Source organism: Amborella trichopoda, chromosome 8 (genome assembly GCF_054954075.1).
Source record: "Amborella trichopoda isolate Santa Cruz 75 chromosome 8, AtrichopodaSantaCruz75HAP2 v2.0, whole genome shotgun sequence".
NCBI classification, from domain to species: Eukaryota; Viridiplantae; Streptophyta; class Magnoliopsida; order Amborellales; family Amborellaceae; genus Amborella; species Amborella trichopoda.
Window position 1 is genome coordinate 28669823 of NC_142343.1, and position 72089 is coordinate 28741911.

Below are 72089 nucleotides of genomic sequence, written 5' to 3' on the forward strand. Positions count from 1 at the left end.
AGGTGCAGGAAGGCAACATCATTGCTGCCGTTCTCCTAGAGCGCTTCCATGTCGTCACTCCCGTCTGAGAGGAAATCCCACTATAGGTCCCCTATGAGCATACATTGGATCCTTCAGAGCCCTCAACTTCTCAGCCTTGGGAAGTCTACCATGGGAGAAGTAGACTTAAATCCCTAAAGTGTGAGGCAATCCACCAAGCTAGGGCTACTCATCAGCCCGATATGGCGGTCCAAACACTCCTCAGGAATCCAGAAGGAGACAACGATCACCCAGGTCAGCTAGTCGAACGAACCACATCCCTCAGCCACTAGTTGAGGAAAAATTCCTCAGGCCTCTTCCTCCACTACCAACCTTGCAGGACTTCATCCCGAGTGCAGCTCGCCTTATCCTGTCGTCCAATCAGATGGACGTCCCTGAGTCATCAATAGCTCGGGAGTCATCATATATGGGTGACGACGCTAAAAGCATCCCACAACGGTCAAAGCCGGGGCAAAACCTAAAATACCCCCTACACACGTCCAATTCTGGTGATGACGTGAAAAGCAGCCCAGAACGTACTAACTCTTCTTCTCCTCCCCCCCCTTCTATTTCGTCCACAGGTGCGGTTCGGCAATCCCCAGACTTCAACACTCTAAACAGAGAACTCAAAAGCACTAGCTTTAGTAGGTCGCAGCAAAAGCGCCTAAGAAAGATGTTGGCCCAGGCGGCTGGATTCTTTGCAGTCACTAACGCCCTGGATGCCTAAGCCAGAACAGAGGTATCTTCGAGCTCCCACTCCCATGAGGCCTGTCACATGATTCAAGTTCATGAAGAGTCACCCAGCTCGGGACCAATACTAAGTGACCCCAAATCATGAGAACCATGGATTATGAGCCCCTGTCCAATCAAACAATTAGAGGTGAGGAAGCAACTGCTTCCCCATTCGAGGTCATTAGAGCCATGACAAGTTGTCAAACGATGAAGCAAGGAGTGAGCTATCCTTTTTCGTCTCACACTACGAAAGGGCAAAAACAACGAAGAAGAGAGAAAAATAAGAGACATGCATCACATAGAAAGAGAAGAACATTTTCATTCATCAAGGATCATATTACAAGTGTCTCTTCTTTACAACAGAAAGAATAAAGAGAAAAATAGAAAGAAGGCACTAAAAATGATCAATGATCGCAATGACCTTCCCCCTGCACTCTTCGGCCAAGGCCCTCGATGTCCGCTCTCAGTTCAGCCACCAGCTCCCCCTCATGCTGCATCAAGGCAGTCCCTTCTTCCAAGGAATACTCGAGAGCCAAAATATTATCAATAAGCATCTGTTCCTTTGCTTCCCAAGCCGCAGTCTCTTTCTTCAAATTGTCAAGCTTTCACGTCAGCTGTAATATCCTCGCCTTCAGGGTCATCACCTCGTTGTGGCAGGCAACAACCTCTTCAGCATGGTCGGATCTCTAGGAGACTGCAGCATCCTTCTGATGCAAATGGGTTTCTACCATTTCACGGTAGCACAAAAGTGAGGACTCCAAAGGGCATTACTACGAGCCCTCCAGCCGCTGCGCTGTTGCTTCTTCGCTCAAGGCCTTTGTTCTCTAGGTCATGTACGACGCCATCAATGTAAGGGATGATCTCTAGTACTCCCCCTGCAAGGGCAACCTGCCTCAAATGCAGATTGCATCATCAAGTTTAGTAAGAGGCAGACCCTTTAGCCTCTGCACACCCAAACGAAGCATGTCCATCATTAACAGGGCATCCCACTCAAGCTCGGCTTAGGTAGTGCTGCTGGGGCCGCAGCAACAAAAGGAGTTTCAGTATCCATGGTAGAACTCAAAGGGATGATAACTATGTGAGTTGCAGGCTCTTCCCGAGGGAATGTGAAGCCCATGCTCTCATCAATTGCAAGTTCGAAGGGGGCCATAGTTTCAGCTTGCTTGGCCCTCGCAGCCTCCTCACCGGTCCTATTAGCCTCACCATTTTCAAGCTCAGTTCCTCCAAGGCAAGCTTCTTCTCCTTACCCCTCGAAGTTCAGATACCTTCACTCCATGTTGCTATACATCAGGGACTAACCAAAGATGAGAGGGTCAAACTTTGTAATCAGGAGTTGGATGCCCTTGACGAAAAGAGACTAGAGGCCTAGCAGAACCTCGAGCTCAATCGGGGAAGAATGAAGAGAGCCTTTGACAAATCTGTCAAGGTTCGCTCATTCACTCGTGGAGATCTAGTCTTAGTAGTCAAGAGACCGATTGTCATGCATGGGTGTTGCGAAGGAAAGTTTAAACCCATGTGGGAAGGCCCATTCATAATTAAAAAAGGTCACACCAAACGGGGCCTATATACTGGCAAACTCAGATGGGTGAGAGTCGATGTCCCCTATCAATGGGCAATACTTAGAGAAATATTATCCCTGATATGCCCCTAAAATGTGGTGCATGTAGTAAACAGAAAGAAATGAGCATGAGGAACAGTAAGCAGACTCAAAGGAAATTCATTTCTTTTATTGCATTTGAAAACCGTGCAAGCTACAATCAAATGCCCATTATTAGGGAGGTTATAAAGCTATTGCATCTGAGGATAAGAGGATGGTTACAGGCCAAAAAGAAACACCCTCATCATGAAGAAGAAGCAAAACCACTTGGAAGTCTTCTTCAATTCATCTACCGAGTGTTCTCAATAAGGATGGTTATAGGCCAAAAGAAGAAGCCAACCATTTCTGAGTCAGCTTCAATCCATCTGACATACAAAGCAGACTTCTCTGGCAAGGAGCTGGCCCATGATGGATTCCCTTCCTCCAAAACAACATGGACTTCACTGTTGTGTTGGAGGACTTGGCTTCCAATAGACCACAATAGTTGGGCCTTCTCATTTGCCATCACTCTTGGCCCCCACAAGGCATCGTCATCCATGGCCAACGTCGTACGCAACCCAACACCACGTGTGATTCAACACCACATGTAATCATTGTTATGCACAGCTCAATGCCGCATGCTACCATTACCGTGAGCAGGCCAACGCCACGTGAGATCATTGCCGCGAGCGGCATGCTCCTGAGCATGGCTATCACCCTGTGCAGCCCAGAGACGCGTGAAGGCAACACTGGATGCGACTTAATGATGCCCATGTCCTTGTTGTGCCTCGGCTCCCACCATCCCCAGTTCCTAGAGGGCATTAACCCTCGCGCTTCTTTGGTTTCCCCAACCGTCGCTCCTCGCCAATGGTCCACCTTCTCACGACCGTTTGTCTCCCCTGCAACCCTCCGAGTTTTGTCGAAAACTCCTCTGTCCACCGGGAATTCCCTCTGACCCTATTCTTTCCCTTATTCAACAGCCCGAAAAATCGAAAAAACCACTGAAATTCCCGTGGAAGCTTCCCTGAGACCCTGTCGATTTCCCTTCTCCATCTTTTCGCACTTCAGCAGTTCGCCACAAACTCACAGGAATTCCACTGAGTTTCCAGTGAACCCACTGCTGCTCCTCCTTCTTCCGATAACCAGAGGACCACTAGCTCCCCTAACTTCTCTGCAACCTCCCCTTTAGCCTCGGGACTATTGGAAAAGCACTTGAACTCCGGCAAAGCGCTACTGCGACTCTCGCAGCTTCACCGGAAAGTCTCCGTGAAGCTTCGTGAAGCCCCCTGCGAAGGCCCACAACCTGCTCAAGCTCTCCAGAAAAAAACTCTTGAAGGCCTGTATGCTACAAATTTGAGTCGGGAAGTTCTAGCTGGGAAACTCTTGATGAAAGCTCCAACTCTCTCTCTCTCTCTCTAAAACTCTCTTCAAATGTTTTACGCTTCGGTAAAACAGTAAAATGGGGCCTTCCGCCTTTTATACTCAGCGGTGCCACAAACTGCCCTTCACAAATTTGAAATGACACTCTAGTCCTCATCATTAGACTGAAATAAGACTAGGACGGGGAGGGTCATGTCGGAGACCGGAAAGGATCTATCACCGTACGCTTCGTTAAGCAGCCATCATCATGTGCTTCGTCAAGGGCCATTGACGTGCGCTTTATCAAGGGCTATTGTCTCACACCTTCATCAAAAGCCATTGTCGTGTGCCTCGTCAAGGGGCTATCGCCGCGAGCTTCGTCAAGGGCTATCGATGCGTGCCTTCATCAAGGGCCATCGTCACGTGCTTTGTCAAGGTTATCACCACACGCTTCGTCAATAGTTTAGTGCCATGTGCTTCACCAAGTGGCTAACATTGTGCGCCCTTCGTTGAGGGCTAATGCCACGTGCGCCATCCAAAACTTAGCGTTGTGCGCATGCCATGGCACTCCCATTAGGACCTTCTTCCTACATCCCCAGGAAGTTCATTCCCTGCACCACAGCCTCACTCCTCCAAGAGTCGAGTCCCCAATTACGACCCTATTCCTCCTGGAGTCACATTCTCCCCATGCTTGACCTTAAACTGCACAGCAATGGTCCGTGCTGCATGACACTAAACTACATAGCCTTGGACTTGGTCACACGACTCTAAACTGCATAACCACGGTCTAGTTGCACGACCTTAAATTGCATGGTCCAACCTATAGCGGAGGTCTAGTTGCACGACCTTAAACTGCATGGTCCATGCTGCATGACCTTAAACTACACACAATGGTCCATGCTTCATGACCTCAAACTATACAACAAGGGTCTGTGCTGCATGACCCTAAACTGCACACCCATGGTCTAATTGCATGACCTTAAACTGAATGGTCCAAACTATATGACCCTAAACTGTAGCGGAGGTCTAGTTGTACGACCTTAAACTGCATGGTACTAGCCGCATGACTTTAAACTTTATAGCCATGTCCAAGCTACAAGACCTTAAAACTGTAATGCACGTCCCTATAGTAAAACGATAAACAACGCGACATATAGTCCACACGCATGACTGTAAACTGTGAAATGAACGCGCCCCTTCGCCAGGTGTATTCCATCAACATCCCAAGTGGAGTTAGCTATATGCAAACGAAAAAGGGAGTGATGCTTACCCTTTCAATCCCCAGTGGGTCTGTTTCACACCAACACCTTAGTAGAAGTCCCATCCTATTGCGACCCACTACCCCTAGGGAGTTAGGGACATTCTTTTCTTTCAACCCCCAATGGGGTTGCATCTGTACTGTGACCTGTCATTCTCAGTAGAGTTACATTAACCATTACTCATCATCCTCAGGGAGTCACCCTTACACTCTTAATCCCCCCGTGAAGTCCGCTTCCACTTGCCACTCCTTGTAGGACCACCATCTTTATCTAAATCTCTCTGCTTGCGTACAGCCTCAACTATCTTTATCCCCAGAGAGTTAGATTGTTATCCACAGACCTATTCCCTATGCAGCTTCACCTACATGATGAACCACACAATGGTCCATGCTGCATGACCTTAAACTGCACAACCATGGTCCATGTTCCAAGACCTTAAACTTTACAGTCGTGGTCCGCACTGCATGACTTTAAACTTCATAGCCGTGGTCCAAACTATATGACCTTAAACTGTAGTGGAGATCTAGTTGCATGACCTTAAACTGCCTAGTCCTAGCTTCATGACTTTAAACTGCATAGCCACGGTTCGAACTATATGACCATAAACCATAGTCTACGTCCTAGCTGTTTGACATTAAAAGGCTCAGTATCATGGTCCAAACTATATAACCTTAAACTGTGGCAAAGGTCTAGTTGCACGACCTTAAATTGCCTGGTCCTAATTGCATGACTTTAAACTGCGTAACCACGATCCAAGCTATATGACCTTAAACCATAATGCACGTCCTGGTCGCATGACGTTAAACTGCTTTGCATAGGTCCCGGAGGCACGACCTTAAACTTGCCCCCACATACGTGCACACCCCCTTTTACGTGCATTTTCACACATGTTTTCCCTAATCGACCCATTCATGTGCGTGCACCACCTTCATTGCTTCCTCAGTGAGCCCATTCACTTCACTACCACTATTCATCATTCTCTAGTGAGTCTCACCCATGCTCACAAAAAGGCGAGTCATCTCGCCACCCATACTCGTTGTCAGCTAGTGGGTCACCACTTTTCACCCACCTTTCATACATCTTCCATCTTTCATGGTCAGCCTCGTACATCTCCCCAAAGTTAGTCAAAACCACCACCATACTCACTCCATGGCCTCCACAGACTGCCATTCATCACCACTATGGTCTAGCTGTATGACCCTAAACTATAGTGCGCATTCTAGCCTCATGACGTTAAAAGGCTTCGCACAAGTCTCGAACACATGACCCTAAACACACCTTCACAAAAAACGGGCATGGTCTACACCTGGACAAGGGAACACCATGAGTAAAAATGACGGACGGGCATGGTCACGATACCATGAGTAAAAGAGTTATGTGAAAAAAAAAAAACTAAGCACAGTGAAAATCCCAAAGGGCACCATGAGCAAAAACAGATGAAAATGGTAGACATGGCTGCAAGGTCATGGGTAAAAGAGCCCGAAAATCAAGGAGGTTGGTGAAAATAGTCTTTACAACACCACTTCCCCTATTCAAGTGAAAACCTGCAAAAGGGTGAATGAACCAACAAAATAGGTTGATACAGAATCACAGCCTCAGCCATCACCTCATATCCAAATAGCCATATTCTCGTCTGGCGAGGTCTACACAAAATCCTCAATTGCCAGCATCCAACAACAACGCAAAGTGGCTCATCCGGGAGTGAGATCCTCATAAGATCACCCACGTTTCACCTCCAAAAACAACAAGAGTCCTAAAGGGCGAGGACGACAACCAAAAGATTCCTTTAAAATGCTAAAGATATCCACGAAGGCAAGAAACTGACAAAGCTAGGGCCTAACCTGCCTGGACTTCAGGATAATGTCTCGCCATGAGATCACCATGCCTAAAACCTTCCTTAGCCGACATGCCCAGATTTTTAGGACAGGCTGCTAAAAAGCCCTCGACTGCACCCGACAGGATGGGGGCCACAAGGCTGCCTAGCCAAAGTTCCCCCTAGCCGACAGGCCCAGATTTTTGAGACAGGTCAGAAGCCCCTGACTGGACCCTACTAGATGGGACCTACATAGATACCCTACTTCATAAGACTATCACAACCCGCACAGCGATATGCTACCTTCTTGGGTTGCCTCAACAACGATGCTGAGCACCTCACACAGTTCACTGCTCGCCCTCTATCCATGAGCAGTAGTGTTTAGCACCGTCCAAGGGTCGTGACAATGCTACTTCGCTGTTATGGGTGGTGATGCTTAGTGCCGTCGGGACCCCATCTCTTCGCCGTCTTGTGTATTCTGTTCATTCTCTTCTCGCTTGACCAAGGGTGGACTCAGTCTAGTGTTGCCATAACAGTCTGGCTGTCAAGCAATGTTGTCGTCGTGCTGGTCCTGAGTACCATGCTTGTCTTGCTGCCACACCAGATTAGGACAGTCATGTCGACCTTGGTTTCGAGTAGTATTGCCGTCGCGCTGGTCCCAGTACCGTGCCCGTCTTGCTACTACTTCGAGTTGGTCATTACATTGGTCCAACTATAATGTTAGTCTGGTCCCCTTGTGGAGTCCCCTCTTCTTTTCCTCTCTCATTCAAACCTCCTTCTTTTCATCACCTTAACTTTCCACCTTATCAAGCATATGAAAGTACATTGCCCTACGGTAAGGGTGGGTCATTCGTGCCGCTTGGCTTGCAAATTAACTATAGTAGTGTTGTGCAGAAAACAAGGATATTGTAAGTCAAGGGAGGAGATTCCAAACCAGCTGAAGTAGCTGGGAGGGATTTCTATCGTGATCTAAGTTGGTGCCTGTGCGAGTCAGCCCGAGTAAATCATAGACCCAGGTGAGGTTGGTCCCCACCTCACATCCAAAATTCCTCTCTCACTGGTTGGATACTTGCCCTTGTTCTTGAACAAGATTCCTGAGAGAGAGATCTCAGGTCCCGGATCTTCCAAAACCGAGAAACGTGTCACCCGATCACCTAGATCCAAGGAGGCGAGATCGAGGTACCTAACCACAAGGTTGTACAAGTCATGAAGCGTGGACCATTACTATGCAGTTTAAGGTCATGCACCATGGTCCATGCACTTTAAGGTCATGCAACTAGACCTTCGCTACAGTTAAGATCATATAGTTTGGACCATGCAGTTTAAGGTCATGCAACTAGACGGTGGCTGTCCAGTTTTGGGTCATGCGTTCAGGACCAAGGCTATGCAATTTAGGGTTATGCAGCACAGACCATTGCTGTGCAGTTTAAGGTCATGCAGCATGGACCATTGCTGTGCAATTTAAGGTCATACAGTATGGACCATGCAGGTTAAGGTCGTGCAACTATACCTCTGCTACAGTTTAGGTTCATATAGTTTGGACCATGCAATTTAAGGTCATGCAACTAGACTATGGCTGTGCAGTTTAGGGTCATGCGACGAAGACCAAGGCTGTGCAGTTTAGGGTCATGCAGCACGGACCATTGTTGTGCAGTTGAAGGTCATGCAGCATGGACCGTGCAGTTTAAGATCATGCAACTAGGCCTCCACTGTAGTTTAGGGTAATATAGTTTGGCCCATGCAGTTTAAGGTCGTGCAACTAGGTTGTGGCTGTGCAGTTTAGGGTCATGCGGTCAGGATCAAGGTTGTGTAGTTTAAGGTCATACAACATGGGGTCATGCATCATGGACCATTGTGTGGGGAGAATGTGACTCCAAGGAGAATAGGGTCATAATTGGGGACTCGACTCCAAGAGGATTGAGGCTGTGGTGTAGGGAATGAACTTCTTAAGGATGCAGGATGAAGGTCCAAATGGGAGTACCTTGGCATGCGCATGACACTAACTTTTAGATGACGCACCCGGTATTAGCCCTTGACGAATTGCGCATGGTGTTAGCTACTTGGTGAGGCGCACGACATTAAATCCTTGATGAAGTGCGCGGCAATAACCTTTGACGAAGCACACGGCAATGGCCCATGATGAAGGCGCGTGGCGATAGCCCTTGACGAAGTGCACGACAATGGCCTCGATGAAGCGTGCGACAATGGCCCTCGACTAAGCGCACAGCGATTACTCCTTGACGAAGTGCACGATGATCATCCTTGACGAAGCACACGACGATGGCTCCTTGACGAAGCATGCGATGATAGCTCCTTTCAGGTCTCGGGTTTGACCTGCCCCGGCCTGGTCTTATTGTCGTCTGAAGATGAGGACTGGATCATCCTTTCAAACTTGTGAGGGGCGGTTTGTCGCACCGCTGAGTATAAAACCGGGAAAACCCCATTTTACTGTTTTACCGAAGGTTAAAACATTCGAAGAGAGTTTTAGAGAGAGAGAGAGCCGGATATTCCGTCAAGAGTTTCCCGACTAGAATTTCCCAGCCCAAATTTGCAGCAGACAGGGCTTCAAGATTTTTCTGGCGACGTTGAGCAGGTTGCAGGCCTTCACAACGTGCTCCGTGTGTTTTTGATGAGTGCTGAGGTTCTTCTAAGCAATAGAGGGGGCTTCATGGGGCTTCACCGAGACGTTTTCGGTGAAGCTACGAGAGTCACAGTGGTGCTCTGTTGGAGTTCAAGTGATTTTTCGATAGTCCCGAGGCTGAAGGGAAGGTTTTAGAGAAGTCAGGGGAGCTGACGGTCCTCTGGTTACCGGAAGAAGAACGAGGAGTAGCAGTGGGTTCATCGAAAACTCAGTTGAAATCTGGTGAGTTTGTGGCGAACTGCTGAAGTGCGAAAACAAGGAGAAGGGAAATCTGTAGGTTCACAGGGAAGCTTTCTGGGGATTCCAGTAATTTTTTCGATTTTCCCAGTTGTTGAAAAGAGGAAAGAACAGGGTCAAAGGGGATTCTAGGTGGACAAGGGTGAGTTCCCGGTGAGAAGAGGAAGCGTCGGTGTGAACCCGAGGCGTCACAGGCCTGCAACGGTCAGGAGGCAAAGGGTTGTGAGACGGTGGACCGTCGGTGAGGAGCGATAGTTAGGGAAACCAAAGAAGCACTAAGGTTAATGCCCTCTTGGAATTGGGGACGGTGGGAACCGAGGGAAAACAAGGAGATGCGCTTCATTAAGTCGCATGCAATGCTGCCTTCACGCGTGTCTGGGATGCACACGGCGATAGCCATGCTCAAGAGCATGATGCACATGGCAATGGTCTCACGTGGCTGCACGCGGCAATGGTCTCACGTGGTGTTGGCCTACCTGTGGTAATGGTAGCACACGTCATTGAGCTGCTCACGGCAGTGGTCACCTGTGACGTTGAGTCACATGCGACGATGATCACTCGCGGAGTAGGGTTGCATGCGACAATGGCCATGGACGGCAATGCCTTGTGAGGGCTAAGAGTGATGGCAAATGAGAAGGCCCGACTATTGTGGTATGTTGGAAGCCAAGTCCTCCAACACAACAGTGAAGTCCATGTTGTTTTGGAGGAAGGGAATCCATCATGGACCAGATCCTTGCTAGATAAGTCTACTTTGTATGTAAGATGGATTGAAGCTGACTCGAAAATGGTTGGCTTCTTCTTTTGGCTTGTAACCATCCTTCTTGAGAACACTCGGCAGATGAATTGAAGTTGACTTCCAAGTGGTTTTGCTTCTTCTTCATGATGAGGGCGTCTCTTTTTTACCTGTAATTGTCATCTTATCCTCAGATGCAAGAGATTTGTAATCTCCCTAATAATGGGCTTTTGATTGTAGCTTGTGCCATTTTCTAATGCAATAAAGAAATGATAATGAATTTCCTTTGAGTCGGCTTACTGTTCCTCATGCTCATTTCTTTCTTTTTACTGCATGCACCACATTTTAGGGGCATATAAGGGATAATACTTCTTTATGTATCGCCCATTGATAGGGGGCATCACCTCTCCTCCATCCGAGTTTGTCAGTATATAGGCCTCGTTTGGTGTGGCCTTTTTTATTATGAATGGGCATTCCCACTTGGGTTCAAACTTTCCTTTGCGATGCCCATGCATGATAATCGGTCTCTTGACTGAAGGTATCTGAACTTCGAGGGGTATGGAGGTGAGGCGGTTTAGTCCTTGATGTATAGCGATACGAAGTGAAGGTATCTGAACTTCGAGGGGTAAACCGCCTCACCTCCACAGACCAGGGAATAAGGGGTAAAGTTTGTAGCATTGTGAGTGGTGGTGTGATAGGCCCACAGAGCTGAGAAGCCAATTCTTCTTTGACTTCGAAACTGACTTCCAGAGCACCCCGCACAGGGTTTTGTTGAACGCCTCAGCTAAACCGTTGGCTCAAGGGTAGCACATGGTCGAGTATTTCCACTAGAAACATAATTGGTTGGCTAGATGAACAATGTGATGGCTTCTGAACTCAGGGCCATTATCAGATATTATTCGGCTCAAGACCCTGAACTGGTATATGATGTGGTGGCACACGAAGTTGGTCAGAGTGGTCCTGAGAACCTGCTTGAGAGGGACTGCTTCAGCCCACTTGGGAAAGTAATCTGTTGATACTAGAATGAAGGCATGACCCAAGGTAGAAGGACGGTCGATGGGTCCTACAATATCCATACCCCACTAGGAAAAGGGCCATGATGTCACTGTAGGATGGAGAGGCTCGGGGGCTGATGAATGAGGCTTGAGTGCATTTGGCACACTTGACATCTTTTAGCATAGTTTTGGACGTCGACCACCATTGAAGGCCAATAATAGCTGAGTCTGTATATGCGTTCGTAGAGCTTAAGGCCGGACTGATGCAGCCCGTAGATACCTGAATGCACTTCTTCGAGTACTTTGCTTGCTTCTCGTGTATCAATGCATCTGAGGAGGATCCCTTCAAATGATCAACAAAAAAGAACATCCCCATCTAGAAGGGTGTACTTACTAGACATCTGTCATATACCATTGTGTTCCGCTCAATCCTCGGGCAGCCTTCCATGCTTTATGAAATTCATGATAGGCTCCCTCCAATCGTCTACTTGTTCTACCTCTGCACACATAGGGTCAAAGAATTCAGGCTCCTGCCCCTCAGCTTTGGCATCTTTTCCTCGGGACATTTCTTGCTCTTCCTTAATGACATCTTTGGCAGCGAGGAGTGCTTTAAACGGATAAGATGGGCATTCAGGGAAGATATCTCGCTCTCAATTTGCATCAACTTCTGTTCTCAAGTTAACATGTCTTCATTCTGTTACCCAGACAGGCGTGGCCCCTAATGAAGACAATTGAATGGTAGCCCCGAGCTTTGAGAACGCATAGGCCTGCGAGTTCAGCCTCTTAGGGATATGACTTAGAGAGAAATCATCGAACTGGGCCATATAAGATTTGGTCGTGTCATGGTAAGGCTTAAGAGTATCCTTCCTCACGTCATAAATCCCTTTAAGCTGCCAGTTGACCAGCTCAGAGTCGCCAAAGATATTTAGCTGCTCCAGGTCTAGCTTCTGAGCGATCTCTACTCCGATTATGAGGGCTTGATATTTAGCTTCATTATGAGAAAAGTCCTCTACAAGTTAGAAGGATACATGAATCATTCCACTATCAGGGAGTCATGAACATGACTCCAGTGCCCCCTTTATTAGATTGGAATGCTTCGTCGAAATACATCTCCCACGTTCGAGCTAGTACCGTACAGAAAAATGCTTCATCCGAAAGATCACTTGACAAGGGAGATTCCAAAGGAACTGGGTGAGCCGTGAGAACGTCTGTGGGACGTACATGATGTCTAACTCCATCAACAATAATACCCACTTGGCCAAGCGTCTTGATAGGCATGGTCGGGTCATAAGGAACTTGACCGGGTCTTCGTTCGAGATTAGTTTGACCTTGTGACCGAGAAAGTAATGGCGGAGCTTCTGTACCACAAAGATCAAGGCTAGGCACATCTTTACGATGGGAGGGTAATTCTTCTCGGCTCCCTGCATCCTGCGATTGAGATAATAGAGCGTTGTTTCCTTCCCCCCATCATTGTTCTATGTTAGGAGTGCCCCAAGTGACTCATCAAGGGTCGGGTCAGGATCAAGAGATGCCTTTGGCCCCTGACCAGAAAATTCATGTGAGTTCCACCCCATCAGCGAGCTGACACTGCCAATCTTCTCTTCCTCCAACTCCTTTAGATCCTGTTGGACCACAAACTGCCCATCCCATAGTCAGTCCAGACTTGACCCTCCTTAGGTCATGTATAGTCACCCACTGGTTCAGCCTCTTCAGGCCGCCCCAGTTCCATACCATCATTCGTAGACAGCCTATTCAGCCCCTGTTTCAACTTAGTATCCCCCAATTCAGTCATACCAGTCGGCTCCATATCCTCCAGTCGCAGTCCCAGCCTCTAGTCACCCTCACCCGAGATATCCTGTGCACCAGGCCCCGACTGTTCATTTTGGGCCTCGGTATTGGCTTATTATCCTCCGGCACTCTAGGCTAGGTCCCTCCTCAGACTTACCCATACTATCCTCTGACCCAGGCACCTCCACCTATGCCACTCCAATACTAGGCTTCAGCCGCCCCGGCCTTGGCACCTCTACCTATGCAGGTCTCATGTCAAGCTCTGACAGCCCCGGCTCAGGCCTCCTCACCTGTGTTGGTTCATAACGTGGCTCCAACCATCTTGCAGGCTCAACCTGCTCCAAGTTCGGTGCAGCCCATATCAATTGCATCTCCTGCAACACAAATTATGCCAATAGTTTCGGGCAACTAGCATACCATTGATTCAGTTGAGCTCGCCAAGTTGAAAGGAGAATTAACCACATTTAAAGAGACCTTAGCTAAGATCGTAGTTCCAAATATACTCCCTCCATGATCTTATGTCAATGACGTTTACAGGGATGTCAAACTCCTTCCTTCGGGTTTCGTATTCCTGAAGTTTGAAAACAAGTTCAGTGGGAAGGGTGACTCTGATAATCACGTCACCGCTTACCTGTTAATTTTTCCAGCATTAGAAGACAAAACACATCCTCTCACTGTGATGTTTCAATACACTCTCTCCGAACCACCTCCAACGTGGTTTCGAGAAGTGATCTCTAAGTACCTTGAGCAGACTCCTGATGAATTGCTCCGGTGATTCGTCAAACAATATCAAGGGACCAAGCAACAGGCAATGACCCTTGGGGAGTTGGTTGCGACCAAACAAAATGTTCGCGAGTAGTTCCCTGACTTTACCAATCGATTTCAGGATTCTGCATCCCGAGACCTCTCATATGAGCATGTGCTTTGAAAATGACCCACAAAAGTACATGAATTTCTTTAGTAACGGGTTGCGACCCTTCTCATTCCAACAAATGATAGATCAAGTCACCTTTTACGAAAGGTGAAAGGTCACTGCTACCAGTGCAAAAACTGAAAACCCGATAATGGCCATACCATCATAAGCCAAACCAATGGGCAATTATAACAATAACAACAAGAAGAACAATATTGTTGACCAAGTAAGCCAAATCGTCGTGGAACCAGTTCCACCCCAAGCTTCAAATATAACTAATCAGCCTAAGAGCATTGGTAGGTGTTTGAAGACATTTTTCAGCACTATGTGTCCCCGATGCGGAATAAAATAGAGAAGTCGGTCAATAAAGCCTGACAAACAGTGGAAATTTTGATAGTCTCATAATGGCCCCAAAATTGACCAAGATCTTCATAAGGACTTCTAAAAGTATCTTGCTAAGTTTTGTTGTATTCTAAAATGTCTAAGGCAATGCAGACTGAGAAACAGTTTTGGCATAATCAACCTCTAACACCCTGAAATGGACTCCTATAACTGGAACCCTACTTTTATAACATCAAACAACCATGAGACCACCGCCAACGAATTCGGCACAGTTGAAAACCCCCCAAAGGTCAAATTTCATCTTAAACAAACACTCCAGGAAGAAGTTATAGATAAAAGACAGAAACAAGACGAGCCGCACACTATTCTTGTGCGGCCACGCTGCAACTAAACTCCATTACAGGAACAGTCATGAACAATGACTTGTGACGCTCATATCTCACTCATTTGAGGCCAGATTGTGCCCAAACTTGTTGGACCATGTTCGTCTCGTCAAGATGGGCGTTTCGATATATGGTACGCCCTGTGACGATGCCCGAGCGGGGAGAAAAGCTAGAGAGAAGTTGCCAGTCTGTGAAGAAAGTTGCAAGAAAATCAGCAGTGATAAGCCTCGCTCGAGCAGCCAAATCACGGCGCTCACGTATCGGATCGATATGAGACTAGTTCCATCGCATGTGTAAGGTCCATGGCTACCACTGGTCTGAGCGTCGCGCATGATGAACGGTTGGATTTCGTACACAAAGCCGATAAAGTGACTATAAATTTCGGCACCGAAATTCCATATGCCGGCAAAAACTCAAAAGTTACGAAATCTTCGCCCAGCCCTTTTTGGCACAAAATGGAATTTTCCTTCTGGGGGTTGATTTCTTACCTTTTGTGATGATTTTTACCATTTTTATTTGGGGGATACTAGGCATGTTGCCTAGATCCGGATCCCCAAAAATGATATTTTTGCCTAAAGGATATGTTGGTTATGGAAATATGCCCTTCCCAATAGATCCTTGGCCTTTATAAACTTTGTTTCGTGGCCATAAGAGACAAACTTGATTTAGGGACAGACTTCCAGCTGATAAAAACCCTAATTTTGAACCTCAAGCCTGAAAAACCTAGACCTAGGGCACAACAACTCTAGTTCTAAAACTATCCTTAGGGAAAAACAACCTTTTCAATTAGAGATCTGCTAGTCAACTTCAGAATCAGAAAGGCAAAGAGGACGCTAGTTCTAATACGGGCGAGCTCTCGACGGCTGGGGAGTCTCGGGCCATCCAGCTTGTTTGGTATCATTTTCTTCCCCTTTCTTTTGTCTTCTTCTTATTGTTTTCATTTTATTTTGATTAATTTTCTTTAAAATCGTGTTTTGATGTTTTGGATCATGCTGGCTCTGCCACAGATCTGAGAGTGGATCTGCTCGTTTCCAAGTAGATCTAGCCTCAGATCTGAATTCGATTTGTCTCACTTTCTCTATCACTTTATTTTCATTAGTTAAGGTGTCAAGATCTGAGAGAACTTCGTCAGAAGATCTGTCCAATTTTCATCGTAAACACTTCTTTATATCACTACTCCAAAAGAATACCCATTCTACATAATGCCTTTTTCGGTGTTTGAATATTTCGATAATTATTAACCATGGGTGTATTACGTGACCACAAAGGTCATTAGCTTTCGTATATCTCATTCTCAAGATTGATCTAAACTCAATAAAGAGAAAAAAAAAAACTAATGGCATCAAATATCAATAGCTCTAATACTAATGAAAGAAAGATTAATGAGATATTGCTGGGGATTTTTTTTTTTTTTTTTTTTCTGTTCACTCCTTTTCTTTTCTTTTCCTTTTCTTTTGGTAAAGATCACATACAAATAGTCTTATTAAAATAACTTTTGCTTCAAATAAAATAAAACTGACAAATTCAAGACCTTAAAAACCTTGATGCCATTAAGCCAATTTTATTTAAACAAAAAAAATACCCACAATTCTTATGCTTGAGAACATAAATGCAATATAATTAAATATGACAGGAAACAAAAAGAGAGTGTTGGAGATTACCTCAATCGGGCTTATTACACCCTACACCGAGTCACCACCATCCGATAGCACGAGATCAACGATCAACCTTCAACCTCAACCAGGAAAGCAAGTTTAAATCAAGCCTTCTAATGAAACTATAAACTCCTTTATCACAAATCTCAAGCCATTAGATTAATCCCCTTAGCAACCAGTTTGAGAAAAATATGTTCTCTTTTCTCCCACAGCCCTATAGTCTAAAACCCCAATGAGAGATGAAAGATCATGAGAGAGTTAAGAGAGTTACCATAAAAGATATATCAAAGATGAGAGAGTAAGGTGTGCCCCTTTGGGTCTCTCAAGGGAGAGAAGAGAAACTTTCTTAAAAGGAGAGATATTCTAAGTAGGGCGTACCCCCTTTGTGGGATATGAGAGAGAGATGGGAATTATGTGTAAGAGATAAAGTGTAGAGATTTTAGGTAGAGACAATCCATTTTTATAGGCTTTGAACAAGATTAGGGTTTTCCTTGACTTGCCTCTTCTTGTGAGATTGAATATAAACCATTGATCTTGGGTGACTTGTGGGTTGAGATATTTGAGCCATCCATTCCATAGATGAGTCATCAACATTATGGAATGTGTTAGAACATTTATCCCCACTCTTAAACCATTTTCCTATCAATAGAAATCAAATAAAATAATTCTATTCGTAATATAATACTTATCAAAATTATGCACAAGTCTTCTCATGCTTTTCAAAAATCCTTTGCAAGCTTCATCAAGGCAAAATCTTTCCAAAACACTTCAAAGCTTTCTCTTCAACCCAAAGCTTGAACTAACACAAGGAATGTTTTATTAGCGTGGAGTGTACCACCTTAGGTGGTACTTCAAGGGCCCCACCTACATGCAATGGGAGGCCCATTAACATATTGGGCCTCCCATGCAATATTAAAATTATTAAAATTAATTATATGCTTTTTAGAAATTCATAAAATCAAATTTGAATATTTAAATCAATCTAAAACTAATATCTCTGTTTTTATAAATCCAAATTTGATAAATAAAATATCGCGAGATCTAGAAAAATTCAAATAATAACTTTAAAAATCATATATCATTAAAAAAAATATAATTAAATTCATTATAAGGGAAAATGATGAATATGGCCTAGGAATTAAATAAATAAACGCTAGGGCACTCTACCTTCAACTGTGGGCTCTGGTCCACACTTGCTTTATCAAATCGATCCAGTGCTTCCCATGACCCACAGTCCATACAGGGGCTCATTAGTGGGTCACCAAAGTCTGACCAATGAGCCAAAGGGTCGTAATACCAATTTTTAGATTCCAGATTCTCCCTTAGAGATGTACCAACGTCACCTAGACCTGTTACGACCATAGCTCCTATGGCTCATAGAGGTATCTCTCGCACATGCATAAGCTTCACCATGAAAGGTGGTTCACTTTTTTGAAACGGCTATTATATATCTACATGCCGTGTGATGGCTTGCGGATGAGGCTTTGGGCCCCGTCTCTGAAGGCCACCATCACACACACGGGTCACACAGTCCATCAGCCCACTCATTTGGACATATTCCGACCTCATCAAAGGATGACCTATTAGAACTCTTGTCGGATAGTTTTTTATGCCCAAGTAACATAGGTTTTTCCCAACTGATTGGCCTAACTCGTCATGCTCAATCTGGTATCAGCAAACATCGTCTGTTTAGTATGGTCCACGAGGGACCACACTCCTAACAAGTTCATGTTTCACTATATCATTTCATTTTACAAGTATTCATAAGGCCTTTAATGGCCACACTCACCCAACAAATTGATCATCTTTACCTCAATATATATATATATATATATATATATATATATATATATATATATATATAAAGAATTTCAAGTCCGAAAAAATGTGCATCTTAACACATTATCTAATTGTCTATTTTCAAGTATTTGTAGATCTACTTGATCTGCAACATTTTCTGAGTTTTAAAATTTATAATTAAATGTGAAATAGATTTTTAGGTTATGAAATTTCGACAAGAAAATTACATTTTTTCGACAAGGTTTGGAGGTGCATCTTAATTGGATTGTTTAAGTGGACACTTTATGCAAACCGCACTCTCATCTAAAAGAGGAGTACTGACCATAAGAGGAGGAGGAAGAGATAATCCGGTTTTTGGGATCGAAAGACTTATAAGCCTTTATGGAAAGGAAAAGGTATTGTAGGGATGCGGCTTTTTAACAACATGGCTCAGTCTTACTCTTACTAGAAAATACAATATCCATACGGGAAAACCCTCAAATCTAGCATATCGACCTCGACAATTATGAATATGAAAAAAGATGGATTTGAAACTTTAAAAATAGTGTATAGTATAAAATATTATCTGGATGTCTACTTTCATACTCTTTTTTAAAATTCAAACGGCATAATCAAGGAGAAAAGTACAATTTTAGGTCATCATATTCCAATAGTGGAACCGGACCATGAGGTTGTGAGGTCACGTCCTTTGAAAATCTTGATAAGGAGAATCGCGGACATATGCTCATGACAACAAATTTGCATGAGTTAAAAAAGACATTGTTGGTGCTATTTTAAAAAACACATGGAAAAATAAGAACTCTAGGAAACAATGGAACACATACCATTCCTATAAGAATCATGGCACTCAACACTGGCCTACACACTTTAGCTATACTGGGTAATTTGGGAAAGAGGAATTTGTTTATATAAGTTTGAGGCCTTAATCAAGCAAATTAAGGAGCACCTCAAAAATTCACTAGAAGAAAGGTCGAAAAACCCTCAAATCGATCATCTCAACCTCGAGATGTATAAATGTGAAAAAATATGGATTTCAAGTTTCGATAATAGTGCATATTGTAATGCGTTATCTAGGCCATCAATTTTCAATATTTCCAAGTACTTATAAATCTACTGGATTTACATTATTTATGAAGCTTTAAATTTTATAATTAGTGATGAAATAAATTTTCAGACCATCACAAAGATTTTGCTGCTGAAAAATCATCTTTCAACTCTATTTATAGATATGCCACGGTCTTTATTTTATATAGAGGCATAAGATTTTTCTAGTACATAGAGATTTTATCCCGAACTCTTTTTTTACAGAAATTATTTTATGGATTGTAAATATTATATATCAAAAATTTGAGATTCAAAAATATCTATCTATAGCATGTGTTTTACCTGAGGGAGGAAATGGATAGTATCCTCCCAACACTGGAGAAAATCTATTCATATAGAATTTTAGGGACATTGGATACATACTTTTTGCGACGCTATTACTATGAAGATCACGTGGGCCCACCGGCCATTGTAACCATGTGTAACCAAATCCAAGGTGGATGACATAATGCCATTGGCCATGGGTCCCACATCAACATCAAATTATATTTGGACTTGAAGATATATGCCCCATAAGTATTTTGACTCTCTTGGATTTTCTTAGATTCTGTGCTGTCAAGATTCCAAGGTGCTTCACTTGAATTATTTTTAGAAAAAAGATTCTCTTTAAATAAAGAATAAAGATCCATAAATATTTTCTGAATCCTTGAATAATTATGGAAAACGAATTGGAATCCTACATGGATTGGAATTGGAAAGAGTGTGGGGTAATGTCCACTAAGGATAAAGTTGCAATATCATTCTCAGAATCATAATGGCGCTGATGTGAGAAATGAATGACCCATATCTCATGCCTCTCTTACCCTACAGGTCTTCTAATTCCTCGCAAACTAAAGCTTCAGTTTGAGCCTTCACTCTTGCGCAAAGCTATATACATGTAAAAAACATCAGATTCGAGAGAAAACAAAGGAGTTTTTCGATAAGGCTATCCACGTAAGCGAAAAAGAAAGGGGGGTGTCTCTAAGGCTGCTGCAAGTTCGAGGTAGAGAAAGGTGCTCTCTGCAATTTGCTCGAGGCGCAAAAGAAGAGAAACAAGTTCAATACATGCAGCTGCAAGTGTGAAACTAGAGGCATTCTTTATGGACTAAAGATCAGAGAAAGAGGATTCTCCTGGGCTGCTGCATTTGTGAAGGGGAACAAATGATCCCTTGAAGTGGGAAGGAGAAGACAAGTCCTTCATGGGTTGCATGAGTACGAAAAAGATTGAAGACTGAAAATCTGGAGAAAAGCATAACCCTAAAGGTCACATCCTGCAAGGTTTCTTGAGATGTTTAGAGTTAGGGAAAGGACTTTTGCACGAGTTATCATGTACCATAGACAATAGGAGATTCGATGCCGGATGTATCACGACCCAGGACATCTTGGGCCATTCTCATGGCATGTATTTTGTTGTTTCGTTTTTGTTTTTCGTTTTGCAGGAACTGTGAGAATGTAGCAGTAATAAGGTCATGGCCAACATACTTGCAAAGGAACCAAAACTCCGATGGCCTAAACACTGCTTCATAACAAAGCAAAAGTGAAAAAATAAGTTTAAGTTCGGTTTTTTTTTTTTTTTTCGCTCTCTCTTTTTCCTTTTCAACTTTCTTCTGTTATTTTTTCTGTTTTCCAAATCTGTATGGACATCCCTAGACTCACAAAGCTGGCCGAGCCAGATAGGAATTGGTCACCTGTCTGATTCACCGAACCAATTTTGAGAAACTGGAATAGACTACTTTCTCTTTAGTAGTCTACATTTACTTTTCTCTCATGCGCATGCAGAAGGTTCAAATTTGAGCCTGGAGCATCAAACCATAAGAGGTCCAACAAACCAGTGTGTGCACATAGAGCATCACCAGGTCCATGATCATAAATAGATAGTTACAAATAACGGCACCCTAATTTCGGGTTCTTTTCAAAAAATAAAAAACGCGTCATTCGACCAGAAACAGGAAAAAGGAAGTAAGGAGGACAAAAAAAAAGGGGAAAAGGCTACGGATATCTCCAGAATATTTTGTTATAATCCTTAGGCCCTATGCTCCCAGAAACAGGAAAAAGGAAGTAAAAAGGAGAAGGGGAAAAAGGCTAAGGATTTCCCAAAGATATTTCCTTATATTCCTTAGGCCTTCTACTCTCATAATGACTAGTGATTCAAAGGGTAACACTGTATTAGCAGACAACACATGTGAACATCCCAAATTGTTAAGCAGCTGCAAACTCACATCAACATGATATAAAGTTACAAGCACCAGCTCAGAAAGACCCATACTCAATATCTCAGCATGGGCAAAAAGAATTTCAAATCTCTACCAATTCTTAGTCCTGGTGCCACCCCAAAATAATGACAATCGATATATTTAGGAGAAAATCCCATTAAAAATTGACTTAATATTGCTGTCGTAGCCCATAATCATGATAAACATACTCCTCCCCTATATGAGCTTCATCAAGTTTTTAAATTCCATGATTGCCAACCACCCCAATTTGCATAGATTCGAAATCATCAGAGTTCCACTCTCCAAACTTCGATCACGTTATCTTGTTCTTTTGTTCCCTTTTGAATAATCTTTTTCTACTTCCTCATAAATCAACATTGAACTTCGCAATCGTATGTGACTGAGAGTTTTCTTGATAGAACACAAACCGATATATGGCATCCGCCATGCCTTCCTCACTGTTGCTATTGCCAATCACATCAGCAATAGCTTTTGCCTTCTCTGAGCCATTCTCTAGCGCAACCCCTAAAGATGCAAGTTGTAGCATCTCAACATCATTCTCACCGTCACCAATCGCCATGACCTAAATGAATGACAGAAAATAACAGTTATAGCTTCAATGCCAAACAAGCATAGAATAAATAAAACATATCATGCGCAAATAGAAAATAAAATAACAAGAATTTGGATACTAAAGACATTATATGATGGTTGACTAATCTTGGTGTCGTGAATGACATTACAGAACTATTGGTGTTTGTGTTTTAGTATTTATAATGTTGTTCAGTGAAACTCGTCTAGATTACTAAGGGTATTTTGGTTATTTTTAAAAGAGAGAATTGTAACCAGCTGATGCTCAATAGAAGAATATGTGGGAGAGTCATAGATAGGTAGGAAATCGAGTCTTGGTGAGGCGATTTCTCAGGACATTCCATAATTTTGGTTTACGAAAGAGATAGGAGAAAAGTTTTGGAAAAACTGCAATATCAAATTACAGAACTTAAAAAGAAAAAGGATCATATTTTCCTTTCTCTTTATAATTTAGTATTCCCTACACCTATATTCTTATCATTCTTTATAATTTTATGACTTTTTAATGGTTTTCCCAAATAGAACAGCAGCAAACATTAGAAAAATATGGTATCAAAGAAAATATAATTTTCCCTTTAAATCTCACAATACTTCTCCAAGATTCTCTGAAAATTAGTGATATTTAGCTAGGGTTAGCACAAGTAGACACCTCATTCCTGCTATAATTCAGCAAAATTTCAAACTAATAGAAAAGATGCCATCTTTTAAGGCATAAGTATGGCCTAGAATGTAAAAAACTAGGGCTACTTATATCATAGTCCAATGGCCATTGGTTTATGGTATTCCAAGGCTACATACACTGTCCATTCTCCTTGATGGATGCTTGGAGATTAAACTGGAGTGGATACCACAACGATATTCATAAGAGTAGAGTTAATCTCCAACACTGCCTCAGTGGGAGTGGACAGTGGATGCAGCAATGGTGGAAATGTGGAATCACACATATCATAGTCCACTGGATTGGCATGCCTTCTGAACAACTCAAGACATTAGTGCTTTCCTCAGACCTCTTTTGGAGTGATCCCAAGGTGATCCAACAGCATTCGTACTCCATCGCCCTTAGAAGTAGAAGGCGGAACAACCTCAAGCATGTCAGCCTGGGCCTGGACAACACCAGCTCTCCCTTTCACAACTTCAGCCCAATATGGTCTTAGAGTGGCAGCAACCCCCTCGGTCGTGTCTATGAAAATCAATTTCTGAAACCATAAAATGCTATCAAGGATATAAACCAAATACATAAATAAATAAGTAAATAAAATGATCTTAAGTTATTAGGGTAATGGTTATACGCAAGAATGGGTCATATCAACCCAGTGTTGGAAAGAGAAGAATGTGATGAGAGAGAAAATACAGTTCAATCATGAAGTATACCCAAGTTTTAAACTCAAACCAGGCTGTACATTATGTCCAAGCTAATGCCTAGTCAAACTGCAACTACACAAGTTTTTTGTTTAGAAAAAAATAAAATTACAAAGACATGCTAAGAATGGCAAACACAAAATTAGGTCTCTTGCTAACTTTGTATTTTATTTCTTAAACCCTGTAGAGAGGGAGGGAGGGACAGGGGGGAAACTGGTGGGGTGGTGAGAAGAGACAGAGAGAATGAGAGAGATCACATTAAGAGTTCCCTTCTCCTATCTTGAACCAAAGACGATGCTAACTATGAACCAATATGCATACCTGAATGTCCACAGTTGCTAAAAGTTGCTCAACAGAAGGTATGACTTCTGCCTGCAAGAAGCAAATAACATATGTAAGACAAAATTATGGCACATAAGTGGCATTAGATGCTTGAAAAGATGAAAAAAGGTGCAAAAATAGAGACAGAAAAACCTCATGATTAGAGAAGTGGAAAATTAGAGAAGCTTTCCAGCATTATCACATTTACTAAATATGAACAGAAAGTACCTTTGGCTCAAAATAAACAGTATGAAGAGAATCAATCAGAGGATAATCAAACAAGGTAACACAACGATCTTGGCTAAACCCAATAAGAGGAACTTTATGCTCCAAAGAATAAAGAAATGCCTGCAATCACGTAGGAAGTTACACAATTTTGAGTCACACTAACCAACTTATAGAACTAAGCAACTTGAAGTTCAAGAAGAATATCTAAAAGAACTGTGGGCTCAAAAATATCGATCAGAGGATGATCAAACAAGGTAACACAACGATCTTGGCTAAACACAATAAGAGGAACTTTATGCTCCAAAGAATAAAGAAATGCCTGCAATCACGTAGGAAGTTACACAATTTTGAGTCACACTAACCAACTTATAGACAAACTAAATATCTAAAATGCCTTAGATGTATATCAAAAAGATATTACAACATCATCATCATCATTCAAGCCTTATCCCAATTAACTGTAGTTGGCTAGATGAATCATGTTCCTCCAATAATGTAGATTCAAGATTCATGATAAGATGTGGTAACGTTTTACATTGTCTGCCTAACTAACACAACCGCCTCCTTTACCAAGCTTGGGACAGGTTAAGGGAGAGTTTAAGGTCCTCACCCTTATTAGACCAATCATTTATAACACTCAACTAAACCCATATAAGGATAAAATTTAGATATTAAAAGCCATCAAAATTGACGCTTATCATCTATCAATTTATAATGCACATATTATTAGGACTAAGCAACTCAAAGTTCAAGAAGAATATCTAAAAGAACTGTGGGCTCAAAAAAATCAATCAAAGGATGATCAAACAAGGTAACACAACGATCTTGGCTAAACCCAAAAAGAGGAACTTTATGCTCCAAAGAATAAAGAAATGCCTGCAATCACGTAGGAAGTTACACAATTTTGAGTCACACCAACCAACTTATAGACAAACTAAATATCTAAAATGCCTTAGACGTATGTCAAAAAGCTATTACAACATCATCATCATCATTCAAGCCTTATCCCAATTAATTGTGGTCGGCTGAATCATGTTCCTCCAATAAAATGTCTTGTCGCCCATATACAAGCAAACCCTGCAATACAAAGCCAGCAAATAAAATAATGCTGTCATGTTGTGAGAGTAAAAAATATCAACATAAAAGTTACACTGACAAAGATGGGCACATACTAGTCATTTGCATTAATAGGATAAACAGAACAAGGCAAGACTTCGAGTTATATTGCATAAATAGATTTGTGCTTATAGATATGGGAAAATATCCATACTTGTTACGTGGATGTTGGGATCCACCATTGTCTATCCAAGGATGATGGGTGGTGATTGGCTACCCACTTTTATAGCTACCCTGCTCTTTCGTAAGAAGAGTAACTCAACTCCACCATCCATGGAAGTATGGATTGAAGATGACTAGGTAACCCAAATACCATACTTGTACATAGTAGAGTATCCAGTATGGCAGTACCTATAGAGATATATGGCAAGCATTGTAGGGCTAAAATCATCATCATCGTCATCATCATAGCCTTTTCATTGTGGGGCTAAAATAAAGATACATAAAAGACAAATAAAACTAGCTCCTGTGGCATCTAATAAGACTGTCTCATAAGTACTGGACCTTCCTTTTTTTTCTGGGTAATTTGAACTTGGATGTTGTGTTGCAATGAAATACAATTAGCACCTTAACCAAACAAGCCCAAGCCCAAGCCCAAGCCCAAGCCCAGTTCCTAATAGATACTGGACTTGAAATGTACAGATTCCTTTTCCTAGTAGTTCGGAGGTTTAGTTGTCTGGAAATCATCTGCAGAACTGCATCACATCATTCTAGAAATAATCAAGGGAAATTGATGTTGCATAAGTTATACCTGATTAATAAACTGGCAAACTGAATAATGAAAAGAAGAGTCCATCTAGCTGTTTCTTCCAATTTTGAGAGTTTTAAGGCATTGGAATGGAATCAAGGTATAGGTGGTCAGGGTGAGATATCAAAACATGATGTCTTATGTTCCATTCCTACCAGGGTAGGGGACCTCTCCCTCGCTGATTTACCCAAAGATAAATAAATAAATACATAAATAAAGTGGCATCTTCATGTTTCTTTCCCACATGTGTGCACCACTATTGAGACAGAAGTTGCCGATATGCTTCATTGTTCCAGTTATAGTGATACAAAAGTCCTAAAATATTGACAACAAAGTCCCAAAATATTAACAACAGTGATACAAAGTCCTAAAAATACGAAGTCCTAAAATATTAACAAGTCCTAAAATATTAACAACAAAGTCCTAAAATATTAACAACAAAGTCCTAAAATATTAACAACAAAGTCCTAAATTATTAACAACAAAGTCCTAAATTATTCCAGTAACAGTGATACAAGTACTTCGGAAAAAAGAAAGGAAGATAACTCTTCTCACTCTCTGGAAGAATGCGAACTGAAATCTTAACTCTTGATCCACATGCTCATACCCCAGCACTATTCTAAAGGAAAAATTTCTCCAGTGGTCACAGCTTGTCAAGGTTGTTACTATTAAGCATTCTAATGCTAATTAATTATTTTCTGATCAATGTTTTTTACTGAAAAGAGAAGCCTTGCAATCTGTACAATAATAAGACATGTTCCAAAGATGACATGGATATCAATACAGAATCCTGATCTCTCTTTTTGGATAGTTCGATAGGAATTGAACTTGAGATTTAGTATTGCTAATGCCAACTGCCAAGCAATCAAGCCCAAGTCCAATTCCTATATAGACATGATCATGACCAACCCATCAGCCAAATCATAGATTTCTCTATAAACATTTTGGTTTTCTAAGGAGATACAACCTCTAGGATCCCTTCCAGAGCAAATGGATTCCCACTAGGGGCCATTGGACTGACCACTCACCTGATTGATCCTTCTACAATTAACCATAAGGTCGACAACCAAAGGTAATTCCACCCATAAACAACCCTTTATGGAGTCCACTATATGGAGACTAGACCTTCACAACCTTCCCCCCCAAGACGGGTTTAAGAATGTCTACACTCCCATGCAGCTCTGTGAATGGCAGCATTGAGATAATCTACAGATTCACATTAAGTATTAATTTAACCGTAGTGCCCAAAAGAAAATTGGCCACAAAGGTGTTAGTTGTAGGTAGCTTCTATAACCTATGCACCAACCATATATGGCTTGCACATTGAGCTATCCTCTCTGACACCCCTAAAATTTTAAGAAAAACAGCCACTAGCCACCGGAATGCCCTTCAAAGAGCCTCACGGATACCTCAATCCCTTTTGATAAGGGGAACAACGATCCAACCTAGAACAATTGATAAGGCCACTCCCTCAAACCCGACAATATCTACTTACACAAACAATTTTTGTTCCTTTTTTGTTTTTCCTTTTTTCATAAATGGCGCCACTAGCTCGATTGCAAAAGTTAACCATCCACCTCCTCACAAGTCCCTCATTCTTCATCCACCTTTGCATTTCAAAGCCTCCCATCCCACAAGATACTAGACAAGACCTTTGACCAGAACACCAAATCCACAACCTTTGCACCACACCACTATCTCTCGAGAAGGTGCAGAGTCACATGAAAGCATGCATACATATGTAGCAACTCAAACTTCAACCATCATATTTTCTCACATTTCCATCTGCAGCAGATAACTCCTGATGCTTCCCAATCATTCTTTGTGTGTACCATACATGCATCATGGTGACCAAAGGTTCAACAATCCATGACTCTCCTCCCAACAAACCCATAAATGTTGGCCAAACTATCAGCTATGGGAAATATTAGATTCCATAAACACATGATGGGTATCTATAACATTCCTTTTCTCAAGCAAATAAAAACCTTTGTCAAAGAAACAGCTCAATATCCACAGGGCAACAATCTCCCTCACCTCACAAGATAATGTTGAATAAGACACCCTCAATTATGAAAAAGCTTATAAATTTCATGGGCATAATAGGAGGATAAGTCAGGAATGAGAAGAACATAGAGAGAAACTGCAAAAAATGCACATACTAACCTGTAAGAAAACTCCTGGTGAAAATTGAGAAATAATTCCATCCTTTCCGGCTAAATTCACCAACTTCAAAGCATTTATAACTGCAGGTCGAGTCTGTCCAAAACAATATAGTAAACCTTTAAATTAGAAAACATAATTGAAGAAACATTTGTTCCAATATCAACATCAAAATCCAACACCAAATAGGGGAATATGATTTATTGTTACAACTGCAAATATTCTCATAATATTATATAAAACCCAAAACTTCAAACATAGAAACTCTTTCTATGGAGAGGAAAATAATTAGCACTATATCAAAAGTACATTTTACATAATCCTTATTCCCTAGCTTGAGAGAGTAAACCATTCCAGTAGCAGTCACTACTTTGACTCCTCTTGAGACCACCTCCTTCAAAGCTTCTGCAGTTCTATGAGTAACTCGACTCTTGTTGTTTAGCAATGTACCTAGCAAGCGCACAAATGCAGTTAACTTTCATATTTAAGAAACATATATTAAGAATTACAAAAAAGTTGCAGAGCTCACCATCCATGTCGCAAAAAATATAATTAACTTGGGTTTATAAAACCGTAAGCTGCCTTCTTTTCTCCCTTCCTTCAAAGCATGACCTGCAAAAAAATCTCGAACTGCCATTTTCATTGGTAACTTTTTATGCCTCAGATGAAATGGAAGAACAAAACGCAACCAATTGGAAGTCCCAAGGCTAAAGAAATGGCAATAACATTAACACATAAGAGAATATGCTGCCTTAATTACCATCATTATTTTCCGTTTATGGGATTTCATTTTTTAAAGCATCATAAGCACTGTAGATTAGGCCTTTTCCTTTCCACCCAAGACTCTTCAATATAAGTTCTTCGTCTTTTTCCATTTCTGCCTCAGCCTCATCACTTAGCTCATGGTCAAATCCCAAAAGATGCAGCAATCCATGAACCTGAGCTAAGCATGTGTCAAATTGAACCATGTATACATGAAATAAGCAAGAGTAAACTTTTAATGTCCTACATTTAGTGAAGTACGATACCAAAACACAGCTGTGGGAAGATTTTAGGGAAATGTATGTGTATATTTTTGCCCCTTCTAATTCCAAAATAGTAGAATAATAAAGGTGTTGGAAATATGGCTTATCAAGGCTTAAATTCCAGTAGTCTCTCATTCAATGGGAGCGATTGAGAGATTGAAATCTTGGCGTTTTACGAAATGGAGCCCAGATTCTTTTACCCCAAGTACGCATGAGGTAATGAGAGTTCACGTGTTGAGAAAGCAATTTCTCAAAAAGGTGTGAAGGTCACCTCCTGTTCAGGATTTTATAGGTTAACCTCATGTTTAGCTGCAATCAGCTAAGACTTGGAGATTCCAAACGAGAAAAATAGAACCCGAGTACTTATTGAGTATTCGCTCTGTATGGAATGGTCAAGACTTATGGGACATAAGTCCATATCCTGACACGAGATCATTGCATGGCATGTGCATTTTCATTTTGTACGGGAAGCCACTCGTCCAAATGCATTATCCGAGTTTGGAAGAACCAGTGCACATGTGCTTTGAGAGGACCCCTGTAATTAAGTTAGATCATGTCCCACAGAGGTACACCTGTAATCCATTGAGAGCCGAATGATCGAAAATTCTGGCTCAACAGCTTTGATATGGCCAATTATGTATCCCTGCTTTAGACTGTGGAACATAAGTCTATTGGGTCGATCTGAGACATGACGGAACATCATTCGGGACTAGCCCAATAGAGTACTCCGATACCTATAGTTATAGCCAAAGATTTCACTATACCTTTTGTCTATTTTATAATGATGAAAAAAACCTAATAATAGCTCAAAAATACTTTAAATATTTATTGTGAATTTGAAAGACTTTTTTGAAATTTCATTTGCTCAAAAAATGAGGGTTCTCAAATTGTTTGACTCAAATTCCACTTTAGTCCTAACCTGGTAGTGCCATGTGGCGTCCGAGTGGCCATAGGGCTGCCACGTGGCACCCCACGCCTCACTCTAGGATCACTGCCCAGCTGGGCACTGATCACTACGCGGGGGACTACATTAGCATTTGGTTGCTTGTTTTATAAGGGGTTGTGTTATGGTGTCCTGTTCTATATTGTTATATTTTGTTATATAATATTATAAATTAAGGCCTCATTTTTATCACGTCTTAATTAACTCACACATGGGTCATGCATGACATGTGTGAAGTTTAATTAATTTATTTATTTGATATTAATGAGAAAATGCATTTTCAAATTTGAGTTGAAAAATATCTTCACACACATGTGTGAAGGGGATATTATCTTTAAATTGATTGGTTTGAAATTTTAGATCTACAAAGTGATTGGCTTTGATAAAGTAGAATATCTCCACATGTGTTAGCTTTGTCAATTACTTCTTTGCCCTTTAGCCTTTGTGGTTATCTACTCTAATACATTATTAAAAAAACTAAGGGTATTTTTGTAAGGCCATATTGGATACAATTGGAACAAAAACATGGCCAAGGACAAAATGGTAAAGTGACATAACGTAAGGTTAGGGTGAGTGATAATGGTGTGAAATCTCATCCTTTCATCCTAGTGGTTGGATGGGGATGGGTGGCTAAGTACATTAGCCTCTCATGTGCCTTTGGATTAGTGCATCAAAGGTGTTGATTGAGTCCAAGGTTACACCCATGTTATAAAAGCACATCATGAGATCTCAAACTCTAACTATCTCAACTCTTGAACTATTTTGGAAAATTGTTGCTCCCCTCTTTCTTCTAAGGTTTTGTGAGAAAAAATTGAAGAGAGAGAGCTTTTAAAGTTCCATTGATGGTGATCTTGATGGTGGTCCTCCTTTCTTATGCTTAAGTCCATAATGTGCATTTATCAAGGTAAACTTCATTCAATTTTCTTTTCTCATAAGATCATATTCTTGGCATCTATAGTTGCTGGTGTTTTGAATTTAGAAAAGTTTCATTGATATTAGAATTCCCATTTGATCTTCTTTTTCATCATGCTTATTCATAGTGTGGTCCTTCATGAGTTATAGCCTATATGCATGAGAATCCATGATCATGCATAGTATCCATTGATTGCTTTGCTTCAAATCCATCAAATAATTTATTCTCAGAGTGTCACTCAATTTTCAGAACTTTTTCATCACGTTTTTCCCTATGGGGATTCATAATCTTTCCATACAAGACTATTTTGGTGGTCCGAGGGACCACCGTGTGTAGTTTGGCTATAACTCTCTGGTTCTTTATCCAATTTTATTCAAACTTTTTGCATTCTGTTTTAGATGATAATGCCAGTGTGTTGAGATTTTAAGAAGTGACTTTAAAGTATGTAATTTTTTCCCATTTGGATTAAACACTCTTATTAGATTGAACCACTTTTGTACAATCCGAAAGGACAAAATTAAGTCCTTATAGGGCCCAATTGTGTTGTCCCGACACAAGGGGTTCAAAACATGGCTTCCCTATTTTAATTTGGCATTCTAATTCCCTGTTTAGTTGATTTTATTCCTTAGAATTTTGTTTAGATTAGTTGTATGATGCATTTAAGCTTTGGGACATAGTTTATATAATTTATGCTATGAAAGTGCAATTCATAAGCTAGTCTTGCTTTATATGTAATTGCCCCATAAGGGGTTGGTATTTGAGTTTATTTACAGTGGTTATACAAGGCTAGAAATGACTGTAATTGTTATTTAATGGATTGTAACTTATTCATTTAGCTTGGTTTTTAGCAAGTGGCTTGTTGAAGGTGTCCATTTTGCCTTGTTTTTCGGCTTGGAAATTTGCTCTAGTCTTTGTATCCACTATCAAAAGGTACATGAGAGCTTGAAAATAGTTGAATCATAATGTAATGTCTTAAATTTAGATGTCAAGAAATGCCCAAACGATTGACCCTTGGTCAGCCCAGCATTTAGTCTAATAGATGAAAGAGTGATACCAAGGTGGACAGTTTGAGCCTCTATACATCAAAAACTTTTATACTGCCCCCAAAACAATCATATACCAAGCATATTTAACTGTTTGTGAAACGCTATAAAAACAACAAAATATTCACAGCTTGAATGCTTAACTAACCAGAAGGATGTGTATCTCATCTAAAAGAGTATGTCCTCTTTCTTCTGCTTGCCTTGCAGCTGTCTCAACAGAAATCACAATGTCCCCTAGCATGAGCTGTGGACTAAATGTATGTGAGCTAAACCACAAATGTAATATACATAAAACAAACACGGAATAAGGGATTTATGTTTTGGCATAGAAAATCCTTACAATAGGTAGATCAAATCCAAGAATATGCTGTGACATAGAGAGGACATCAGTAGCATGGTCCTCATCTCGCCATTCTTTGTTGAGTTTTCGAATAAAATCATCATTGCATAACAAAACAGATAGTTCCACCCTTTCAAAACCACCAACATCATCAATCGCTTTGTCTCTTGTCTTGTATTCTGAATCTTTTAGACCATCAAATGCAATTTTCATTGCCATGGGAACCTTCAGGAGAAGCATTTCTGCTGTGCTCTGTACAGAAAAAATAAATAAATAAATAAATAAAATTGATCGTTTGGGCAACAAATTATGCCATATGTATATTGAAATTTATGAAAATGAAAACAAGTTGATGCAACCTGCGCAGGGAGTAGTGATGGATGTCAATACAAAAATCTTCAGGCAATGGATAATGTTAAGAGCATCAATCACATAACATTTGGCCTTGGGATGATATTAAGGGCATCAATTATGGTATTCAATATGCACAGACAATAACCAAACTAATGGAGAATTTGAAGTTAATTTGCATAAATTCTTCTTTAAAAAAAGATCAGTTTTATAGTGACACGCATTAGCAAAGGCACTTAAAGTTTAACCATTAGTTTAAATGTAATTTAGAAGATTTGAGGAGAACTTTTGATAATTATTTATACGTATTTCAGAAATTGGAGGAAACACGTGAGATGCATCGGCCAAAACGAATTCATATAGGGACGTAGAAAAGTTACTCATGAACTGGCACCTACAAAGTGTCCATACCACATGTAAAACAATTTACAAAGTGTTCGTAGAAAACATTTGTTTGCTGAAGGCATCAAATCAATCTATTCAAAACTCAAAGACAAGAACCCCATGAAAGTACATTGTAAATTAGTTAGCAAGCACTTGTATTAGGCAAGGATTCCTTGATATTCTAATGGCATGAGGCTCAAGTATCCCATGGGCTACATAAAATCAGTAACCAAGCTCTTCTAAGAATGGCTACTAATCTAGAAAAGAAAAAGAAAAAATGATAAAGAATAAGAAAAAATTATGTAAATAAACATTGTTACAGTATATTAAAATATGAATAAAAGAGACTAAACATATGCCTTCCAAAATCAAGATATAAACATCTTCAAAGGCATCTTCTTGGGTAGGTTAGCAGGCGGGTATGAACCATGGATGATGTGCTGTGGCTGTCGATGTCCTTAAGCCCCTCACCAACAGGCGAAGAGCCAAAGCCCAAATTCAAAGACTTGAAAGCTTTTGAAATGGTGTGTTGTAGGTTGTATGAGAGAAAACATAAGAATGGATGACTTTCTTGAAGCTTATACCCCATGCTTCAATCTTCAAAAGGTTTTCTTTCCTTCAGGATTTGGGAAGAACGCATGGGGGTTAGACTATGAAAAATACAAGGTAATGACAAAAAGAAAGCAGCAGGGGAAGTTCAAGCTGAAAAGCTGTGCAAAAAGATGGTCAAGAATGGCAAGTTTCATGGATGCACTTTATAAGTTGGTCAAGTAGTAGCCATGTACACTTAAAAATCTCATGTCGTAAACAAAGTTTCAAAAAATTTCCTTGCTTGGACTTTAGTGAATAACATTCTATCTAGAATTTAAAAATATGTTTTACATGAAAACAGATTAGAATCACATTGAAACTACATTTTGCAGTGTTCCTGCTTCCCAAAATTGAGAAGTTTTACCTGTACATTCATTAAGAGCATCTAGCTCTCGAGAAAAAACACTCTGCAAATGCTTTTATTGAAATAGTCAACTTCTAATATAAGTCATTTAAACTATGTTATATCCACAGCATAAACTTTGAATCCTGGTGTTAGAAATGAACAAGACCAACGTGATATGTCATCATCATAATCATTGTCAGGGCCTTTTCCCAACTAGGCCAAAGTGATATGTTAATCCCTTCAAATAAACTTTCCAACAAATGTACATTGGAACCCCTTTTGATGGATTTGGAAGGCGCTTATGCTTCATTGCACAATTGATTACAACTACCAAGGGCTGCCTGCAGTTTTTACCAATAAGGTTTTCTTCCTTCATTTGTAGTTATTTTATTTTTTTTAACATTCCCTTTTCAGTTATTTATTTTTTTATCCGAAGGGAACTTATGCAAGTGTTTCTTTTTTAAGCAGAGGTCATAATTCGAGAGCTAGACCCCAATTTCCAAAATATGGGTGGACACATCTACTCAAGCCATGCAATGAGTGTCCAAGGGATGCTGATGTCCATCTGTCGTTGGACACGACATACGCTTTCCTGTTTTGAAGCATCCAATTAACAGAGATGTAAAATAAAGGGGCAAGCTATGCCCAACCAGCAATGACAAAAACTGATGCCTATTTTACAGCCATGCTTACATTCACGAGTCCTGCCTCCTCATATGGGTATGAATGCAAATCAAGAGCTCCAACCCATCCCAACAGATATAGGTCAACTTGAGTATGATAGGTCAACTTGGATCGTGATACAATGTGGCAAGTTCTTAACTTCTTCTTTTTTAAATATGTTAAACCGAGTAGTAAAAAGTATCACACTAGATGCCATTGTATCGATAATAATTGCACTACGTCATTAAGAATAGATCGTTGCATATGCATCACCCGGGTAACCTCATTATGACTCTAAACAGGTACGGGTCATCGTATTGCCGTTATTGACATCAAGAGAAATGTTTTTGAGAGGCGATATGATATCAACAATTCTATTGTTGATATTGATGATACTGTGGAGATGATGACATTAATGAATGTACTAGGGTTGCCAAGTCAAAAAATAAACCAATATAATATCCGCACAAGCTTCATTTTTATTGTTATCGAACATTGCACTTAATTCCACGGTTTTAGCAATAGAAAGCTTAACTAAGATCAAGGAACTTAATTTAAGAGGAGGAAAAAGGTAAAGCAAACAACCTAATCAGGTTCACAACTATCACGCTCAAAAACTAAATATTTACCAACTTCCGTAACAAAGTAATGACCGGGTCAAGAATCAAACAATATAAATCTGACATTGCAATAAAACCAAAAGAAACCCAAATAACAATGACCATTTAAAAAGGAAACAACATTAGAAAAAAAAAAAACAAGTACAATGTGAATCATTATCAGCAGAATTGTATCATATACTTGGAAAACTCAACTTCAATAAGAAAAAATAAATAAATATATATATATATATGTATATATATAAATATATATGGGTTTGTCTAGAGTTAACAACCCCTCAAAATACAAAGGTTAAAGTTAGAAGGGGTTGTGATGGGTGTATTTATCAAAATACTCATTATTTTTTTATTAAAAAATTATTTAACTAGGTAACTTTACCATTTGAAATTTTCACAAAAGTAAAATGCCATTTTGGAATTTATTGTCTGGAACTTTATTTGTAGAGTGCCCTTGTCCTTTAGTTAAAATTTCAACTTTACCCCTTATGGAGATGATAAAAGTACCTTTTGTCTTGTAGTAATATTTACAAAATTGCCCCACAAAAGCAACTTTTTAAAAAAAAATAGACTACAAAATTAATAAATCCACCCTTCACAACTCTCTCTATCGTTAACCTTTGTAATTTGAAGGGTTGTGAAGTTTAAATTATCCATATATATATATATATATATATATATATATATATATATAGTAGTAACAAGATTAAGCAACCATGATAATAACAACATTAACAATAAACACAACGATAATAAACAAGTAATAAGAAGAAACACGGCCATAAAAAGAAATACCAGAACTTCAGGATCATCAGGCAACTCCTCTTCAACACAAATACGAACATTCAATTCCAATTTCTTCTCTTTCGGGGACTGTTTCCTCGCTTGTGGCCTTCTCCTCAACTTTCTAAACCCACGGACTGAAGCAAAATAACCCTCAAAGCCCATCCTTTGCCTGAAGTCGCACGAATAAGGGGGAGAAAAGGCGCCAGAATGGAAAAGTTCAATAGAATTGGGCCAAAAAAATTGGCCGGAATTTGCAAGAAGGGGAGGGGAGAGTTGTGAAGAGTGGGGCTGAGGAGATGATGTGAGCCATGAGGAAACGGGGAGAGGAGAGAGAGAGGGAGAGTTTCATTGTGGTTTTTAGAAAGAGAGAGAAAGTTTGGGGAAGAGCGAGAGACGCGAGCATGGACTTTCAGTTTTTCCTATTCTCTATCTCTCTCTCCCTTCGCTGCTTCACCCAGTCCTCAAGAGACTCACGGTTCTATGAGACTTTTATGCAGGGAAAAGCAAGCTATGACAATTTAATTTCGGTACAAAGTTGTAGTCATTTTTAGCCATTTGATGTGAAATCAGACAGCTGGAGCTGGGGGTATATATGATTAATTAAGAAATATTTTTAAACCTTATATGTTGCATCTAACTTGTCAATCTGATGGAGCTGTTGACCAGTTGATATTGCGATTTCCTTATAGCAAATTCAAACAGTCGGTCATTCCGCTCTATCAAAAAGTCACACTCAATTAGGCCATAAATCCCTTTTATCTTTTCTCACTACTTCCACCCCTATCCTTTTGGGGCTAACTCTTGTTTATGTTTTTTTAGCCATCCAATTGAACGTAATAGAAACGAAAGACAAACAAAATAGGAAAGTGTCTTGCTCAATTTAAATAAGATGGGAAAGTGTATTGCTCTTTCCTTTTGAAATAAAGAGAAAGAACTTTTTTGAAAAGATAATTGTACCCCACACTTAATTTGTCGTCTTCAGAACCAACTCACACTTTCTAACAAGTGTGGTAGTGAGTCTACGTTGCAAATGGCCAGCGCACCTAGGTCTCATTTTTTTTCATCTTATTGCCCGTTAGAAAACATAACAGACAGGATTAATCCAATATGATCACAACAATCTTTCATGATCATTGAAGAACAGCTCAAGAACCAAGGTGGGAGAGCCAAACACAAAGCATGGTAGCTGAAATTCTAATAAACAAGTATGTGGAAGGAGTAAGACCATGATGGGTGAATTTGTTTCCAATATAACAAGATCAAGTGCAAAGGACTATAAATTCACGCTTCAATTTTTTTTTCTAGCTTCCTTCCTTTAGAAACAAAACAGAGAAACAACTACTCTAACAATTGATAATCGTCAAATTTCTCGTGCATACAGCAACCAAAGGATCCAACTCCAAGTCATCTGTAAAAGTTGCTCTTAGTAAGGCCTTACACAATTTGGAAAGAGGTTGCCTGACAGTGCCTGTTTCATTTTCTACCTGCTAAATAAACATTAAAAAGAGAACAAGACAAGTACATCATACTGAACTGAACCGAGAGTAATATCATAACTACTATAAAACACCCAGATCTTCATTCTCAATAAGTCCAAAACCATACCTATACAGCACAATGCGCAAGTAAAGCTGATTTTCAAGCTGCAGTGAAAAAAACTGGGTTTTTCACCTTGTGTACCTTTTTTACAATGTAGTTTAGTAGATAACTATAGACCACAAGTGGTTCTTAATACAAAATAAGTATCTCAACAGGTAACAAGCACTAACAAGGCGGCAGAGAGAGAAAGCGAGCGAGAGAGAGAGAGAGAGAGAAAGACAGAGAGTTGCATATAAAAGAGAATGGTTACAAATGGATTTGGAGAAATTGGTAACTTACATTATCATCGCCATTCAACATAGCGTAGAATCGTAAATTCCTCTTTCTGCGGAGAAGCCTTACAGATGGTGCTCTAAAAAAATATGTCTAAATTACCAATATGCATCAAAGAATTTCTCCAGAGTATTGCTCAAGCCCCATTATAAAAGAAACCCAACAGAGAAAAAAATAATGAAAAGCTAAGACAAAAAAATCAGAAACTCAGATTTAAACCATTAATATACTCGATGGTGTGAGAAGAAGAATAACCCAGAAGTGCATGTTCAAGTTAGAGAAACATGAGATAAAATTGCTCAAGCTCCACTATAACAGAAACCCACAAGATAAAAACCATAAAATCCTAAGAAACAAAACAAAAAATTCATTGCCAAAACGGAAAATATTTGATAGTGAGAGAAGAAGAAAATCCCAGAAACGCATCCTCAAATTAGAGAAACATCAAATAAAATTGCTCCAACCCCGGTCCAAGATAAACCCAATAGATAAAACGATGAAAAGCTAAGAATCAAACCCAGAATTTAAACCAATAATGCATTTGATGGTGAGAGAATAAGATGAACCCTGAAATTCATGTTCATGTTACAGGAAAATGAGATAAAAAAGTATAAAAAAATTGAAAAATAGGAATTTTTATGTGTTGAGGAGTTATCGGGATAACAGAGAAAGAAAATAAAATTAAAACAAATCCTCAAGAAAAAAAGGGAGAAATGGAAAACGTGTTTATGCATACTTGCTGAACAGGGTTCTTCCAGTGAGAGAGGCGGCCGAATTGAAGAGCGTGAGAAGAATGGGTAAAGGAGAGATAATTGGTTCCTAAACTCATTATTTAAGGTTAGCTTCTGCCTCATTTCCCTCATTTTTATTTTCCCACTCCATAGTGCTAGGGCTTATTTCCCTAAAAATATGCCGCTTTTTTTTTTTTTTTTTTTTTTTAAATATACTTTTGATTTCATGAAACTCAAGCGTCTCTAAATTTATTTGGGTATCATTGTACACCCTAATTTGGTATATCATTTGTTTGTAAACCCTCGTGTTTGAACTCTAACTGATGGTATTAACTTTTCCAAAAACCTTTCTTCTAACATCCCCATTGACTCAAACATTTTGTTTTTTATGTTAACTTTTTTTTTTGCTCTAAATAAATATATTAACATCAGTCTTTGGTTTTATTTTATTGATTTTCCCTCGTTTTTTTACCATTTCTCTCTTTCTCTCTCATATTCTCTTTCTCTCTTACGAGCCGTTTGGTGAAACCTATTTCATGATAATAGATTACAAAGAAATATATCATTTTGGTACGAAAATGAAAAAAACTTATCAAGATTACTTGAGATTTCTTTAAAATTCACGAAATCATTTCTTTAAAAATCACGAAATTGATGCGGTAAGAGGTAAAAAATCTATTATAAATATTAACAGCTAACATTTGGGAAATCTTTGGCTCGATCTCTCTCGTTAAGGGTAATTATTTTGGTGTGGATAAGTCATACATCTTTAGTCTCCTCCATTACTTCAAAATTTTATATTGAAATTACCAAACCTTCTAGTTTACTTATCAAACTTTTTTTTATTTTTTAATTTACCATAAAAATTTTGAATTTAGTACCATAAATTTATTGTTTATTTGAAATTATATAGAGTCATTTCAAAGACTTCTATAAAAAATAAATAAAAATAAAGTTTATCACAATAAAAATATGTTATTTCAATCATAATATTCCAATGACTAAAGTTTAATCATGTTAGAAGACATGTGATTCCATGTAAGTGCCAAAGGCATACAAAATAAGTAGGAAATGGTGTGATGATGACTTTAGAATGAGACAAGTTATTATTAAAAATTATTTTTTTTAATGGTGTTGATGTTATTATTAGAAAATCTTTTTTAGTGGTGTGATGATAATTTCAATTCCACATTTCAGTGTAATTTTATATCAAAAAAGAAAGAAATGATAGTTTATAGATATGTTGGTAATGCATTTCCCATATTTCTCTTAAAGATACCCAAATAGTAACAATGTATTTCCCATGTCGCATCTAAATACTACCCAAAAAGTAGCAATATATTTCTCCAGTTGCATCTAAATACTATTTGAGTAACAATGTATTTCCCAGGTCACATCTAAATACTACCCAAAAAGCAACAATATATTTCTCCGATTGCATCTAAATACTACCTAAATAGTAACAATCCATCTGCAAGTTATGTATTATGCAGTAATGTATTATGTTAATAATATATTTCACATACGGTATATTTCCAAGTATCGAAATGGCCTCTCATTGATTTTTATTAGTTTTCAAACTTCATCAATCTCTAAAACTTCATATTTCTCTCACATCATTGTTTCTCTCTCTAAAGTCCAAAGTTCTCTCAAAAACTCTATCCCTCTTACATCTTCATTTTTATTCAAAACTCAATCTCTCTCACCTCTCTTTAAAACCCAAACTCCATCTCTTTTTTTAAAACTCCATCTCTTTCCCTTCTCTTTAAAACCCAAACTCCATCTCTCTCTTTAAAACTCATCTCTTTCGTATAGGACGGTTCTCTCTCCCAAGAAAACTCATCTCTTTCGCATAGGACGGTTCTCTCTCCCAAGAAGGTGCGTTCATATTCAAGCTCAAGCTAAACCCCTTAGCAGGCAAACTCAAGGGAAAGTTTTTCTGGCCATTTGATCCGGCATAACTAGTATTGGGCGACCCCCTTGGTGAATAGAAATCCTCAAATTCTCTAGATTTCGTCAAAGACCCACCAGAAAATGCCACATTGTCCCCGAAAAAAGGCCAATTATTGCTGGGAAAGGCCACATTCTCACCAGAAACTGGCCTGGATAGAGGCGGCAATAGCCTGATTTCTGGACTGTATCAAAATTCCGGCCTGTTTTTCTGGCGAGTCAATGTTTTTCTGGCAAGGAGAGACATCATTAACAGTGCCCAAATAGATCACATCAGAGCCCGTTGAGACCCCAACTTTGGTGCCAGAATTGGCCGCTAGAAAAAGTCTCAGGCTACTAGATCTCGAGCTTCGCGACCCTTTTAATGAAACCCCATTGCCTGAATTTTGACGAAATTTCCTGACACAGTAAGCCAACAAAGATATGACAGCAAGAGTGGCTAAATCACAACAACAACGACTGTGATTTGTCCAGCGATTCTCGGATGGCTTTCTGGCGTGTTTGGGCGGATTAGGACGGAATTGTGATAGAAGAGGTGGTCGGAGCTGCCTTCGATGTGGGGTTTGAGGGCGGGGGGCCAAGTGTTGGAAAGAACGGCTCACCATTGACCAAAATCTGGTTTTCTGGGGGTGGTGGAGGAGAGAGAGGGGGTCTGAAGCACCAGAATTTATGGGGTAAAATAGCTGGTGGAGGACCTTTCGATAGATTGTAAATGGTTTACCGGCAATAGCTGATGGTTTCCCGGTGAGGAGAGACAAGAGGAGGAAAATGAGGAACATGGTAGTGGAGAAGAGGTGGTGCCACCACCGAGAAGAGAGAGAGACAGAGAGAGAGGCCAAGAGACCAAAACGGTGGTCTGTAGTGACTGTTAACTACCCAAGAAAAAGATAGCTTGAGAGAGTGAGGGACAACGTTGAGCCCCTTTTGGTTTTCCATTCAAGTTAGAGAGAGACATGTTTTGAGAGTTGTGTTTCGCTTACTCATGGAAAGAGAGAGAGAGAGAAAATCGGCAGTTCTGGATAGAAACTAGAGAGAAAAAATTGAGAGAAACTAGAGAGAAATTGTAAAGAGAGAGAGAGTGGAGGTTTGGGGGGAGAGAGGGCCTGAGAGAGAGACAGAGGAGGGACGCATAGTATGAGAGAGAGAGCCAGAGAGAAATGGTGAGGAAATGAGTGAAAATCAGTGAAATGAAGCCAGAGAGATGTTGGGCATGGATGGGCATGGATGTCCTTCACATGTTTATTTAGAGAAAAAGAGTCAACAAAAAAGCAAAATGTTTGGGTTACTAGGGATCAGGGAGTTAGAAGATAGATTTTTGAAAAATTTAATGTTGTTAGATAGACTTCAAATATGAGGGTCTACACAAAAAGGACACACCAAATTATGGTGTACTATGATATTTTCCCTTAAAAAAAGATAAAAGAGACAATAATATACTAAATAAAATAACATATAATAAGAAGATGAAAGAAACATACCTGATTGCAAGAATACCAATGGGTAGATAGAGAAAAAAATACATCCAAAATTTTAGATAAAAAAAATGCACTCCCCCCTCCCCCTCCCCCTCCCCCTCCCCCTACCCCTCCCCCTTCTTCCTCTCACGTCCTCCATATCTATTGGATTTATTAACTCACTACAATTAGAATAGAAAAAAAAATAGTAGGACAAATATTTATGCTACAATCTCTATAATATTAGGGTCTTTTTGTATTTTTGCAATATGTGTTATTCCTTGAACTTTGGCGTAATAATATAGTATAGTTATTGAATACAACTCATAAATTCACAACTCTTTGATGGGGCAATTGCGTAACATCATAGAGTAAAAGAAGAGAAATACAATCAGGCGGTCTAGGCATTAGATGGTGGTGTTAAGATAAACTGTAGCTTTTTTAGCAAGTGTGTCGGCCATCATATTAGCCTCACGCTACATATGTGAAATGTACTACTCACATCCAGTAACTCTTTGTCTGCAATTGGCAGCAACAATGTGAAGACGCTATGGAGCTTGGATCTATCTCGAATAATATTGACAAGTAGAGAAGAATCACTTTCTATTTATAGAGAAAAGCAGTCTAACTCGATGGCAAGATCCACTCCAATTTGCAAAGCATGAAATTCAGCATAATTATTTGATGCAACTCCAAGGGGTTGTACAAATGCAGCAATAAAAGAACTATCTTCACCACTAATGAAGTATAGATATTTCTTAATCAACATAGAATACATTTTCCCTTAAGTTGGAGTGGCCTCTCTCTTAGGGTGAGATGTATATCTAGTTTGGAGGTAGTTGTGCTAGTGTACAATCTGTCTTAATAAAAATATTTCCAGTCACCATTTTTACTGTTTAGGTAAATTTTGTGTTGCTTTAGTTTTGTTATTTATTTATTTAAACAACCTTATATATGTTTTATTTAGGACAATCTAGCAAAGATTACTTTTAGGTATTTAAAATATTCTTTTAATTTTTGCATTTCACCCTCATGTTTTTTTTCTAGTTCTTTATATTTTTTCCAAAATGTGCCCACTTAAAACTTAAGTTGTATCAGCACTTGGAGTGTGAACTTGCACTCTGAATTTGTCACATGGTTGTACCGAGTAGGTTGACACTCCATATGTCGACCCAACCTAAAGCTCAGGAATGGCATATCCAAGGTGTAGGCTGAAGCTCATGCCCACTTGGGGCACTTTAGGGAAAAAAAAAAAAAAAAGGTAAAAGAAGAAAGAAAAAAGAGCATAGGTGTAGGAAAACTAAAAGACATGATTTAAATATGGGCGAGGTTTATATAGAGCCTAGGCTCTAAACAATCAAATTAGAGCCTATCTTCAAATAGTGTCGAAACATGTGATTTCAATATTGTAAATCTTTGTGATAGCCTCAAAATGTATTTTCATCTTTATTTATAAAGTTTAAAGCTTAAAAAATAGTGTAAATCGATAGATCTAAGAAAACTTGAAAATCTTGAAAATTGACAGTTAAAAAATGCATAACAAAATACGCTATTACCAAAACTTGAAATCTATTCTTTTCTCATGTCCATGCATCTTGATGTCGAGATGATCAATTTGAGGATATTTGGACATTAAAACAACCTCTTCTAGTGAAATTTTTGAGGTAGGCTCCAATTTGATTGTTTAGAGCCTTAGCTCTATATAAACTTTTCCTTTTAAATATAAAAGAGAAAATATCAAAAAGGAATAAACCTCTTATAAAATCATTAAAAGGGTTAAAATTATATTTATTAATATTTAAGAAAATGTATATATATATATATATATATATATATATATATATATATAAAATGACTGGTAAAAAAGAATTAGGAGACTTCTGTGAACAATTCGGATATCATATAGAAAAATCTAGAAATAATTTCATAAAAAGAAAAGATATAAGACAGAGAGAAAAGAAAAGAAATCTTATAAAAAACATAAAAAAAAATACATATATATATATATATATATATATATATATATATATATATATATATATATATATATATATATATATATATATATATATATATATATATACATATATAAAAAATGACTGGTAAAAAAGAATTAGGAGACTTCTGTGAACAATTCGGATATCATGTAGAGAAATCTAGAGATAAATTTCATAAAAAGAAAAGATATATGACAGAGAGAAAAGAAAAGAAATCTTATAAAAAACATAAAAAAGAAAAATTCATAAAAAGATTCTCTCTAAAATACAAGTACCATAAAGGGAAAAGGAAATTACCTGTATGTTAGACACTATGAAACATATGACCATGTATGCCTCTGCATGCAAAATGGTAGGCAAACATTATCAAGAGGTCGCCAAAGCCATTGTTTGTGGTTTCACAGGATGGCTTCGAGGTTGGTGGGATTTCCACTTACCTGAAAATACAAAACAACAAATTTTGAATAATACTCGCCAATGGACTATTAAAAATAAAAATAATCAAGACGTTCTATATTCCGAAAGTGATGCTGTTAATACTCTCATTTACACCATCACACTTCATTTTGTGGGGAGTACAGCCTTACTTGAAGCCCGATCTGAAGATTTGTTATCTAATTTAAGAAGTCCAACCCTATCCCATTATGGAATTCCATTCCTAACCTTACTATATCCCATAACAATTAATAATACATGAATAGAAACATCTAGAGTAGGACAAACAATTAAGTTTGAATTTTTAGAAAAAACAAAACTTAAAGAAATAAATAGAGTCAAAGGCAAAATAGATAATAAAGAAAAGCTTCTATGTTCCCTTAAAATAGAAATAAAATATAAACAAATAGAAGAAGACTTAGAAAACCCTGAGATAATATCAAAAATTAATAATCTTCGGACTTAAATAGAAACAGAAATTTGTAGTGACCTTCCCAATGCCTTTTGGACAAAGAAGAAACATATCATAGGATTACCTTACGAAAAAGGATTTGATGAAACAAAAATTCCTACCAAAGCTAGACCAGCACAAATGAATACAACCTTATTAGAATTTTGTGAAAAAGAATATGATGAATTACAAAGAAAAAATCTAATAAGAATAAGTGCATCTCCTTGGAGCTGTGTTGCTTTTTATGTCAATAAAAATGCGGAAAAAGAAAGAGGCGTACCAAGATTAGTAATAAATTATAAACCCTTGAATAAAGTTTTACAATGGATTAGGTATCCAATACCTAATAAAAAAGACTTACTAGATAGACTTGCTACTGCTACAATCTTTTCTAAATTTGATTTAAAATCTGGTTATTGGCAAATACAAATAAAATAAGAAGATAAATATAAAATTGCATTTAATATTCCATTTGGACAATATGAATGGAACGTAATGCCATTCGGATTAAAAAATACTCCACCAGAATTTCAAAAAATAATGAATGAAGTATTTAACCCATATTATAAATTTATGATAGTATACATTGATGATGTTTTAGTCTTCTCGGATACTATCGAACAACATTTTAAACATATTCATACATTTGTACAAGAAATCAAACATGCAGGTTTAGTAGTATCTGCTAAAAAGATAAATCTTTTTCAAACAAAAGTAAGATTTTTAGGCCATCATATTCATTATGGTACAATTATACCAATCGAAAGATCTACTCAATTTGCTGATAAATTTCTTGATATTATTTTAGACAAAACCGAATTACAAAGATTTTTAGGATGTTTAAATTATATAGTAGACTTTTATGAAAATTTGGCTATAGATGCTAAACCATTATATGAACGGCTTAAAAAGAATCCTCCCAAATGGACAGAGGAACATACTCAAGCTATAAGGAAAATAAAAATTAAAACTAAAGAATTACCTTGTTTAAATCTAGCTAATCCTAATGCTTTCAAAATATTAGAACAGATTGCAAAGCCGCCACTGATATTCTTACTAAGGCTGTGCAAAACCTTGTCTCTAAGCAAATCTTTGCTCAATGGCAGGCGATATTATCATCTTTTGATTTTTCTATCGAACACTTAAAAGGTACTACTAACCATCTCCTTGATTTTCTTACTCGTGAATTTTTGCAGGGAGGGCAACATTGATCATTTTGATCCACCAGCTTTATCTTTTCCACTAACTTTGTTTTATGCAGATCATTTTGATCAACCAGCTTTATCTTTTCCACTAACTTTGTTTTATGCAAATATGAATAAGAATAATAATACTTCCACTCCTGAACAAAGGGGAAAAGCCCCTATGGAAACCTCACTGGATATCATTCCAGTAAATATTACCCAGTCACCAATAAGAATGGAACCTGCTTTATCACCTAGTAATAGTCATATTTCCTATTCGTCAAATATCAATTATCCAGCTTATTCAAGCCAATCTTCAGCTTCTCCTCCAGCTCCAGTTTTCCAAACCTTTACACCAAAGAAACCAACTTTACCTAGCAGATCTCCATATCTTGAAACCTATTTTGTTGCTGATGCAATCATAGAATCCAGACATGTGCATGACAACCCAAATAATGTTGCTAACACAATAGAAAATATAGAAGAAGCCTTTACAGAAAATAGTCATGAACAAGATAATAATAATATTTAAAGAATAGTATATGGAAAATCACGGAAACCTTTAACAGCTAGGCCTTATCATCATAGACCCACCCCTGTTGATATACAATTCGAAGAAGATTTGGTAGCCCAGAATATTTCCTATTCAGGAAGATCAATAGTAAATTGGAATATAGATGGATTATCTGAACAACAAATATTAGACACTATGAAACATATGACTATGTATGCCTCTGCATGCAAAATGGTAGGCAACCATGATCAAGAGGTCGCCAAAGCCATTGTTTATTGTTTCACAGGATGGCTTCGAAGTTGGTGGGATTTCCACTTACCTGAAAATACAAAACAATAAATTTTGAATAATACTCGCCAATGGACTGTTAAAGTATACTGGACCACTACATAGACTAGATTCTACCATGCCTAATAAGGAATCATTAAACTTATTATGTCTAGTATCTCTTAAACATACTAATATTGAATTATTAAGTCCTAACCTGGTTAATGGTTTAATAGCTACTTGTATTAAACCTATATGAAGATAATTGCAACTTTTATCATTATAAGATTGTATTATTTTATTAGTTAATAACTGAAAGTCTTCTTGCGTACTTGTTACTGATAAAGTTTGTTCTACGGTTTTTATAGCAAAGCCTATTTTGAAGTTGAAAGATCCTTTCTTATATATATCACTTATAGGGACTTTAGGTATATTCCAGTTCTGTATTTGTTTTTTGATATTATCTATCACTATCTCTTCTTTATTTTTTATCCTTAGAGTATTACTAGTTTGGGGTAATGCTTTATTTGATAAATTCCTAATGAAATTCTCCACTATTAGGTTGCGGATGAGTGCTCTTAGCTATCTCTTACGTCTTTTTTACCTCAGCGGCTCTCCTGACCTTAACGGTCTTTTGACTGGATGCTTTCTAGTCTCAACTCTCGAACCAACTTTCTCTAATGAAGGAATTTAATTAGGTTTCTCTCTCCTAAAGTATTACTCTTAGTAGCAATATTCTTTGGATACTATTTAAAGAAGACTATGGTGTGGCTTTGATACCATTTCTAACCAAGATCTAGAAATAAATATTCTAATAATATTTTTATACTATCAATCTTAGATAACCGAAATAGAGACTTAATACTATATAGTTTGATATATTTTTATGCTACATACAACACGTATTATCATAACAATTGTAAACAATTAACTGCTATAAAGACTTAAACAAACTGTTACAGACTGAAGCAAACTGAAACAAACTAACCAACTATTACAGACTGAAGTAAACTTGAAATAAACTAACAAACTATTACAGACTGAGGCAAACTGAAACAAACTAACAAACTATTACAGACTGAAGCAAACTTGAAATAAACTAACAAACTATTACAGACTGAGGCAAACTGAAACAAACTAACAAACTATTACAGACTGAAGCAAACTTGAAATAAACTAACAAACTATTACAGACTGAAGCAAACTTTTAGAGAATACTTACAGTACACACAAACAATAACTGCAGAAATCCTTCCACTCTGGTGGATAATAACTTGGTAATACAGAGTGGTTACAATCACACATAGATAGTAGTTTTTTCAAGAGGAAAGAAGTAAGAGAAAAGAGGTTGCTCGGAGTTTCTCAAGCGATGCTCTGAGGATCAGGGGAATGCTCGCTTTTCTGCCCTTCGATTGGCATGGTTCCCTCTATTTATAGAAGGGAAAAGCCTTAGTGGATGCCACCTAGTTCATGATGAAGGAATCTTTCTTTATTAAGAAATAATGACTTGATGGGATGCTAGAGGCTGGATAGATGCCACGTAGTTGGCCTTTATTTGGGAATCTTTCTGTAGAAGCTTGATGAGATGGCTTCTAGACTTTGTCGGTGGTGTTTTGCAGGTGGCATTTGTCGTTTAGTATAAGTGGTGGCTATCTTATCAGGTAGTGGTTGTCACATCATTTGTCGTTTAGTATAAGTGGTGGCTGTCTATCAGGTTGTGGCTGTCGCATCAGATAATGGCTGTCGCATCAGTTATCTTTTAGTCCCGTCTGGTTTTGTTTTATATTGCTTTTGTCACATCTTCCTTTGTCTGCCTTACTTTATATCACATCTGCTTGCTTTTTGTCATATCACAAATACTATTGAAGATATGTACATCTTGGTTGGATTGGTTAATACAGGGTATGTTTTTGGGACATTCCATGTCTTGGTGTATCAAGTGGTATTTCTATTTCAGGAGTACTTGGTGTGCTGGATTCATCATGAATTTGGGCAGTTTTTGTCTCTTCTTCAAATATTTTCATTAGTTATTTTTCTAGCTCCTCTTTGGTGGCTCTAGGATTTTGCTTTTTCATTCTGGTAATATATTATGTCAGATTATTTGGGTTGGAGTATGGATGAGAGCCATATGCTAATGGGATTCGTTTGAGTTGTATATTGTCTGGTTCAATATTATGGTAGACAAAGACGTCTCACCATTTTATGGCAATTTGTTTGCCTAAACATGACATATATTCAAAATTATTTGTATTATTTGGGGATATCACAAAATTCCATTTAACGATCTATGGTACTTGATACATAGCAATAAAATATAAGTGGTAATCTATATTGGGATCACTCCCATTGAATTCAATAAAATGGTTTTGAGAGAGTTGCAGAGGTTCAGGAAGTATTTGGGTTAAAGATCCCCATGTTGCAAACCAGTTACGAAACCAATTTGGAAATGGAGTGTTTACAGGCATTTTAAACTGTAAGAACCAAGTGTGAGAATTATATGGGTTTTGAAGTGTCAGTATCTTATGCTAAGCAACTATGTAATCAGCATGTCTGTAATATTTATTTGGGAAATCTGGGGAATATAATCTCTTGGCTTTGGAAGGGTCTGATCCCCAATTTTCAAAAGATAATACTTTCCTTATTTGTAATTTTGAATATGCTACTATTTTCGAATTCTTTTGATTATAATGTACCAAGGACATAGACTCTGTTTCTAGCAGAATCATTTCGTACCATTCTCTTGTTTTGGTACCAACAGATGGACAAAGATTATTGCATAAGTAATGCTTAGCAATTCAATATTAGTATGTTTAAGAGATACAAGACACAATAAGTTTAATGATTCCTTATTAGGCATGGTAGAATCTAGTCTATGTAGTGGTCCAGTATTCTTTAATTGCTTCCCAAATTATTCTATATCATTAAAAGATCCAAATATCCTTAAAGTATTGACGCTAAACTTGAAAACCCAAGGATTCGATATGATCCCAGGATCTCATAATTTAGCCATAGTATATAGAATATATTACAAAGTTATGACCACATTATGCCCCCATGTTTTACAACATGATACAAGAGGAAAAACAATAATTTTCCAAACCAATATTGAAAAATCTAATACTATCATACCAAAAACCATAGAATGGTCAGAAATTACTCTACTTGAATCATGGTCAATCTACAATGAAAATCATCAATACTTAGCCCCAATAATAAACAATATTCCAGAAAGAATACTAGAAAATCATAATGGTAAAATAGAAATTCAATTTACCAACAATGGAAGAAATAACAGTAAAGATGATTCTGAAATAAAATCATCTACAAGACCTATAATAGAATTACCAAGAACTTCTACTTCTTCTATAAATCCAAAATTAGAAAGTCTATATAGGACAAGAGAAAATATTATCATCCCACAATATAGGTCTATACAAAAATCTGAACCAGAAATAACTGACTCAGAAATGGATTTTCAAGTCTTAACTCTCACAGAAGAAAAAAGACTTTACAAAATATTTATAGAACAAGATTACTTATCTGAAGAAAATAGGGAAATAAGAACTTGGTATAAAAAACATTTTCAACCTAGATTAGTAGAATTATTTCATATAAAGTACAATAAGGCACGAAAAAGAGAACGATATAACAAAGGATTTTTTGTATGGTTAAAAGAAATATGTAGAGAAAGAAAAATACATATTCCTAATTTTGAAATAAATACAATACAAAGTCAATATGCTTCATATGAAACAACTGATGGAAATACAATGACAAGTATTCACCCTCCTGAAAAAAGTATTGTTATAAAAGGATCAAAGCCAGAATTAAAATTAGAAACAAAAGCTACACCATATAAAATGACTACAGGAGGAATAATACATAAAGCTGAATTAATTCTACATATAATAGAACAAAATAACTATACAAATTTATATATGCAATCTTTAGGAAGGCAGGCATCCAGAATTGAAAATATGTTAAGACCTGTACCTATAAAAGAAACAAAAAATGTTTTATTTAAACCACCTCCATCACTTGATAAAGAAAATTTTAATTTTGGAGAAGATAATAAAACCCTAATGGACTAATTAATATCAAAATTATCTAAATTAGAAATTAAAAAAAAAACTTTAAAAATTCAGGACAAAGAAAAAGAGAAAATTCCTACAGAAATCCCTGAATTATTTACATTAACTTTACAAGAAGAGACACCCATAATTGCTAACACAATAGAAAATATGGAAGAAGCCTTTACGGAAAATAGTCATGAACAAGATAATAATAATATTCTAATAATAGTATATGGAAAATCATGGAAACCTTTAACAGCTAGGCCCTATCATCATAGACCTACCCCTGTTGTTATACAATTCGAAGAAGATTTGGTAGCCCAGAATATTTCCTATTCTTGAAGATCAATTGTAAATTGGAATATAGATGGATTATCTGAACAACAAAATTAGACACTATGAAACATATGACCATGTATGCCTCTGCACGTAAAAGGGTAGGCAACCATGATCAAGAGGTCGCCAAAGCCATTGTTTGTGGTTTCACAAGATGGCTTCGAGGTTGGTAGGATTTCCACTTACCTAAAAATACAAAACAACAAATTTTGAATAATACTCGCCATTGGACTGTTAAAAATGAAAACAATCAAGACGTTCTATATTCCGAAAGTGATGTTGTTAATACTCTCATTTACACCATCACACTTCATTTTGTGGGGAGTACAGCCTTACTTGAAGCCCGATCTGAAGATTTGTTATGTCATTTAAGATGTCCAACCCTATCTCATTATAAATGGTACAAAGATGTTTTCTTTTCCAGACTATTAAGTAGAGAAGATAGCCAGCAGGACCATTGGAAAGAAAAATTTATTACTGGATTACCATATTTATTTGTAGAAAAGGTAAAAACTCGATTTAAAAATAAAAATGGAGGAATAATACCATATTATGTTTATACATTAGAAGAATTATCTGCAGAAATATGTGCAGAAGGATTAGCCCTAAGTACAGACATGAAACTAAAGAAACAATTAGATAAACAAAAAATGACTGGTAAAAAATAATTAGGAGACTTCTGTGAAAAATTCGAATATCATATAGAGAAATCTAGAGATAAATTTCATAAAAAGAAAAGATATAAGACAGAGAGAAAAGAAAAGAAATCTTATAAAAAAAATAAAAAAGAAAAATTCATAAAAAGATTCTCTCCAAAATACAAGTACCATAGAGGAAAAAGGAAATTACATGTATGTTATAAATGCGGAAAAGTTGGCCATTATAAAAGCCAATGTAAAAAAAAAAAAAAAATAGATACTATAATCTTAGAAGAATCCATTAGAAATAAACTATAAGATATAATACAAATATATGATGATGATTCTTCTGAATCTTCCACTGATACTACAATGGTAGGACAAATAGAAGAGGAAGATTATTTCATGTCCTTAACAGAACAATCTGGATCTGAACAGAATATAGAAGAATGTTCCTGTAATATGCTATCCAAAGAAGATACATTAATATTAGACCTTATAGAAAAAATAAATGATCCAGAAGAAAAGAGAGAAATTATTACCCAATTTATCATATTAACAAAAGTAAAAAATAAACCAGTTCCATTACTCAAACCTCCAAAGGATTACAATTTTGCTGAAATACTCGAACGTATTAATAAAAAAGATATACCTCAAAGAGAACCCACAATATCTGAATTAAAAAAAGAAGTAAATGAAATAAAAACAGAAGTAGGACAATTAAAAACTAGAATCAAAATATTAGAATTACAAAATGACATATCAGGAACTGTAACTGATACAGTTGAAATCGAATTCGATCAACTAGCAGATCCAAGTGATAAAGAACCAGAAACCTCCGAAACCAAAGAAGTTGAAGAAAATATATCTGTAAACTTAGTAAATAAAATTATTTCCCAAAAATGGTTTATATTAGTAAAAATTGTCATTGAAGAAGAATATAATTTTCAAACATTAGCTTTAGTAGATTCAGGTGCAGATTTAAATTGTATTAATGAAGGTTTAGTGCCATCAAAATATTTTGATAAAACTACTCAATTACTTAATTCTGCTGATGGTAGTAGATTATTTATTAAATACAAATTATCAAATGCCATGGTATGTAATAATGGACACTGTTTTCCAACACCTTTTATTATGGTAAAAAACTTAAGTCAGGCAGTCATACTTAGAATTCCATTCCTAACGTTATTATATCCCATAACAATTAATAATACAGGAATAGAAACATCTAGAGTAGAACAAACAATTAAGTTTGATTCAAGGATTTCTTTAGGAATTTTCTCTTTTTCTTTGTCCTGAATTTTTAAAGTTTTTTTTTTAATTTCTAATTTAGATAATTTTGATATTAATTGGTCCATTAGGGTTTTATTATCTTCTCCAAAATTAAATTTTTCTTTATCAAGTGATGGAGGTGGTTTAAATAAAACATTTTTTGTTTCTTTTATAGGTACAGGTCTTAACATATTTTCAATTCTGGATGCCTGCCTTCCTAAAGATTGCATATATAAATTTGTATAGTTATTTTGTTATATTACATAGAATTAATCCAGCTTTATGTATTATTTCTCCAGTAGTCGTTTTATATGGTGTAGCTTTTGTTTCTAATTTTTATTCTGGTTTTGATCCTTTTATAACAATACCTTTTTCAGGAGGATGAATACTTGTCATTGTATTTCCGTCAGTTGTTTCATGTAGCCATAATATATATAATATATTACAAAGTTATGATAACATTATGTCCCGATGTTTTACAACATGATACAAGAGGAAAAACAATATTTTTCCAAACCAATATTGAAAAATCTAATACTATCATACCAAAAACCATAGAATGGTCAGAAATTACTCTACCTGAATCATTGTCAATCTACAACGACAATCATCAATACCAAGCCCCAATAATAAACAATATTCCAGAAAGAATACTAGAAAATCCTAATGGTAAAATAGAAATTCAATTTACCAACAATAGAAGAAATAACAGTAAAGATGATTCTGAAATAAAATCATCTACAAGATCTATAATAGAATTACCAAGAAGTTCTACTTCTTCTATAAATCCAAAATTAGAAAGTCTATATAGGACGAGAGAATACTTTCTCTAAAGAAGGAATTTAATTAGGTTTCTCTCTCCTAAAGTATTACTCTTAGTAGCAATATTCTTTGGATACTATTTAAAGAAGACTATGGTGTGGCTCTGATACCATTTCTAACCAAGATCTAGAAATAAATATTCTAATAATATTTTTATACTATCAATCTTAGATAACCGAAATAGAGACTTAATACTATATAGTTTGATATATTTTTATGCTACATACAACACGTATTATCATAACAACTATAAACAATTAACTGTTATAAAGACTTAAAAAAACTGTTACAGATTGAAGCAAACTGAAACAAACTAACAAATTATTACAGACTGAAGCAAACTTGAAATAAACTAACAAACTATTACAGACTGAGGCAAACTGAAACAAACTAACAAACTATTACAGACTGAAGCAAACTTGAAATAAACTAACAAACTATTATAGACTGAAGCAAACTTGAAATAAACTAACAAACTATTACAGACTGAAGCAAACTTTTAGAGAATACTTACAGTACACATTTAAGATAACTGCAGAAAACCTTCCACTCTGGTGGATAGTAACTTGGTAATACAGAGTGGTTACAATCACACATATATAGTAGTTTTTTCAAAGAGGAAAGAAGTAAGAGGAAGAGGTTTCTCGGAGTTCTCAAGGGATGCTCTGTGGATCAGGGGAATGCTCGCTTTCCTCCCCTTCGATTGGCATGGTTCCCTCTATTTATAGAAGGGAAAAGCCTTAGTGGATGTCACCTAGTTCATGATGAAGGAATCTTTCTTTATTAAAAAAAGATGACTTGATAGGATGCTAGAGGCTGGATGGATGCCACGTAGTTGGCCTTTATTTGGGAATCTTTCTGTAGAAGCTTGATGAGATGGCTTCTGGACTTTGTCTGTGGTGTTTTGCAGGTGGCATTTGTTGTTTAGTACAAGTGGTGGCTGTCTTATCAGGTAGTGGTTGTCACATCATTTGTCGTTTAGTACAAGTGGTGGCTGTCTTATCAGGTAGTGGTTGTCGCATCAGATAATGGTTGTCGCATCAGTTATCTTTTAATAAATGGTACAAAGATGTTTTCTTTTCCAGACTATTAAGTAGAGAAGATAGCCAGCAGGATCATTGGAAAGAAAAATTTATTGCTGGATTATCATATTTATTTGCAGAAAAGGTAAAAACTCGATTGAAAAATAAAAATGGAGGAATAATACTATATTCTGTTTATACATTAGGAGAATTATCTGCAGAAATATGTGCAGAAGGATTAGCTCTATGTACAGACATGAAATTAAAGAAACAATTAGATAAAAAAAAAATGAGTGGTAAAAAAGAATTAGGAGACTTCTGTGAACAATTCGGATATCATATAGAGAAATCTAGAGATAAATTTCATAAAAAGAAATGATATAAGAGTGAGAGAAAAGAAAAAAAATCTAAAAAAGAAAAATTCATAAAAAGATTCTCTCCAAAATACAAGTACCATAAAGGAAAAAGGAAATTACCTGTATGTTATAAATACAAAAACGTTGGCCATTATAAAAGCCAATGTAAAAAAAAAAAAAAAAATAGATACTATAATCTTAAAAGAATCTATTAGAAATAAACTATATGATATAATACAAGTATATGATGATGATTCTTCTGAATCTTCCACTGATACAACAATGGTAGGACAAATAGAAGATGAAGATTATTTCATGTCCTCAATAGAACAATCTGGATCTGAACAGAACATAGAAGAATGTTCCTGTAATATGTTATCCAAAGAAGATACATTAATATTAGACCTTATAGAAAAAATAAATGATCTAGAAGAAAAGAGAGAAAATATTACCCAATTTATCACATTAACAAAAGCAAAAAATAAACCAGTTCCATTACTCAAACCACCAGAGGATTACAATTTTGTTTAAATACTCAAACGTATTAATAAAAAAGATATACTTCAAAGAGAACCCATAATATCTGAATTAAAAAAAGAAGTAAATGAAATAAAAACAGAAGTAGGGTAATTAAAAACTAGAATCTGTAACTGATACAAATGAAATAGAATTCGATCAACTAGCAGATCCTAGTGATAAAGAACCAGAAACCTTCGGAACCAAAGAAGTTGAAGAAAATATATCTGTAAACTTAGTAAATAAAGTTATTTCCCAAAAATGGTTTATATTAGTAAAAATTGTCATTGAAGAAGAATATAATTTTCAAACATTAGCTTTAGTAGATTCAGGTGCAGATTTAAATTGTATTAATGAGGGTTTAGTTCCATCAAAATATTTTGATGAAACTACTCAAATACTTAATACTACTGATGGTGGTAGATTATTTATTAAATACAAATTATCAAATGCCATGGTATGTAATAATGGACACTGTTTTTCAACACCTTTTATTATGGTAAAAAACTTAAGTCAGGCAGTCATACTTGGAATTCCATTGCTAACGTTACTATATCCCATAACAATTAATAACACAGGAATAGAAACATCTAGAGTAGGACAAACAATTAAGTTTGAATTTTTAGAAAAACCAAAACTTAAAGAAGTAAATAGAGTCCAAGACAAAATAGATAATAAAGAAAAGTTTCTATGTTCCTTTAAAATAGAAATAAAATATAAACAAATAGAAGAAGACTTAGAAAACTCTGAGATAATAACAAAAATTAATAATCTTCGGACTCAAATAGAAACAGAAATTTGTAGTGACCTTCCCAGTGCCTTTTGGACAAGGAAGAAACATATCGTAGGATTACCTTACGAAATAGGATTTGATGAAACAAAAATTCCTACCAAAGCTAGACCAGTACAAATGAATACAAACTTATTAGAATTTTGTAAAAAAGAAATTGATGAATTACAAAGAAAAAATCTAATAAGATTAAGTGCATCTCCTTGGAACTGTGCTGCCTTTTATGTCAATAAAAATGCGGAAAAAGAAAGAAGCGTACCAAGATTAGTAATAAATTATAGACCCTTGAATAAAGTTTTACAATGGATTAGGTATCCAATACCTAATAAAAGCGATAGACTTGCTACTGCTACAATCTTTTCTAAATTTCATTTAAATTTTGGTTATTGGCAAATACAAATAAAATAAGAAGATAAATATAAAACTGTATTTAATGTTCCATTTGGACAATATGAATGGAGCGTAATGCCATTCGGATTAAAAAATGCTCCATCAGAATTTCAAAAAATAATGAATGAAGTATTTAATCCATATTATAAATTTATGATAGTATACATTGATGATGTTTTAGTCTTCTCGGATACTATCGAACAACATTTTAAACATATTCATACATTTGTACAGGCAATCAAACATGCAGGTTTAGTAGTATCTGCTAAAAAGATAAATCTTTTTCAAACAAAAGTAAGATTTTTAGGCCATCATATTCATTATGGTACAATTATACCAATCGAAAGATCTATTCAATTTGCTGATAAATTTCCTGATATTATTTTAGACAAAACCGAATTGCAAAGATTTTTAGGATGTTTAAATTATATAGTAGACTTTTATAAACATTTGGCTATAGATGCTAAACCATTATATGAACGGCTTAAAAAGAATCCTCCCAAATGGACAGAGGAACATACTCAAGCTATAAGGAAAATAAAAATTAAAGCTAAAGAATTACCTTGTTTAAATCTAGCTAATCCTAATGTTTTCAAAATTATAGAATGTGATGCTTCTTAATTAGGCTTAGGAGGTATTTTAAACAACGAATAAACTCTAATGAGCAATTAGTCCGCTATACTTCGAAAGCTTGGAATTCTACTCAACAAAATTATTCTACTGTTAAAAAAGAAATACTTTCCATAGTTCATTGTGTTACTAAATTTCAGAGTGATATACTTAATACACATTTTCTTATTAGAACAGATTGCAAAGCCGCCACTGATATTCTTACTAAGGATGTGCAAAACCTTGTCTCTAAGCAAATCTTTGCTCGATGGCAGGCGATATTATCATCTTTTGATTTTTCTATCGAACACTTAAAAGGTACTACTAACCATCTCCCTGAGTTTCTTACTCGTGAATTTTTGAAGGGAGGGCAACACTGATTATTTTGATCCACCAGCTTTATCTTTTCCACTAACTTTGTTTTATGTAAATATGAATAAGAATAATAATACTTCCACTCCTGAACAAAGGGGAAAAGCCCCTATGGAAACCTCACTGGATATCATTCCAGTAAATATTACCCAGTCACCAATAAGAATGGAACCTGCTTTATCACCTAGTATTTGTCCTATTTCTTATTCCCCAAATATCAATTATCCAGCTTATTCAAGGCAACCTTCAGCTTCTCCTCCAGCTCTAGTTTTCCAAACCTCTACACTAAAAAAACCAACTTTACCTAGCAAATCTCCTTATCTTGAAACCTATTTTGTTGCTGATGCAATCATAGAATCCAGACATGTGCATGACAACCCAAATAATGTTGCTAAGCATTACTTATGCAATAATCTTTGTCCTTCTGTAGGTACCAAAACAAGAGAATGGTACGAAATGATTCTGTTAAAAACAGAGTCTATTTCCTTGATACATTATAATCAAAAGAATTCGAAAATAGTAGCATATTCAAAATTATAAATAAGGAAAGTATTATCTTTTGAAGATTGGGGATCAGACCCTTCCAAAGCCAAAAGATTATATTCCCCAGATTTTCCAAATAAATATTACAGACATGCTGATTACATAGATGCTTGGCATAAGATACTGACACTTCAAAACCCATATAATTCTCGCACTTGGTTCTTACAGTTTAAAATGCCTGTAAACACTCCATTTCCAAATTGGTTTCGTAACTGGTTTGCAATATGGGGATCTTTAACCCAAATACTTCCTGAACCTCTGCAACTCTCTCAAAACCGTTTTATTGAATTCAATGGGAGTGATCCCAATATAGATTACCACTTATATTTTATTGCTATGTATCAAGTACCATGGATCGTTAAATTGAATTTTGTGATATCCCCAAATAATAAAAATAATTTTGAATATATGCCATGTTTAAGCAAAAAAAATTGCGATAAAATGGTGGGACGTCTTTGTCTACCATAATATTGAACCAGACAATATACAACTCAAACGAATCCCATTAGCATATGGCTCTCATCCATACTCCAACCCAAATAGTCTGGCAGAATATATTACCATAATGAAAAAGCAAAATCCTAGAGCCACCAAAGAGGAGCTAGAAAAACAACTAATGAAAATATTTGAAGAAAAGGCAAAAACTGCCCAAATTCATGATGAATCCAACACACCAAGTACTCCCGAAATAGAAATACCACTTGATACACCAGGACATGGAATGTCCCAGAAACATATCCTGCATTAACCAATCCAACCAAGATGTACATATCTTCAATAGTATTTGTGATATGACAAAAAGCAAGCAGATGTGATATAAAGCAAGGCAGACAAAGGAAGATGTGACAAAAGCAACTTAAAACAAAACCAAACGGGACTAAAAGATAACTGATACGACAACCATTATCTGATGCGACAGCCACTACCTGATAAGACAGCCACCACTTGTACTAAACGACAAATGATGTGACAACCACTACCTGATAAGACAGCCACCACTTGTACTAAACGACAAATGCCACCTGAAAAACACCACCGACAAAGTCCAGAAGCCATCTCATCAAGCTTCTACAGAAAGATTCCCAAATAAAGGCCAACTACGTGGCATCCATTCAGCCTCCAGCATCCCATCAAGTCATCTTTTCTTAATAAAGAAAGATTCCATCATCTTGAACTAGGTGGCATCCACTAAGGCTTTTCCCTTCTATAAATAGAGGGAACCATGCCAATCGATGGGCAGGAAAGCGAGCATTCCCTTGATCCTTAAAGCATCCCTTGGGAACTCCGAGCAACCTCTATCCTCTTACTTCTTTCCTCTTTTTCCCTTTGAAAAAACTACTATCTATGTGTGATTGTAACCACTCTGTATTACCAAGTTACTATCCACCAGAGTGGAAGGATTTCTGCAGTTATTGTTTGTGTGTACTGTAAGTATTCTCTAAAAGTTTGCTTCAGTCTGTAATAGTTTGTTAGTTTATTTCAAGTTTGCTTCAGTCTGTAATAGTTTGTTAGTTTGTTTCAGTTTGCCTCAGTCTGTAACAGTTTGTTAGTTTATTTCAAGTTTGCTTCAGTCTGTAATAGTTTGGTAGTTTGTTTCAGTTTGCTTCAATCTGTAACAGTTTGTTTAAGTCTTTATAACAGTTAATTGTTTACAGTTGTTATGATAATACGTGTTGTATGTAGCATAAAAATATATCAAACTACATAGTATTAAGTCTCTATTTCGGTTATCTAAGGTTGATAGTATAAAAATATTATTAGAATATTTATTTCTAGATCTTGGTTAGAAATGGTATCAGAGCCACACCATAGTCTTCTTTAAATAGTATCCAAAGAATATTGCTACTAAGAGTAATACTTTAGGAGAGAGAAACCTAATTAAATTCCTTCATTAGAGAAAGTTGGTCCGAGAGTTGAGGCTAGAAAGCATTCAGTCAAAAGACCATTAAGGCCAAGAGAGCCACTGAGGTCAAAAAGACGTAAGAGATAGCTAAAAGCACTCATCCGCAACCTAATAATGGAGAATTTCATTAGGAATCTATCAAATAAAGCATTATCACAAACTAGTAAAACTCTAAGAATAAAAAATAAAGAAGAGATAGTGATAGATAATATCGAAAAAAAAATACAGAACTGGAATATACCTAAAGTCCCATTAAGTGATATATATAAGAAAGGATCTTTCAACTTCAAAGTAGGCTATGCTATAAAAACCGTAGAACAAACTTTATCAGTAACAAGTACGCAAGAAGACTTTCAGTTATTAACTAATAAAATAATACAATCTCATTATGATAAAAGTTACAATTATTTTCATATAGGTTTAATACAAGTAGCTATTAAACCATTAACCAGGTTAGGACTTAATAATTCAATATTAGTACGTTTAAGAGATACTAGACATAATAAGTTTAATGATTCCTTATTATGCATAGTAGAATCTAGTCCATGTAGTGGTCCAGTATACTTTAATTGCTTCCCAAATTATTCTATACATTAAAAAATCCAAATATCTTTAAAGTATTGACCCTAAACCTGAAAACCCAAGGATTCGATATGATCCCAGGATCTCATAATTTAGCCATAGTATATAGAATATATTACAAAGTTATGACCACATTATGCCCCAATGTTTTACAACATGATACAAGAGGAAAAACAATATTCTTCCAAACCAATATTGAAAAATCTAATACTATCATACCAAAAACCATAGAATGGTCAGAAATTACTCTACCTGAATCATGGTCAATCTACAATGAAAATCATCAATACTTAGCCCCAATAATAAACAATATTCCAGAAAGAATACTAGAAAATCCTAATGGTAAAATAGAAATTCAATTTACCAACAATAGAAGAAATAACAGTAAAGATGATTCTGAAATAAAATCATCTACAAGACCTATAATAGAATTACCAAGAAGTTCTACTTCTTCTATAAATCCAAAATTAGAAAGTCTAAATAGGACAAGAGAAAATATTATCATCCCACAATATAGGTCTATACAAAAATCTGAACCAGAAATAACTGACTCAGAAATGGATTTTCAAGTCTTAACTCTCACAGAAGAAAAAAGACTTTACAAAATATTTATAGAACAAGATTACTTATCTTAAGAAAATAGGGAAATAAGAACTTGGTATAAAAAACATTTTTAACCTAGATTAGTAGAATTATTTCATATAAAGTACAATAAGGCACGAAAAAGAGAACGATATAACAAAGGATTTTTTGTATGGTTAAAAGAAATATATAGAGAAAGAAAAATACATATTTCTAATTTTGAAATAAATACAATACAAAGTCAATATGCTTCATATGAAACAACTGATGGAAATACAATGACAAGTATTCACCCTCCTGAAAAAAGTATTGTTATAAAAGGATCAAAGCCAGAATTAAAATTAGAAACAAAAGCTACACCATATAAAATGACTACAGGAGGAATAATACATAAAGCTGAATTAATTCTACATATAATAGAACAAAATAACTATGCAAATTTATATATGCAATCTTTAAGAAGGCAGGCATTTAGAATTGAAAATATGTTAAGACCTGTACCTATAAAAGAAACAAAAAATGTTTTATTTAAACCACCTCCATCACTTGATAAAGAAAAATTTAATTTTGGAGAAGATAATAAAACCCTAATGGACTAATTAATATCAAAATTATCTAAATTAGAAATTAAAAAAAAAACTTTAAAAATTCAGGACAAAGAAAAAGAGAAAATTCCTAAAGAAATCCCTGAATCATTTACATTAACTTTACAAGAAGAGACACCCATAATTGCTAACACAATAGAAAATATGGAAGAAGCCTTTAAGGAAAATAGTCATGAACAAGATAATAATAATATTCTAATAATAGTATATGGAAAATCATGGAAACCTTTAACAGCTAGGCCCTATCATCATAGACCTACCCCTGTTGTTATACAATTCGAAGAAGATTTGGTAGCCCAGAATATTTCCTATTCTTGAAGATCAATTGTAAATTGGAATATATATGGATTATCTGAACAACAAATATTAGATACTATGAAACATATGACCATGTATGCCTCTGCATGCAAAATGGTAGGCAACCATGATCAAGAGGTCGCCAAAGCCATTGTTCGTGGATTCACAGAATGGCTTCGAGGTTGGTGGGATTTCCACTTACCTGAAAATACGAAACAACAAATTTTGAATAATACTTGCCAATGGACTGTTAAAAATGAAAATAATCAAGGCGGTTCTATATTCCGAAAGTGATGCTGTTAATACTCTCTTTTACACCATCACACTTCATTTTGTGCGAAGTACAGCCTTACTTGAAGCCCGATCTGAAGATTTGTTATCTAATTTAAGATGTTCAACCCTATCCCATTATAAATGGTACAAAGATGTTTTCTTTTTCAGACTATTAAGTAGAGAAGATAGCCAGCAGGTTCATTTGAAAGAAAAATTTATTGCTGGATTACCATATTTATTTGCAGAAAAGGTAAAAACTCGATTAAAAAATAAAAATGGAGGAATAATACCATATTATGTTTATACATTAGGAGAATTATCTGCAGAAATATGTGCAGAAGGATTAGCCTTATGTACAGACATGAAATTAAAGAAACAATTAGATAAACAAAAAATGACTGGTAAAAAAGAATTAGGAGACTTCTGCGAACAATTCGGATATCATATAGAGAAATCTAGAGATAAATTTCATAAAAAGAAAAGATATAAGACAGAGAGAAAAGAAAAGAAATCTTTTAAAAAACATAAATACAAGTACCATAAAGGAAAAAGGAAATTACCTGTATGTTATAAAAATGTAAAATAAAAAAGAAAATAGATGCTATAATCTTAGAAGAATCTATTAGAAATAAACTATATGATATAATACAAATATATAATGATGATTCTTCTGAATCTTTCACTGATACTACAATGGTAGGACAAATAGAAGATGAAGATTATTTCATGTCCTGAATAGAACAATCTGGAAAAAGAAAATAGATACTATAATCTTAGAAGAATCTATTAGAAATAAACTATATGATATAATACAAATATATGATGATGATTCTTCTGAATCTTCCACTGATACTACAATGGTAGGACAAATAGAAGATGAAGATTATTTCATGTCCTCAACAGAACAATCTGAATCTGAACAGAATATAGAAGAATGTTCCTGTAATATGCTATCCAAAGAAGATACATTAATATTAGACCTTATAGAAAAAATAAATGATCCAGAAGAAAAGAGAGAAATTATTACCTAATTTATCACATTAACGAAAGCAAAAAATAAACCAGTTCCATTACTCAAACCACTAGAGGATTACAATTTTGCTGAAATACTCAAACGTATTAATAAAAAAGATATACTTCAAAGAGAACCCACAATATCTGAATTAAAAAAAGAAGTAAATGAAATAAAAACAGAAGTAGGACAATTAAATACTAGAATCAAAATATTAGAATTATAGAATAACATATCAGGAAGTGTAATTGATACAGATGAAATCAAATTCGATCAACTAGCAGATCCTAGTAATAAAGAACCAGAAACCTCCAGAACCAAAGAAGTTGAAGAAAATATATCTGTAAACTTAATAAATAAAATTATTTCCCAAAAATGGTTTATATTAGTAAAAATTATCATTGAAGAAGAATATAATTTTCAAACATTAGCTTTAGTAGATTCAGGTGCAGATTTAAATTGTATTAATGAAAGTTTAGTTCCATCAAAATATTTTGATAAAACTACTCAAATACTTAATACTACTGATGGTAGTAGATTATTTATTAAATACAAATTATCAAATGCCGTGGTATGTAATAATGGATACTGTTTTCAACCACCTTTTATTATGGTAAAAAACTTAAGTCAGACAGTCATACTTGGAATTCCATTCCTAACCTTACTATATCCCATAACAAATAATAATATAGGAATAGAAACATCTAGAGTAGGACAAACAATTAAGTTTGAATTTTTAAAAAAACCAAAACTTAAAAAAATAAATAGAGTCATAGACAAAATAGATAATAAAGAAAAGTTTCTATGTTCCCTTAAAATAGAAATAAAATATAAACAAATAGAAGAAGACTTAGAAAACCCTGAGATAATAACAAAAATTAATAATCTTCGGACTCAAATAGAAACAGAAATTTGTAGTGACCTTCCCAATGCCTTTTGGACAAGGAAGAAACATATCGTAGGATTACCTTACGAAAAAGGATTTGATGAAACAAAAATTCCTACCAAAGCTAGACCAGTACAAATGAATACAACCTTATTAGAATTTTGTAAAAAAGAAATTGATGAATTACAAAGTAAAAATCTAATAAGAATAAGTGCATCTCCTTGGAGCTGTGCTGCTTTTTATGTCAATAAAAATGCGGAAAAAGAAAGAGGCGTACCAAGATTAGTAATAAATTATAAACCCTTGAATAAAGTTTTACAATGGATTAGGTATCCAATACCTAATAAAAAAGACTTACTCGATAGACTTTCTACTGCTACAATCTTTTCTAAATTTTATTTAAAATCTGGTTATTGGCAAATACAAATAAAATAAGAAGATAAATATAAAACTGCATTTAATGTTCCATTTGGACAATATGAATGGAACGTAATGCCATTCGGAGTAAAAAATGCTCCATCAGAATTTCAAAAAGTAATGAATGAAGTATTTAATCCATATTATAAATTTATGATAGTATACATTGATGATGTTTTAGTCTTCTCGGATACTATCGAACAACATTTTAAACATATTCATACATTTGTACAAGCAATCAAACATGCAGGTTTAGTACTAAAAAGATAAATATATATATATATATATATATATATATATATATATATATATATATATATATATATATATATGAAAATGATTCTGTAAGCCAGTGGGCTTACAGGTAGAAATACACCCAACGGCCTAGATTGAATCTGGACCGATTTAGCGGTCACGAGATGCCCACGACCTCATTTTATGTTTGAATTTTAATTTTTTTTTCTACAAATGTAAATCATTTGAAATTCTATGCATGTATTTATCAAAAATAGGCAAATCTAATAAAAATATCAAAAAAATAATTTATATGAAATAAATTGACCAAAATACCCTCGAAACTTTTTAGGATATTTTGATAATTTGTTTTTGTCAAATTATTTCTTTTATATTTTTATTAGGTGCACCTTGATTAGAAGAAAATACTCATAAAATTTTAATTGATTTGGATTTGTAAAAAAAATTAAAATTCAAACACGAAATGAGGTCGTGGTCGTCTGATCGGACCAGATCCTATCTGGGCCGTTGGGCGTATTCTTACAGGTAAGCCCGCCTACGTATTGTAGCACCTTCCTATATATATATATATATATATATATATATATGGAAAAATCTCTTGTCAGCCCATGGGCTCATGGAACAATTTAAGCCCAATGGCCCAGATTGAATTTGGACCTATCCAATGATCACAATTGTATTTCGTAATTGAATTTAATTTTTTTTTAAAAATCTAAATTATTTAAAATTTGGAGTGTCTATTTTTCAAGAATAATAGAAACTAATAAAAATATCCAAAAAATTGAATAAATTAAATTGACCAAAATACCTTTAAAAATTTTTGGGGGAATTTTGGTCAATATATTTTATGTGAATTATTTTTTAAATATTTTTATTAGGTGCACCTTGATGAGAAGAGTTTATGTTCCAAATTTCATGCGATTTAGATTTATCTAAAAAATATTAAAAATTATATTACTGATATACAATCATGACCGTCAGATCGGTCCAGATTCAATCTGGATCATTGGGCTTATAATATTCTATTAGCAAGTGGGCTCACCCTAGCATCTTCCCATATATATATATTTATTTATTTATTTATTTTTGACAATGTTAATAGATTTTATTGAATGAGTACTTAAAAGCATCGAATTACAATGAGGAAATCAAGTCGTTGGAAATAAGCAGAGAGGAGATTGAACCACCCAATTTAGCAAGATGGTTAGTAGCATCATTGGCCTCACGATGGGTGGAGGAGAAGGAGATACGCAGGCCCGGTGAAGCACATCGTGAATTTTCAGCCAAAAAACATGGACGGACCGATGAATTTTTTGTTCTTTCTTGCACCATTTGATAACATTGAGGGAATCACCTTCAACAATAATGTCTCCTTGAAATCCTCTAGTCATAATTATGTCTAAACCTTGCAAGAGAAAACAAATTTTAGCTTGATTAGCCATAGTGTTGCCACAAGGTCTTGCAAAGGAAAAGAGAAGACACCCTTCATAGGTTCGAAGCAAACCCCAATCCAACAGGACTTGGATTGTCTAAAGAACTCCTATCAAAGTTAAGTTAAGAGAGACTAAAGGAAGTAAGTTCCAGGTAAGATGGGGGCAAGAGAGTGCAAGAGAGTGAGAAAGAGAATGCTAAGTTAGTCAAATTAGCATAAATGTCTGCACGAGAGACCCCAGGACCCTCGGACTTAGAGGAGAACCAGTCCCATCAAAGGTTATCTTGTTGCGTTCCAACTAGATCTACCATAAGATAGCACTTCGAAAACCTTTCTAGTTAATAACTCATTTTGTTGGTAAACTAGTGGGCCTAAGATGGTTGATAATATCAATTAAGTTTTCGACTAACATAAGAAAAAGTCCCAATTTTCTGAATGCCCAATGCCAAATACCCTTAGCGAAAGGTCAATGCAGAAAAAAGCTGTCTCCGGATTCTTCATCACTTTTTCACATAAGGCATATATATTAAGTAGAGCTCTACACTTGTGTGAAGATTATCAACCATGAGGCATTTGTTCTGCAATGCGATCCAACAGAAAACTTGAATTTTCACAGAAATTTGCCACTTCCAGACAGAACCAAGGGTACAATTACCCCTTCTCACCCAGTCATTAAATAGAAGCCTATATGCCAACTTGGCTGAGAAAACTCCATCTAACTCAATCTCCCAAACAATTTCATCAGATGAAGAAGGGGAGATATAAACACCTTCAAGCAATGCCAAGAGATGTTAGAGTTGAAATATAACACTATCTGGAATTCTATTATATGCACATGCAATATTCCAAATCAATCCTTATGGTGATGAAGAAAAAAGGTTCGAAATTTTTGCAGGTAATACCTTGACAAGAGAGTCAGGAAATTGATATGATAATGGTCCATCATTGAGCCGCCTATTGAACCAGAAGAAGGTGTCTTCCCCGATGGTGATGAAGAAAAAAGGTTCAAAATTTTTGTCAAAGGAGGTAATACCTTGAAAAGAGAGTCAGGAAATTGATATGATAATGGTCCATCATCGAGCTGCCAACCAGAAGAAGGTGTCTTCCCCGTTTCCAATCACCACCTAAGATTGCTCATTACTATGTTCTTGCAGCTGAAAATATCATTCCATATTTGTGAAGAATAAATGCCTCCTCTCCCGTTTTTAATCATATGAGAAAGATTGTCAGAACCATATTTTGCAATCAAGACATCTTTCCAAAGATGATTCTGACCTTGAATGATTCTTCACCATCACTTTGATAAAAGGGCCTAGTTCATAAGTTTTAACTTTCGTATACCTAGTCCACCCATCTTGACAGGAGTGCAAATTTTATCCCATCGAACCAAGTGATATTAGTGATGTAAATCATCTATTGATCGCCAAATAAAATTTTGCATATATCTCTTGATTAATTTAATAACATCATCCGGCATTTGAAGAATAAACATAAGATAAATGGGCAAATTGGCATGTGAACTTGACCAAAGTAATACGCCTCCCCAAAGATAGTTTTTTGCTTTCCACAAGTCCAATTTTACTTGATAAGAAGATCCCAAACTTCCCTTGAGAGCTTAGAGTTAGAAATGGAGACTCTTAAGTATTTGAGTAGGAAGTTGTCGACTTTACATCCAAGGAGAGAAGCAAGTGAATGAACTAGTTCCCAACAACAGGAAACTCCCATTAAAGAGGTTTTGTGAAAGTTATTCCTAAGGCCAAGGGGCAAGCTAGCAGCATAAAAGAAAGGTACTTAGGTTTTTAATTTGAGAATGCTTAGCATCACAAAATATTAAGGTATCGTTAACATATTGTAGGTGAGAGATAACTAATCCAGATGGAGAAACTTGGAACTTTGCCAAATGTCCTTTCTCAACAATATTTTTAAGTGTTATATTAAAGCCCTCAGCCATCAAGGTGAAAAGAAAGGGAGAAAGGAGATCTCCATTTCTGGTACCCCTTGAAGCCTAGAAGAAACTTTTCAGACTGCTATCGATAAGGATGGAAAAATGAGCTGAAGAAAGACAACCCCTAATCCAAGAAATCTACTGAGTATCAAAACCCATACGACCCATAATCTTTAGAAGGATTTGCCTCTCAACTCTGTCAAAAGCTTTTTCCATATCCAATTTGATAACTACCCTTGCTTTCCTTTCAAGCTTACATGACTTGACTCTATCAAACGTTGAGACAATTCAATGAATGACACAAACACGATGAAGAGGAAGAATGACATCGTCTTTCATTTTGGTATTAGGTTATATATCAATCATTGTATATTCTATTTTGGACCATGTATTGAAATCTATGATGATTGTAAGCTCTTGTTTCAGTGATGTGAATATAAATGATCAACATACATCCATATAGGGGAATGACATCTCAATATTCTTGTATTTTTGCAAAATAATGAAAATACATAATGGATCACCTCCAATTACTTTTTTCGAAATTCAAGAAACACTAGTTTTAGGGATTTTTAGTGATTTTATATAATTTTGAATGAACCTGGTCAGATTACCGATTTTTTGATCCAGATTGTCGATTGACCATTATGTGTCACATATCCCTTTTAAAAGCTTGGTGCAACCCTATAATTATTTTGACAAAGACTCCATGCATGGCTTAGTTAAGAACTTGTTTGGATAAATCCACCTCATTGCTAAGTATCCTATTAGCATGTGCCCCATCCGTTTTGAATGATGTTGTAGGGGTAGTTTGTGCTTACTTGTATGGGGGACATCTTCACGTGCTCCTATAAAAAAAAAGGTCCTCTTCACTCCTACTTTCAATGAATATCAGTTTTAAGTTTTTAACTACCACCATCGAATGTGATGGACCATAGGCAGTCATTAAGAGCGATTGAAAAAGGGAGCTTTTAAATGGGTTCGATCCAATAGTGGAAAACGTACCAACCGCCAGCCTAATAATTTATTTGATCCATCGAAGGAGCTTACTTCAATGGAGTTCAGCTATCTAAAAGTCGAGTACAATGCCCATCTCATGGTAAATGAGCACGGGCTCATCAGCATGAAATGCGGTAATAATAAAACACTCACTTTCAAAGCCCCACCGTTTCTTTTTTATTTATTTATTTTCTTCCTCCCTCTCCCATTCCTCTATTTTGCAATGTGGATATTCATAGTTATAATATGAAATTGGGTGATTGAGCATAGGCCATTGAATGGGCAATAATCCAAAAGAAAATTTTTCAAATGTTGTGATACACTTCAGCCTATTAGAATTCATATTCAATGGCTAAAAATAATTGTAACGTACAAAAAATAAATGGTCTCATAGTATACAATCCCATATAAAGATATAATGAGATCTTTTTTGTTACATGGATAGAACTTGTTAACTGAATTTTAAGTGATGTGGTCTAAAGTTGTAGGAGAGGACATTGATATATAAAATCTCAAAGGAGTTGTGCTCTTCCCTTTTCTTGCCATCTTTCTTTCTTTTTTGCTTTTTTACAGGGTAACACTTAACCTCATGAGTAAAGTGGGTGAGTGAAGCGGCCTACAATCTCTGCAACGCTGTCTTGCTTTCTCTAGCAAGTCAGCAATGTTGTTGGAGAATTTCTTCAATCCAAACCAATATGACCTCTTCTCTTCCTCATGTCATTATATCACAGCAATAACATCTCTTGCTTTCTTAGAAATGTAGGTAGTGTCTTTTATTGTGGGAAAACAGCCCCTAAGAGAGGAAGAGAGTAGTAACTGTACCTTTATTTTCTACATTGATTTCATTTCCTAAATTTGGATGTAAATATGCTGTATATCTCTCTCCATTCCATTGTCACTCTTCTCTCAAGCTTTCGAAAATGTGGTCGAGAAAACATCGAAGCAAGACTCATGCTATCGACTCCCCAACAGCTTGCGGTGCTGGCGAAACCATCCAATCTCCAACTTGTGATGCTACCAAAGCCTGTCAATCTCCTCCCCCATTTGCTCTCAAAGTTCAGTCTGTTCCTTACTTGGAGCAAGCCAAAGCCAGGGCTGGTTCTTGCCGAGTTATCACTCTCACCATAAGACTCCCCTCCTTTCCTGCCTTCAAAAGAAACAAGAAAGATGTAAAATTCTCCTCCAAGAACAACTTGCCGCTTCTCTCTGACCTCTTAGCCAACAAAGAACCACCTACTACTAATCCTTTAAAACTGCCTTTCAAGACCAACTCACCACTTCTCTCTGACCTTTTAGCCCAGGAAAAGAAGAGGAAGAGCAAGAAAAAACCGAGTACTCCGGTATCATTGGTCAAGAGTTTCAGCCACAAAGTCGCTAAAATTAGCAACCGCAAGCCCAGATTGACACCCCACTTTGAAGGTGATGTCACTACCAGAGTTGCACACAAGTCAGTTGGTTTGCTCAAGAGTTTGGGCCATAATGTGGCCAAAATTAGCAACCTTAAGACCACATTGTATCGTCAAGAAGAAGGTCATGCCACCATTAAGGTTGCAGTCAAGTCTGTAAGGTCTAGGGAGTGTAGTTTAGAGAAGAGAAGCAACAATATATCAACTCTAAGCAATGGCAATGCTGGGAGTGGGTCTAAGGCAACATCCCTTTCATGGCATTTTTGTGTGAGTGGAAGTAAGATTCGTACCATGATCAGTGAGGTCATGCAAAGGCCTAAATCAGCTCTTAATACAGTGAAAGAGCTGGGGGGTCAGAAAGTAGTGGAATGGACCAAGAGGAGATGGGAGGGGGGTCGCCGAGGGATCTGGGAGAAAAGGATTTTGATGGGAAAGAGGTGTCGGCCCCTTGATTTTCCAGGCGTACTGCACTACGATCATAAGGGGAACCGTCTCCAACAACTTCCTCCTAGCCTTGAGGGGCATCAAACTCAAGCACAATATTTCGGTTTTGCACATCGACGGCTTCTCGAATCCAGTGCTAGAATGATTGTTAACTTCTAAGGTTATGGTGTCTTACTGGAAATCCTACACTTAGTTCATCAAAGATGATTAACATGGTAGTTAGGTCTATTGATTAGGAATGCAAATGCATATGGAATAGCGGCAAGTCTCACTAAGATCTCACTTGTTTAATATGCAATCCATTGCTTCTACTCGCATTTGCACTTAAATAGGATGGTAGAGATCCTCGGTAACATGCTTGATGCATTTGCTTTGTAACAAGGACA

At 36.6% G+C, this 72089-nt stretch overlaps 1 protein-coding gene and 1 pseudogene across 2 annotated transcripts in view; one reads left to right on the top strand and one right to left on the bottom strand.

The window, feature by feature from the left end:
• Positions 1 to 21416: 21416 nt before the first annotated feature.
• On the bottom strand, positions 21417 to 38822 carry LOC18433058 (endoribonuclease YBEY, chloroplastic-like; annotated as a pseudogene). Its single transcript, XR_016061485.1, has 14 exons — positions 38677 to 38822; positions 37947 to 38019; positions 36078 to 36237; positions 32331 to 32582; positions 32139 to 32234; positions 28827 to 29004; positions 28596 to 28678; positions 28416 to 28516; positions 28070 to 28162; positions 25056 to 25116; positions 24040 to 24176; positions 23812 to 23862; positions 23139 to 23327; positions 21417 to 22123 (listed from the first exon to the last, which is right to left on the bottom strand). The product of XR_016061485.1 is annotated as an endoribonuclease YBEY, chloroplastic-like (transcript).
• A 31578-nt stretch (positions 38823 to 70400) lies between these two features.
• Positions 70401 to 72089, top strand: part of LOC110007162 (hypothetical protein) — a 1769-nt gene continuing 80 nt past the window's right edge. Inside the window, exon 1 of the mRNA XM_020666521.2 lies at positions 70401 to 72089. This exon is cut by the window's right edge and continues 80 nt beyond it. Within this exon, the coding sequence (XP_020522180.1) occupies positions 70774 to 71862 (1089 nt within the window). The 5' untranslated portion in view covers positions 70401 to 70773 and the 3' untranslated portion in view covers positions 71863 to 72089.